The following is a 72089-nucleotide window of genomic DNA, read 5'->3' as shown; positions in this document are numbered from 1 at the left end:
GGATCCCGAGACGTTCCTTGGTCTGACGCGCCTTGGTCTGCCCCGGGGTCTCCTCCCAGTGGGACGTGCTGGGAAGTGCATTTAAAAACGTAATTTGCGCTGAAAGAATATATATATTCAAAGATTTGCACCACATTTTGAAGATTTTTCAAAAATAGCAGATCTACAAGCGTTTTTTTCTCACAGCGTCCCAGGGCCAAACCTCTTGACCGGACGGGCGAGACACACACACACACACACACACACACACACACACACACATACTCCCAGCACTATTTGCCAATCAGCAAAGAGTGCTGGGGGATGGGAGAGGTCACAGAGGTCATGGTATACCAAGCGATTCTCAACATGTGGGTCCCAGAGTATACAACAAGCAGTCCAGAGTATACAACAAGCTGTCCAGAGTATACAACAAGCAGTCCAGAGTATACAACAAGCAGTCCAGAGTATACAACAAGCAGTCCAGAGTATACAACAAGCAGTCCAGAGTATACAACAAGCAGTCCAGAGTATACAACAAGCAGTCCAGAGTATACAACAAGCAGTCCAGAGAATACAACAAGCAGTCCAGTGTATACAACAAGCAGTCCAGAGTATACAACAACCAGTCCAGAGTATACAACAAGCAGTCCCCCAAATATTTGCGATATGAAAACGTAATAGGCCTATGTGTAGACCTACTAGGTTAGCTCCATTGATCCAATTAACCACTTAAACCCCATACATTGTTAAGCGGAGTCCCTCTGGGCTCTATACTAGTAACCTTTATGTTTTCACTCAATCGACAACCTCACAAACTGTCGCAACACGACGTGTTGTGAGCATGTGTAGCGGGGTGGGAAAAAGAGGGGACCAAGTGCCATGGGGCTCCAGGATCAACAAAGTATTGTAGAGTTTAAGTGGTTAACACAGTTTGTTGATTGTTTGATCGATAAAATAAACATTGCACTGAATGTGGCCAGACATGCACGCATGCGTGCACACACACGCGCACACACACAGACACACACACACACACACACACACACACACACACACACACACACACACACACACACACACACACACACACACACACAGTTGAGAGGACTCTAGAGTCTAGACTCTAGATTATAATACACATTGAGTTGTGACTATCTTCTTTCTATAATGCCAGGTGGTCGACGTTTGGTCGACGATTGATTGACAATTTGCGTCCTCACTTTTCTTCATTTTGTATCCTCAAATACGTGCATTGCTCAGCCAATAAAATCAATCGCTATGGGATACACACATACACACATGCACACACAAAGCTAGGCATAGGAGGGGCTAGCGCACCTCGTAAATATTGAAACACATAATGGTGTGTAAAAAGAAAGAAAATCTAAAATGTGTCAGGGGCAAAACCAAGACCAAGGCCTATATCTTGTGCCACTCCTAAACTTATTTACCTTTTTTGAGTGGTGCAACCAAAGGAACAGCGTTGTCCCTATGGGACTATGTTTAGAGTACCAATGTTTAGAGTACCAATGTTTAGAGTACCAATAGGGGGTGCTGTTGCACCACTCGCTTCAGACTGGTCTGATTTTTTTGTACTATTTTGAAATAGTTCAAACAGCCGGTCTACAAGCTCACAACGTGTCGATGTAGATATTTGTATTTGTTTTAACCGGCCCACATGTGCGTTCCTCCACAGCATTACATTCACAGAAAACCACCAAATTTTTAGGTTTAATTGATTAATTTATTAACGGGTGATTAATCGATTAACTATTGACATCCCTATAATAATGTACATATTGACGGCCCCTGCTTGCTTATATCAAGCAGACTTGGCAACACTCGGGGAGGGGGGTGGTGGGGGTGGGCGAGCCCCTCGCATTCACATCAGCGGGCCGGCTGCGTGATCGCAGAGGACAGCTTACGACACACACACACACACACACACACACACACACACACACACACACACACACACACACACACAAACACAAACACACGACACACAACACACACACATACACACATGCACAAACACGCACGCTAACACACACACACACACACACACACACACACACACACACACACACACACACACACACACACACACATACACACACACACACACACACACACACACACACACGAGGCAGAGGACAGCTTACGAGGCCCCTGGGATTGTTCCGCTGGGACAATGGCTTCTTTTGTCCACGTGTTTCTCTTTATTCACGCCGGACAATGCTGGAGGACCCTCCTGGATCCTCCTGCACCCTCCTACACCCTCCTACACCCTCCTACACCCTCCTGCACCCTCCTGCACCCTCCTACACCCTCCTACACCCTCCTACACCCTCCTACACCCTCCTGCACCCTCCTACACCCTCCTGCACCCTCCTACACCCTCCTACACCCTCCTACACCCTCCTGCACCCTCCTACACCCTCCTACACCCTCCTGCACCCTCCTGCACCCTCCTACACCCTCCTACACCCTCCTGCACCCTCCTGCACCCTCCTGCACCCTCCTACACCCTCCTGGACCCTCCTACACCCTCCTGCACCCTCCTACACCCTCCTGCACCCTCCTACACCCTCCTACACCCTCCTACACCCTCCTGCACCCTCCTACACCCTCCTACACCCTCCTACACCCTCCTGCACCCTCCTGCACCCTCCTGCACCCTCCTACACCCTCCTACACCCTCCTACACCCTCCTGCACCCTCCTACACCCTCCTGCACCCTCCTGCACCCTCCTACACCCTCCTACACCCTCCTACACCCTCCTGCACCCTCCTGCACCCTCCTGCACCCTCCTGCACCCTCCTACACCCTCCTACACCCTCCTACACCCTCCTGCACCCTCCTGCACCCTCCTGCACCCTCCTACACCCTCCTACACCCTCCTGCACCCTCCTGCACCCTCCTGCACCCTCCTGCACCCTCCTACACCCTCCTACACCTCCTACACCCTCCTGCACCCTCCTACACCCTCCTACACCCTCCTGCACCCTCCTGCACCCTCCTGCACCCTCCTGCACCCTCCTACACCCTCCTACACCCTCCTACACCCTCCTACACCCTCCTGCACCCTCTACACCCTCCTGCACCCTCCTACACCCTCCTACACCCTCCTACACCCTCCTACACCCTCCTGGACCCTCCTGCACCCTCCTACACCCTCCTACACCCTCCTACACCCTCCTGGACCCTCCTGCACCCTCCTACACCCTCCTACACCCTCCTACACCCTCCTGGACCCTCCTGCACCCTCCTACACCCTCCTACACCCTCCTACACCCTCCTACACCCTCCTACACCCTCCTACACCCTCCTGCACCCTCCTACACCCTCCTACACCCTCCTACACCCTCCTGGACCCTCCTACACCCTCCTACACCCTCCTACACCATCCTGGACACTTTACACGTAACGAAATGTTTGCAAAATTACACCTCTCCATCCATGGGCCCCTCTCTCTAGGTCGTTTCCAGTCGTCCCGATTCTCCATACATCCGGCCAGTTCGTTGGTACTTTGCACTCCTGCATCGCTCTTGAGTTAGAGTACATGCACGTATGTTAGCGCGGGGCGTCCTCGTGATCGATGCCCGTGTGTTGGTTCCCAGAGCACCAGTTTGCTGGCTGGCAGTTCTTGATGCCTTTGGCAGTGTCCTGCTAGTGTCATTCTCCTGGCTGCTATTTTCTGGCTCACCCTTGGTAATCCCTCATACAGAGTCTTGTTAGTGACGTGTACAGTCATGTTGATGTTAAGTACTGCACGCAGCATTCTGGTGTAGCACCCGTCAAGGGACTTCTGCAGGGTTGGCTTCAGGGTCCAGCATTCACTGCCGTATAGGAGAACCGACTCCACTGTTGTGTAGAAGAAGCTGAGTTTGATTTGTCGGGGGAGATTTGAGTTCCATACACTGGTCATGGCATTCAGGGCCCTCCAAGTGCCTTCCTCACTTTCAGATCTTGCTCGGTTGAGTTGACCCATGAGCCCAGGTACTTGAAGTCCTTGACTTCCTTCAGCACCGTGCCTCCTGTTGTTGTTGTTGTTGTGAGAGGTGGATGTTCCGGTGAGATGTTGTAGGTGATAACTTCAGTTTTCTTGGCATCCACACACCCCTAACCCTCCACAAGAATAGCCTTTACCCTGACTATATGAGAGAGAGAGAGAGAGAGAGAGAGAGAGAGAGAGAGAGAGAGAGAGAGAGAGAGAGAGAGAGAGGAGAGAGAGAGAGAGAGAGAGAGACAGAGACAGAGAGAGAGAGAGAGACAGAGAGAGAGAGCATGTTAAAGGGCACTAAAGGTGCACTAATATTTTATAAATAGGTCAACAGCACAAATGACTTTAGTTTTGTGGATTAATTTTACTTTTACTGCGTAGCCCCCAGCCCCCCACAAAATGAACGGAACGACTATAATCAAAACCAGAGCAGAACTCCCACCACGGGACTCGGGCAATCAATTAAAACAGTTGCAACCACTGTATTAATTTCATACAGCTTAAGTTAATAAAAATCTGAACTATCCCTTTAAGGAAAGAAGAAAAAAAATACAGATTTGAGTGTTTTTCTTCATACATTTAAACATGGTCAACTATAATATATATATACACCCCTCTCTCTCGTGTGCGTGCATGCGTGCGTGTGTGTGAGTCCAGCTGTGCCTAGCGAGGCCTTCAACTGCATTTCGGAAATCGGTATGACTTCCCTGGGAAAGTTGGTCTACACACACACACACACACACACACACACACACACACACACACACACACACACACACACACACACACACACACACACACACACACACACACACACACACACACACACACACACACACACACACACACACACACACTTCTATATCATTGTCGTATTTATGGTGCTGGACATGCATACAACAATGACAATTAATTATTATCCTCATTATTAATCCTATCATATTATTATTTTGAGTAGGTTTTATAGGTTTCTTAATTGGTTGAGTGGGGGGGGTAATGTAATAATGATAAACAGAATACAAGTATAGCTGCCCATTTCGACCTGAAGACGATTCTACAAATCACGAGAGTTTTCTGGAAAAAAAACATGTTTCTATGTCAGTGGTTTCTCAAACATTTTCAAGGACCCCCAAAAATATATATTGTATTGTATTTGGCCGACCCCCATCTGAAAATATGTTGTCGTCGTCGTCGTCCCCCCCAGAAGCAAAGATTTGATTTAAAAACATTAGCCCTGAAAGAATATATATTCAAAGATTTGAGTTAAAAACATTAGCTCTGAAAGAATATATATATATTCAAAGATTTGCGGCACATTTTCACGATTTTTCAAAAATAGCAGACCTACAAGTTCGTAGCGCGCTTGTAGATCTGCTATTTTCAACAGCTAAAGCATAACATTAGGGGTTAAGCTACAGAAACGTTGGGGAAACAGTGCTGTTCGTCGGCTACCTTTTTTCACTGACAAAAACTAAATGGAAACTAAATGAAAACTATAAGCTATGATGACTAAAACTATAAGACTAAATATATTGACAATTTCGTTAACAAATGAAAACCATAGACTACAATGTTAGGAAGTGACTATTGGACAAGAGATCCAGTATAAGTCATTTTACGCTTGCAGGTTGCATGCTGAAAATAGCAGATCTATATCATCAAAATACATTTTTGTAGACTAAATTAACTGTCGATTTAGTCGACTAAAATCTTATGACATTTAGCCGACTAAGAGACTGTGAGTTTTTTTTAATGTGCTGTCAAAATCAACACTGCATCATGCACACATGATGCAACTTCTCAACAACAGCATTATATGTATCACCTCCGGAAAAAAGGAATATAGGCATATTTTTTTTTCTTCTTCCCCCCAAGCGGACCCCCTAAAACGTTGAGGGGGGGGTGCTGTAATGCACGCGGTTCGTTCGTAATTCGCACAACAACTGGAGAGGCCGACAGACTCTCCTCTCTCTTTTGTCGGGGTTTTTAGGGGCTATTGTGGTGGTGGTGGCGGGGAGGGGGTGATGGGGGCTAATGAGGGGGCTCCGGGGCGACCCCCCGATGGGGTGGGGGGGTCCCAAAGGGAAAGGGAGGACCGTTAAGGACAGCTATAGCTGAGGGAGTGCTGGATGAATGGACGGGTGGGGGTCTCTTCCCCCTCCTGAATGTCATTGTAATGCACGGGGATGGTCAACTCCCCCTGCCATTCAATTCATTCATTCATTCATTCAGTCAGTCAGTCAGTGAGCATTCAGAGATGTGGACTAGTGTGGAGGAGGCCGCTTTCTGCAATCTGCAGCACAGAGGAGAGGAGAGGAGAGGAGAGGAGAGGAGAGGAGAGGAGAGGAGAGGAGAGGAGAGGAGAGGAGAGGAGAGGAGAGGAGAGGAGAGGAGAGGAGAGGAGAGGAGAGGAGAGGAGAGGAGAGGAGAGGAGAGCTTCAAATCTATACGTAAGATTTGAGCTTGTGTTTGTTTTTTGGGGGGGTTTTGCTCATTTTTGGAGGTTCGGGTTGGTCTTATTTCTCTCTCCCACGAGAGCTGGCAGCACATGGAGAGGAGAGGAGAGGAGAGGAGAGGAGAGGAGAGGAGAGGAGAGGAGAGGAGAGGAGAGGAGAGGAGAGGAGAGGAGAGGAGAGGAGAGGAGAGGAGAGGAGAGGAGAGGAGACGGCATGGTCTGACCGCATGTGCAAACTGCATTTTGAATTATTTCCATGTCGTTCTGCATGCGAACCATCTCGTCTCGCCAGACATCGTGCAGGCCTCTATAACAGGACACACACGGAGGCTATTTTATTTTTTTAACCTACTATACTTCTTTCTTTTACACTTGTTAACCGGACGATTTTCCTGAGCTGGCTCTATGGACTATAGCTGCTGACACCATGCACACTCTTCGCCTTCCTTCCTTCCCCCCCAAAAGAAACAACCGATCTACAAGCTCACAAGGCAGCATGCATTTCTGCCTTGTGAGCTTGCAGATCGGATATTTATTTCATTTTATGAAGCTATAATGTTGTGTTCCCCAACTATGGTCGGATGCTGCAAGCATGGATGGATGCATTTCTTTTTAGGCTACTATCTTCCATTGGAGGGCCTATTGGACGGATAGCTACACATGTTGCACTGCAGTGCTTGATTCATGGATGGATCCATGTAGGCTATCCTGCAGTGCTGCTGTAACCAAATGGACGCATGCAGCCATGCAGGGATGGATCCACATAGGCCTATAGGCCTATACTACTGAGTAAGACCCAAATGAACATTATATTCATACTCTGGTGTAATATAATAACAAGTCTTAAAATATGTGTAGCCTTTGCATGGTTTCGTCCTCAAAGTAGGAGTCTTTTGTATTGACTTGTGCTTTCGATTGCAATGTACATTCCTACATACTGTGAAATTAACATATTCAATCAATCATTCATTCAATCAATCATTCAATCAATCAATCAATCAGTCAATCAATAAAAAAACAAAGGAATGGTAAATAACCGCCGTGGATATAATGTATATGCTGTGCTTTGGACTAAATACTATCAGTATTTCTTATTGCATTCTACGATCATTATTATTATTTGCATTGTAACACATGCTGGTGTTTTGGCAGTGAGGAGCCATTAGGCCTCGCTCTCTAGACTTCCAGTGTATAATGATTAATGAATGAATGAGGATCCTATTGTAATGTAAATGTCATTCTGATGTGAAACAATAATGACCACATGTTGTCTCCTTTAGAATCGCTGTAATAATAATAATAATAATCTAAATGATCACAAAAAGAATCACACCCGTGTGAAGTGAGGTGCCGCTTTACCCTTATCGTCTTACGTCATCGCGATATCTTAACATAACATCATTAAACCCGATTTGCTCAGTGACATTAAACTCATGTTCATTGTCATTGTCGTTTTTAATGTTTGTCTAGGAAAGACAAACATTAAACCTGTTTTTTTTGCTAAAGAGCCCGTTTTTCACACACACCACCCATCTATCCATCTACCCACCCACCCACCCACCCACCCACCCATCCATCCATCCATCCATCCATCCATCCATCCACCCACCCATTCACCCACCCATCCACCCATTCACCCACCCATCCATCCATCCACCCACCCACCCACCCACCCATTCACCCACCCACCCACCCACCCATTCACCCACCCATCCATCCATCCACCCACCCACCCACCCACCCACCCACCCATCCATCCATCCATCTATCCATCCACCCACCCACCTACCCATCCATCCATCCATCCATCCACCCACACACCCATTCACCCACCCACCGACCCACCCACCCATTCACCCACCCACCCACCCATCCATCCATCCATCCATCCATCCACCCACACACCCACCCATTCACCCACCCACCTATCCATCCATCCACCCACCCACCCATTCACCCACCTACCCATCCATCCATCCATCCATCCACCCACACACCCATTCACCCACCCACCCATCCACCCACCCACCCATTCACCCACCCACCCATCCATCCATCCATCCATCCACCCACCCACCCATTCACCCACCCACCTATCCATCCATCCACCCACCCACCCATTCACCCACCCACCCATCCATCCATCCATCCATCCACCCACCCACCCATTCACCCACCCATCCATCCATCCATCCACCCACCCACCCATTCACCCACCCACCCATCCATCCACCCACCCACCCACCCACCCATCCATCCACCCACCCACCCACCCATCCATCCATCCATCCATACAAACGTTTTAATAATATTATTATGAATAGAGAGGATTACAAATCAATACATTCATGGCAGAGAGGACATCAAATTAAGTTAAAATGGCTGTAACTGCGACCCGTTTTTGTTTAAAAATGACTCCAAATCAACTCCACAACTCCTAAATCCACTCGAATGATAACGACAGCATCCATATACTTTGTTGATGCACTTGTGTTTGGTCCATATATGTAGGCCTGTATACATTTAAAAGATAGCAGCCTATAATTTTGTGTTTATGTTATAGGACAAAAATGCTGATTGCTCAGATACATATCTATGACGTAAATGCTCCATTCATTGTCAATGGGAATGCAATGTTTTTGTAAGACAAAAATCTACACTATAGCTGAATATAGGAAAACAAATCATCACTCATCACTCTTACAGTATATAGACTGCTAAACCACAACCCCGTTGACTTAATATCCTACAGAATATTCTATAAAATGTACATTCAATCGAGCGATGGCACTGTAAAAAAATACAATGCATTTATTTTTAAACAGGCTTTACATCTAATGGATTCAACTTTATTTAAATTAAATACCTCCGAGGAACATAAACAGATCATTTTAGTGACCCTGCACCCTCTCTCTCTCTCTCTCTCTCTCTCTCTCTCTCTCTCAATTCAATTCAATTCAATTCAATTCAATTCAATTCAATTCAATTCAATTCAATTCAATTCAATTCAATTCAATTCAATTCAATTGGCATGATAAAACGTTTCCATTGCCAAAGCAAAAGTGGAACAAGACAATCATGAGATAAAACAATGTATATGTAGGCTACAAATATACAAGTAACAAGCCTTTTACTGCAGTGGTTCCCAAACTCTTTCATGTCAAGGACCCCCACATTGACACTCATTAGCCCGCGGGACCCCCAATTGAAAACATATGCCAAGGACCCCCCATAAGAGAAGATTTTTAAGGTGGTTTTCAACCATTTTCATTTCAAGGACCTCCAGTTTAAAAATGTAAAAAAGAACCACTGCTCATCCGCTGAAAAACTTAAGTGAGGTGCTGGAGCCACAAAGGGAACATGAAATAAATAAAGGGAAGCTCCGCACACTCAGATTTGCGTACAATCAATGTATTTATTAACTGACCTTCTTCAGGTATCCTTCAAGGACTTCCAGTTTGCAGTTTGACATGCATATGCAGTCCCCTAATTTAATGGTATTTCTATCTATGGGACCCTGCAATGTATATTGTAAAATCACTGTCAATTTAACTCTCAGAGTGTACAAATAGAACCAAATGGACCCATTATTAGGGTTTGGTTGTGGCTGGAAGGATTTACATACAACCAAATGGACCGCAGCGTATCCATTTGTATACAGACCCATAAGGGTCCATTTGGTTCCTATCATTTGGCTGCATGGGAACTCCCTCAAGGACCCCTAGCTAGCAGTGTTGTTTTCGTTGACTAAAACTATGACGAAAAATGTTCGTCGACTACCTTTTTTCACTGACGAAAACTACACAGAAACTAAATGAAAACTAAGCTACGATGACAAAAATTAAGACTAAATATTTCGTCAACAAATAAAAACTAGACTTAAAAGGGACTATTGGACAAGAGATCCAGTATAAGTCATTTTACACTTTTACAGCAAGTGCAAAATCAGCCATTAGGACGGCATCAAGGCCTGCCAAAATACATTTTAGTCGACTAAATCACCGTAGATTTAGTCGACTAAAATTGCGTGACTAGACTAAACTAGACTAAGGCTAAAACATTTCAAGTGACTAAAATGAGACTAAAACGAAATGAAAACTGTTCAAAAGACTATGACTGAAACTAAAATCAAAATGTGCTGCCAAAAACAAGGGTCCCCGCCGGACCCCACTTTGGAAACCACTGTCTTACAGCAGGCTATAGATGGAGGTTGTTGTGTCATCATCATCATTGTGTTTGCTGCCTTTATTTATACTTTTGTACAGTCAATCTGCTGCCCTGCTGCGATCAATGCAGTGTTGATTTCGTCGACAACAAACTAAGACGAAAAATGATCGTCGATGACTACCTTTTTTCACTGACGGAAACGTCATAAAAACTAAATAAAAACGAAGCCATGCTAAATATACTGTCGCTTTTGTCAACAAATAAAAACTAGACTAAAATGTTAGGAATTAAGGGACTAGTGGACGAGGTCCAGTATAAGTAAAAGTCGTTTTACACTGCTGAAAATAGCAGATCTACAAGCTTGTTGTAGATCGGCTATTTTCAGCGTGTAAAATCAGCCATTACGACGGCATCAAGGCTCGCCAAAATACATTTTAGTAACACTAACACTAAAACATGTTAGTTCAAAGACTATGACTAAACTAAAATAGAACTTTGCTGCCAAAAACAACAATGGAATAAATATGGGGCGTGTTTGGGAAAAAACGCACCAGAGCGTTCTCGCCTATTAGTTTGCATTGCACAATGTGCTCAGTGCGCTATTTCCCAACACGCCCATATATAGGGCTCCATTTTCATCACCGCTAAACCCCTTATCCCTAAACTTCTTTGCCTTTTTTTACTATTTTGAAAAACATTTTTGAATAGTTCAACTAGCCAATCTACATTGACACGTTGTGAGCTTGTAGACTGGCCATTTTAACTACTCAAAAATATTAAGCAAAATAGTAAAAAAAAAAGGCAAAGAAGTTTAGGGATAAGGGGTTTAGTGGTAACGGAAATGGAGCGCTATGTCTCACTACTCACTTCCTGTAGAGCGGCGCAGTCCCGCCCCCTTTCATGACGAGGAGTTTTTGAATTTCTCATTAATTTATTCCCATAGACGTTTCAAAAAGTATTTATTTAAAGACGTAAACCCATTCTGGGTGGGAACACCTTGGTGTTTCAAGCATTATGTTATACTTTTAGCTATTGAAAAGATCTACAAGCTTGTAGATCTGCTATTTTTGAAAGAATCGTGAAAATGTGGCGCAAGTCTTTGACAGTGAACGTTTTCAATTCAAATCTTTGCTTCATGGGGGGATCCCTGGAACAAAAAAAGTGGGTTGGGAGTTGGACTGCAACACTCTACACTCATGTCCATCAGTTGCAGAATCAGTTTGCAGAATTACGGTACATTTCAAGCACAACTCAATACAATGTTAACTCTGAGTGGACGACCCAATAAAGCACTATGCTTGTTTACAAGAGGGTCCACCTTGTTCAATTCATCAAAACATTTAGAGACGTACAAATAGACACTTCTATATAGCCAAATAACAGAACAGGAATTCATCATAAAGGAGGGAAAAAGGGAAAAGAAACATACAGTGAGGGGAAAAGGGGTGGGTGGGCGATTCAGATTTTACGGGGGCCAGTTTCGGATTGCAGCCGCCCGTAGGTGCCCTTTGAGAGCGGTTTTGAAGGAGTCAAGGGATTTGCATGTCTTAATGACTGTTGGCAGGGCGTTCCACATTTTGGTGGCATAGGAGTGAAAATAATTTAGTCCCTTGTTTGTGTCGAATCTGGGTTGCACATGGTTTGTTGAACTCCCTCTGATGTTGTGGGTGTGGACATCGTTAACATTAAGGAAGTATTTGGACAGGTATATTTTAAGTTTGACATCATGCATTAATGGAATTTTCTATCTCTGGAACCCCTGCAGTTTAGTTTGTAAAAACCTATGTTAATTTAAAGGAGAATTCCATGCTAGAAGGCTTTCTTACCTTTATTTGTAGTTGTTACGTCCCCACCAAAGAGGTCCAGGTGTTATTTTGTTCAAAAGTGCATTAGGATATTTCCCTATCATAAGCCCTCGATGGGGGTTGGGTTTTGTGCTAATTTGCTTATTTCCATCAAAATAAGTGTGCCGCTTGGGATACTATTGATTTTTGAGTGATGGAAATAAGCGAATTAGCACAACACCCGAATGCCCCATTCAATTCAATGCAATTCAATTGATTGAGGGCTTATGGTAGGGGAAATAGCCAATATGCACTTTTGCACAAAATAACACCTATAGACCTCTTTGGTGTGCAAGGTAAGAAAGCCTTAGCATGGAATTCTCCTTTAACTCTCAGAGTGTAGCCGGGTCCATTTGGTTCCATTTGTACACTCAGAGTTACAGACCCATAAGGGTCCATTTGGGAGTGAGGACCCCCTGGAACTCCGTCAAGAACCCCTGGGGGGGGGTCCACTTTGGGAACCTATGTTGCATATTAGTATGCACGCACACACGCCACACGCGCACTGCATGACTCGGCTGCACATAAGTGTTGAGTGAATGTCAGAGCTGAGCTTTTCAAGGACATTTACACTGATGAGGATTTGGTTAATATGGAGGTGGGGGGGGGGGCATGATATGACGTCACTGTGTGCGCCGATGTAATCCTCTTGCGCTCGAGCCCAATCAGCACTGTCTGGGAGGGAGAGAGAGAGAGAGAGAGAGAGAGAGAGAGAGAGAGGCCCATGCACCATAGCATATAGTGCTGTGGATTGTTGGTGTGATAATGGTGATGATGATGATGATGATGATGATGATGATGATGGCGCTTGTTGAAATGGGTCACATTAGAAAAGAGAGTCGAGCAGAGAGGAAGACGGAAGACGGAGAGACGGCTTCCATGCAGTTGTTTGATTGCATTTCTTTTTTTTCTGGTTATGAAGCTGTAATATTATTTATTTGTGACTGACTGACTCTATACGATCGAGGAGAAATATTAAGGAAGGGACAAGGGAATGGACATCTAATTTTTACGCGGAGAGAGCATGAGGGAAGATGAAGGAACAATTATTAAGCCACAAAAACGCGTGCATTGTTTCCTCTCTGTGTGTGTGTGTGTGTGTGTGTGTGTGTGTGCGTGCGTGCGCGCGTGCGCACTAGAAAATATGATGTGGTGTGTTTTTTTTTAAAAGCAACTGTCTCCAATAGTTGTGTCAACTGACGTCTGACGAGATGCATGGATCCTATAGGAACCGAACCGAGGGCGTGATGGTGGTTCTTCTATTCTGGACACAAGACGTCAGACAGAGAAACTGATTCCAAGACAATTATAAAGCCAAGTTCAAACGGACCCAACACAGCACCGTCCATCATCATGGCTTCTATGATCTATATCGGTGGATATATTGATGATATAGGCCTACCAGAAACCTGTATAATCAGTACAGTCAGTGTGCTTCGTATCTTTTGTTTGGGCTTTGATATATGTTTTTCTTCCATATAGCCAGCCTATATCTTGTTGTTTGCGTATAGGAGGAGGAGGAGGAGGAGGAGGCTGCAAGTTATGAGTGTATGTTTTGAGGAGGAAGGACAAAGCCAGGGGATTTAAGAGGGTCTGTTGTTCGTTCGTTCGTTCATTAATTCATTCATTCTGTGCGTCAAGGTAAACCTGACCCCCCGCCCCAAAATAAAAAGGTGCGGTGATCTATAGGCTACAACGTCACCGTACGACGGTGTTGCGCGACGAAAACCAGAGAGAGAGAGAGAGAGAGAGAGAGAGAGAGAGAGGGCACACAAAACAGCCCATATCTATGCAAGCATACAGCGCCATCGTGTCCGCGACTGTGTGAGCTTGGAGATCGCCGGGTCCGTCTGTCTGTATTTCTTGGACGCGCGACACCACCGTGTTATACGGCGGACTGGCGGAGAGTGTATGCGTGACGCGCGCGACACCGTGGAACGGCGGGGAGTGTGTGCGTGACGCGCGCGACACCGTGGCACGGCGGGGAGTGTGTGTGTGCGTGACGCGCGCGGGCTTAAGGAGAGACGCATAGCTGCAGAGAGAGACGGTGTGACATTTTGGTAACAGAACAGAACAGCCTGCTACAGCCAGCCAGCCATGCAGCCCGGGACGGTCGGTACTGTCTGGTATAGCCCCAATGTTCAACTTTCATCAAGACGAGACGAGGATTATTTATTCTGTCGATTTATTTATTTTATTTTTTGCCTATATGATGTGGAATGTTATATAGGATATGATGCTTTTATTATGTGCTTTGTTGTCGTCGGCTGTAGCCTACATTTATTGGTCATGTTTTGATTGTGCAGTTTAATTGACGTACGTCGTGTTAAATGTTGACAGGCAGCTATTATTATTGGCTATTATTGCTGCGTGTAATAATGGCGCAGAACAGGATAATGTAGGCTACGTGTGTGAAGCCAAGGACATCTCGGCGCGTTGGAGAAGATGGATTATTTCTTGTGACTCGCGCGTAAATGTCACTGCACTGGTTATGATAAGTCGGCTTTAAATGTGCGTGCGTGCACGCGCGTGCGCGCGAGCGTGTGTGTGTGTGTGTGTGTGTGTGTGTGTGTGTGTGTGTGTGTGTGTGTGTAGCTGTAGCCTATTTGGCGCGCTGTGGAGTGGGGATGTGCGTGTGTCTCCTTGGAGGAGCCAATCTGATGTGGATGTCATTTAGGGGTTAAAAAGGCTTATAAACATTTAGATACTAACTCCACGCGGACGGTGCACGTTGTGTGCGCGTGTGTGTGTGTGTGCGTGCGCGTGTGTCTACATGGCGACAAAAGAACAGATCTACAAGCATGACTTGTTTTATTTGGCAATGTGTATAAATGTGTGCATTTGACAGTAGAGATATTATATAGTGCTTTGGATGGATGCTGCTACACGGGGCTTGGAGGAGAGGAGAGGAGAGTGTTTTGTGTGTGTTGAAGGGTTTGTGCTCTGCGTGTTCACAGCGGACCTTGATTTAATGTCTATACAATTAAGGCACGCGGTGAATGCCAAGAGAGGAACCTATCTAACCACCACGCACGCACACGCAGCGCGCACGGACGGACGCGCCTCGTGCACGACCCGTGAAGACAGATAGAGCTATTATAATAGTGTTCAAGCTTTTGTCGAGTGTGTGTGTGTGTACTTGAATAACAGAGAGAATACAATCCATACATCTCTCCATGGCATTTGTACAGCAGAGAGTGTAGCCTACAAAATGTCTACATTTTGCTTACATTTTGTACACTCTCAGAGTTACAAGTGGATACATCAGGTTTTTTTCACTGTGTGTGTGTGTGTGTGTGTGTGTGTGTGTGTGTGTGTGTGCGCGCGCGTGGGTGCGTGCGTGCACGTACGTGCGCACTCACGTGCCGATTCCCACCGTGCATGGGTGCAATGCGTACTTTAATGTCTTTATTGCAAGAAATGGAGGTCTCCCTATAATAACCTGTCTGTCTGTCTGTCTGTCTGTCTGTCTGTCTGTCTGTCTGTCTGTCTGTCTGTCTGTCTGCCTGCCTGCCTGGCTGCCTGCCTGCCTGCCTGCCTGCCTGCCTGTCTGCCTGCCTGCCTGCCTGCCTGTCTGCCTGCCTGCCTGCCTGTCTGCCTGCCTGCTTAGCATATAAAGCAACCTATGCCGTTGTCTACAGACATGCATGCTCTCTAGGCGTTCAAATGCATAATTTAATGTTCATAGCATGGAGGAAAGACGCACTAAACAGGCTCAAAGCCGTGACTATATTCGACCTTACTACTCCTTAAGGGTCATATAATAGACTTAGACTGGCTTAGGCATATAGGCCTAGATCCCCTGGCTTTATCACGTCTTTGTATAGCTCATTGGTTCCCAACATTTTTATAACTGAATATTTTGGCTCTCCAAGTACCACCATATTAATAAGTGATGTTAAAATACAGGATCGTAGACCTACCCTTTATGTTCCATTCCTATAAAGCCAATAATATACTGCTGCTCTGACAAAACTCTGTCTAATCATTATAATGTGATTAATCCGTTCTCAAATTTTCCATTAACGGCTAGGTGTGCTGTCATGCTCATTTCAGAACATCTGGGGAGCCGATTTCAACCAAATGCTTGGTCAGAAGAAATACCTGTATAGTAATATAAATATTTAATTCCACTTTTTACTTTTTTCTAAAACTCCTCTGTGTACCACCAGACGCTGCTCAAGTACCACCAGTGGTACTCATTTTTAAAGTGCCAGTGGTTGGGAACCTCTGTAGTGGTTTTCAACCCTTTTCATATCAAGGTCCAATATTTATTGGGCATTTGAGCCACGGAACCACCATTTGATGACATTTAGACTCTCAGACACAAAACCAAATCATATCAAAGAAACGTTGTTTTGACCAAAAATGCCATCTGGGACAATTAAGGAATAGGAGATACAGGCGATTGAAAGAAACGGATAGAATGGATTATTATGGCGAAGATGATCTAAGATGGCGCAACCCATTGTCATGAGAACAACAGCTATAGCTACCCGATGCTAACATAAGTATATCATTATGGCTTGATCGATCGACAGCGCTATAAAAGCGCAATTGCCAATGATCTACGTCAATGGCGGTAAGCATAGTATTAAATAATATAGGCTTCAATATTGACCTATGCCAATGGCTGTTAATAATAGAGAAATTATATCATAAATGAATATTGAAACCAGATATAATCATTAAGGAAAGTTTATGCTTGCACATACGCCTGAGGGCGAGAAGTGACCTAAGTGGCGTGCACACATCCGCCTGGGTGACGGTGACGGCAGACTGCTGGGCGAGCGCTGGCGCTTTGGCATTGGGGGGTCAGATCAACATATGAAATGAAATCTGTACTGGCCATATATGGAGCGTGTCTTGAGTCTACAGGGTTTGATGAGGTCAGATCAACATATGGACATCAGTGGCAGTGGGGGCAGTGTCTTGCGTGTACAGGGTTTGATGAGGGCCCAGGTAGGGCCTGTTGAGAACTCTAGTTTTCGCCGGCTGTGGGGCATGGGTCTATAGAGCTAGTTTAAATGGACAGGTATCAGTCAAAAGGGAGACATCGAAGAGGAAGGATGGATGGGGAAGGATCAACATATGGAATGTCAGAACAGGTCAGCTCCATCATCACGTGATGATGTCACGTGATGTCACGAGGCATGACCATATATGGTCATGCCTCGGGTGACCATGCATGGTCATGCCTGGGGTGACTTGTATTGCGACCGAAGGTCACAATACAAGTTATAAATACTTCTTAGGGCCTATTCAAGTCGAAAGAAAGAGGCTGCCATTTTAAACACACCGAAATCTGACAAAAGCACAAGAAAATGTAAGGAAATCTTGAAATGACCACTGAAATTATGCACGGTTATTAGGTTATAACAGTGTACTCAGATCAGCGCACTCAGATCAGCCATAGCACTATAGTAGCCTACATATGTAATGTAGCCTATTATAGTACATTATATAGATATTCCACTGTTACGTTCTTAGCTTACATATGATTCATGATAACTACTTTGTATGTATGTGATGTATTGCCATGGTTTTGTTTTTGCTTAATGTAAGTCGCTCTGAATTAAGAGCGTCTGCCTAAATAAATTGTATAATTTCTCTGGACGTTTCAACGATTTTCCCCTTTCAAAAATGATTAAATAAAAACAACGTGGGCCTAATAGCTGTGAATTGTGTATATTTGATAAGAGGCCTATCTGTCAGCTGTGTCACTAAGATGATAAGACATAGGCCTATAGGCGTAAAATGTATAGGTGGCCACTATGGGGACATCTGGGCACCTTGATGTAAAATTGGCTATTTTGTCCAAAATGGTAAAAAGATCAGAACATGCTTAAACATTCAACAATTAAGGTCTAATATTTCTATAGTGATACAAATTGTTTCAAAGCCTACATATCCAGTCATTCTGATAATAGTCTTGTCCAGACAACTATTCCATGTGTAGTCCGGAACTACACCTCCTGACTGCTATATACTGTAGAGTCTGGAACCACACCTCCTGAATGCTATATAAAGTCTGGAACTACACCTCCTGAATGCATAGAGTCTGGAACCACACCTCCTGAATGCATAGAGTCTGGAACTACACCTCCTGAATGCATAGAGTCTGGAACTACACCTCCTGAATGCATAGAGTCTGGAACTACACCTCCTGAATGCTATATAAAGTCTGGAACTACACCTCCTGAATGCTATATACTGTAGAGTCTGGAACCACACATCCTGAATGCATAGAGTCTGGAACTACACCTCCTGAATGCATAGAGTCCGGAACTACACCTCCTGAATGCATAGAGTCTGGAACTACTCCTCCTGAATATAGAGTCTCATGGGACTACACCTCCTGAATGCATAGAGTCTGGAACTACACCTCCTGAATGCTATATAGAGTCTGGGACTACACCTCCTGAATGCTATATAGAGTCTGGGACTACACCTCCTGAATGCTATAGTCTGGAACAGGGGTTGGCGACTTTGAGATGGCGAGGGCCAATATATTTCCACACTCATATTATTGTCGTAGCAAAAATAGACGATTTTGAGCTCGTAGATCGGCTATTTTTGCTCTATTTGAATTAAAAACCTGAATAATGTTTTGCTATTTTTGAATTGGAATCCTGAAAAGTAACCTTTTTTCATTTAGTTATAGTTAATTAAGTGAATATGGGGGCCGAATGTGGCCCCCTGGACGGCCAGTTGACCACTCCTGGTCTGGAACTACACCTCCTGAATGGTCTAGTGTCGCAGTCCCGCCCCCTTTCATGAAGACGCCAGGCCCAGGAAATAATTCCCATTTTTCACATTGACATTTCAAAAAGTATTTATTTAAAGACCTTTTAAGCGTTGTACGAAGCCAACTCGAGTCGTGACAAATCATGATAACAAACACAATATTTTGGACCAAACAAATCATTACAAAGAAGAAAAACAACAAAAAAAGTGTTGTAACCTGCCGTTTTCTTCTTCTTTCTAATTATTTGTTCGGCCCAAAACATTGTGTTTATTTTCATGAGTTGTCGCGAAAAGAGTTGGCTTTGTCCGTGGTGTAAACGTCTTTAAATAAATGCTTTTTTTTTTTTTTTATATATTTTTTATCCCACGATTTTGTAACCCATTTTTCACCCCTGTGTCAATCATCTACTGTGATCCTGGGCTCTACACACCCTCCGCCAACCTGGGGAGAGCAACGGACTTAACTCATGCTTCCTTCATGCTTGAGTGTCCAAGTTGCTCCTTTACACCTGACAGGGGGGAGTTTCCCTGGTTGGACGTAGCGCGTGGAAGGAACACGTTATTCCAACCAGTTAAATAAATGCTTTTTGAAAAGTCTATGAGGAAAATGAACGGGGAATTATTTTCCGGGTCTCTCGAGGGGGTGGGACTGCGACGCTCTATAGCAGTGGGTTTCAACAGATTTTGACCCAGGGACCACCATCCTGACTAAAAGCAACCTGGGGACCACCATCCTGGCTAAGAGCAACCTGGGGACCACCATCCTGACTAAGAGCAACCTGGGGACCACCATCCTGACTAAGAGGAACCTGGGGACCACCATCCTGACTATGAGCAACCTGGAGACCACCACCATTGTGTGGGGTGGGTCCATCATAGACCCACCCCACACAAAGTGTTTTGGAGGTTCATGCAACATTACATTTTTATTTTTTGATCAACTTTTCCCTGTTATCTCTCTTACCAGGTAGGAGAGATAACAGGCAAAACATTGATCAAAATAGCCCTGGCTTATACATAATTAATCATAAACTCCATTAAACATTGTTTTAACATTTAGCCTATATAATTCACACAGGGACACCTGTGTCATATAAAACAGTGGTTCCCAAAGTGGGGTCCGAGTGAGTTCCAGGGGGTCCCCAGCTAAATGATAGTTTGGAAACAAATGGACCCTTATGGGTCTGTAATATGGAACCAAATGGACCCACTCTCAGACTAGTTAAACTTCACATTGATTTTACAATATAAATTGGGGTCCCAGAGATAATATTCAAATGCAATTAAATGGGGGTCCATAGACTAATGCATGCCAAACTGGGGTTCCATGAAATTAATCCGGTTGAGAATCACTGCTAGAGCTGTACAAATCTTCTCTTATGGGGGTCCCTGGCATATGTTTTCAAATGGGGGGTCTGCGGGCTAATTAGTGTAAATTTGGGGGTCCTTGACATGAAAAGGTTTGGGAGCCACTGGTATAAAAAATAATGACAATAGTGATGTAGGTGATTTAGCGCCACCTTGTGGCATCGTGCTAACATCCTGTTGAACTAAGCATGCATGTTCAACTCCACCGGTTTTGAGCTTATAGATCAGCAATTTTTGCTATATTTGAATTGAAATCCTGAATATTCTTTTGCTGTTTTTTCAATTGGAATCCTGAAAAGTAACCTTTTTATTTAATTTCAAATGCATTTAGTTATACTTATGTTAACTTTATAAACCAAATACAAATACACTGGACATAAAAAATGAAAAATACAATAACATTCTAATACTATAGTAATTAGCTGAAATCAATAATTCAGCTAACTTGTATTCCGATATTAACCTGAAGGCCGCATTAAGTGATGGTGTGGCCCGTGGGGGCCGCCAGTTGACCATGCTATAAGGTTAGGTATTAGCTATAAGTTGTTTAGCCCGGCCGTGACCCAAAACATAAATTAGATGTTGGCCCGGGGGACCCAAACTAGTGAAAACAGCAGATCTACAAGCTCACAATGGCGTTATGAGCTTGTAGATTTGATGTATCTATATAATTTATTAGATTAAATATAAACCACCAATAATACGTATCCTTGTGTGGATAAATGAGAAATTATGTGAGATTGTGAGATTGTGCATTACATTCACCCGTTCACACATGCATGCACTGATGGCGGCGGAAACCATGCAAGTCACCAACCAGCACATCAGGAGCAATTAGGGGTTCAGTGTCTTGCTCAAGGACACTTTGACATGAACTCTGGGGGAGCCCGGGATCGAACTGGCAACCTTGCGGTTACCATCCGGCCACTCTACTTCTGAACCACCGCCGCCCCTACATGCGTTCTGCTCCATGTGCCCCGCAAAAAATGGCAACTAATAAACACAGTGAAGCAGCTTTCTGCTTCTACGGGCCGACGGCGTGGAACAAACTCCCACTATACCCTTCGACAGGCGGGTCCAGTATGTAGTTCAGACTATAGTCATTGGTCCGACAAACGACAACCCACCTCAAACCCTAACCTAACCATAACCGCAAAGCACGGGAGCAGCGCAATGAGTGCTAATGCTCCGTCGGGCAACCTCTGTAGACATTTTAAAAAAGCACAGCTCAAGACTATAATTATATTTCGCTTACAGCCACATAGTGGTCCTGGTCTAGTGTGCTTATTATGTCCACAGTCCACTTGTTTAATTTGTGTTTATTGTTGTTCTGTCTGTCCAGCTTGATTTATCTGTCACACTATGCTGCTGTAGCGCTTCAATTTCCCTTCGAGGATGAATAAAGTATATCTCATCTCATTATAGTCTACTTCTATATTATTGCTTTTGGTTGAGCTTTTAAAATCCTTGTTTAGTTATTCATGTCCTCACTGTATTTTTCTCCATTGGTCTGTAAAGCACTTTGAGCTGCATTTCATGTCATGAAAGGTGCTATACAAATAAACTTTTAATATTACGGTATGTATCTAAATACAAAATCTGACAACACACATACACACACCCATACTGGACACCCTTTGTAATGTCAAAAGCAATAAATACATGTATTAAAATAAATAAGAAGTACCTGTATTTAAGTGCAGTACTTAAGTAAAAGTACTTAGTTACGTTCCATCACTGTTCAGTCAGAATTGAGTAGATCCAAGACAACTTCATTTTTTCTGAATGCGGACACTTTATTCAGGCTTGATGATTTGACCTAGAATAAAGATAAAGCAAGATAAAATCTTTTTAGAAGCATTACAGATTTGTTATGTCCACTACAGCTGTGGTCTACACAAGATAATTGGATTTTTCATTATCATAATATTTTTTAGCTTTTTAAGATTTCACGTCATTTTTGCTCCTTTAATAGTGTCGATACAATAATATTTATTTATTTATTCTGGGTTAAATTCTGACATGCCTCTCTCTATCGCAGCAAAACACCTTTCCAAGACGGTTATAGTTCATTCAGTAAAACAAAAGGAAATAAAAAGAATCCTCAATGTTTTAATAATCCTTCTGACGTCGATCGAAGCTTCTAGCCCTAAAAACGAGCCAAATCTGAAGCTGCGAACACAGGGACCGTGCGCGCGCGCGCGCGCGTGCGCGTGTGTGTGTGTGTGTGTGTGCGCACGTGCTTGTTTGAGCTCAAGCCCATCATGGCATTGAAGGGCAGCAGATCTACATGCTCTCAACATGTCATGCTGCAATGCTTTGTGGGCTTGTAGAAAACTAGATTTCTTTATTTTTAAGTAGCGCCCTACTTAGTTTGTACAGATTCAGAGTTTAAAGAACTGTTAATTATTATTTAAATTAATTAATTCTAAACAGTTTTTATCGCACAACCAGTTCATGCTTCCTGAGTCAAAGATGCAACTCTGCGCAGCTTCGCTAGCGACTCTCAAATTAAGATTTGGGGGTATTGGAATTTGGCTTTAGACTCTCGTAGATGTATTTAACGATTCTGACATTTTCAATCTAAGTTAGAGTCTAAACCTTCATTACCCATGGGCCTTCATTACCCATGGGCCTTCCAATTCTCCCTCCCAGACCTAGAATTGCTCCAAAAAAGTGTTTTGATCCACTCTGTCTGGGATATCTGAATCTGTCATTCATCTTGGTCATCTGTCCTCCATTGTAACTGCTCACAACGTGTAGATGTAGATCAGCTAGTTGAACTATTTTTCTAATGATTTTCAAAATAGTAAAACAAATGGCTAATTAGTTTAGGGATAAGGGATAAGGGTGGCACAAGATGGAGCCTAGCGTCAAAATCTTAGGCTAGAGGTAGAGAGCGTCGCGTTCCGCCCCCTTTTATGACGACGCCAGGCCCAGGAAATGATTCCCAATGCATTTTCCCCATAGACATTTCAAAAAGTATTTATTTCAAGACCTTTTAAACGTCGTACGAAGCCAACTCTTGTCGTGACAAATCACACAATATTTTGGACCAAACAAATAATTACAAAGAAGTGTTGTAACCTGCCGTCTTTTTCTTCTTTCTACTTAATTGTTCGGCCCAAAACATTGTGTATATTGTCATGATTTGTCACGACAAGAGTTGGCTTTGTCCGTGGCGTAAACGTCTTTGAATAAATACTTTTTGAAAAGTCTATGAGGAAAATGAACATTTTCCGGGTCTCTCGAGGGGGCGGGACTGCGACGCTCTATAGGAGGTGGTTATGGATCCTACGAGATTTCACTGGCCAGGTAGAAAAGCAAGGAAGTAATCCTGGTCTCTAAACCTCCCCCTGGCAAGCCGGGGCTCCTGATGGAGGGGAAAGGAACTGGTCGGAATAACATGTCCCTTCCACGCGCTATACGTCCGGCCAGGGAAACTCTCCAGTGTCAGGTGAAAAGAAGCAGCTTGGACTCCTCATGCATAGAAGGCGGCATGAGGTCAGTCCGCTGCCCCCCCAGGTTGGCAGAGGAAGTGTGTAGCGCCCAGGATTACATTAGATAATTGGCACTGGGTGAAAAAAATTGGGTTGCAAAAATCGTGGGATAAAAATTATAAGAAAAAATAAAGATAAGCAAGAAAAAAATCTAACAAACAGAAACAAAACTCATCTTGAGAGATAGATATCCTGGGGGTGGGTGGGAAAGGTAGTGAATCAGACACACATTAGGGACTTGTGACGAGCTTGTACATCTTATATTCTTTGGAAAATCGTGAAAATGTGGCACACACATTTTTAGCTCAAATCTCTGCTTCTGGGGGGGGGGGGGTCCCTGGAACAACATATTTTGAGATGGGGTTCGGCGGCCAAATACATATCATTCTGGGGCTCCATGTTTGAGAACCACTGCTATAGAAAATGAGGTTTTTCAGAAAGACATTTTGTCTAAATGAGTTAAGATGTGGCTCAGGGAAACAAGTGATGATTTCACAATGGATCCGTATATGGTTATTTAACTTTGAAAGTTACACACAAACTGAACATGAGCAAAACGTGGAGCGTCGATGATTTCACTCTCCAGATTTCGGTGTGGTTAGAGAGCCGACAGATTCTATATAGAACATGAATAAAATGTATATGATCTTAGATTAGCCTTTAAAACAAAAATAAGACCACAAATATGTCCAAACTCGACAGTACAGGTGTGTAAAACTAGTCTTACTATTCAAATATTTTAAATTAAAAGGGTCAATTTGGTGTCATCATGATGCATGTAGCTACGCTGGATATCGCGCACACACACACACAAACACACACACCCCCCTATGTAAGAGAACAGCATGACTATTGACGTAACAAACAAAACCGAGGAGAAACAGAGAGAACCCACTGATCATAACAACCACTGGAATATTCTGGGAGCGGGGTTGGGGGTAAAAATAGCCGATCTACAAGCTCACAACACGTCACAAATGTGGATGAGCTATTTTTGACGACGATATTTTGGTGTGGACGGGAAAGAAGTCTGTCCAAATACAGTTGTGCACTCGGCTCTCGTTTGTTTCATACCAGGAATATCGGTTGCAAGTGGTTGGGGGGCACGCGACAGGCAAACAGCACCAAGGCCCTGCTCGATCATGATTGGCGGAAGGCCCCTATTGCCAAAAACTGAACCTAAGGTTTTCTGACCCCCAGGCCAGGGGTCAACTGGGGACAGGGAGGAACTCCTTATAATGGGCACACTCTATATAGTAGGGAGGATTATCACAACAAAACAAACAAAAGGTGATATTTGAATTAAGTGAAATCACTGAATATACTTTGATGGATGGAGTGCCGTGATTTTTTTCCACCCTAAAACATGGATCATCAGGTATTCTGATTAGGCTATATAAAGGAAGATTTTTTTTTAAGTGTATACAGTATTAGTTAAGATGTTGTTTGTATGTGGACACACCCACCATATCATTAACACAATGAGGATTTCTTTCAAAGTAGGAGCTCGGGGTGTCGGGCAGATATGGCCAACCTCCCCCCAAAACCCTAAATACAAACGGAATACATATCATTGCACATAAGAACCGTCCACACCACGGGGTCTACTGAAGTATACTGTCACCTCATGAACACATGGAAAACTTGGCTAAAGATACAAAAAGATCACAGCACTCCCATCGTTAAACGTGCTATACAGTCAAAAAGTGTTCCGTTGTGGTTCTGAGAAACGACGTTCTCAAAGCCAGAACAATCGAGAGAGGAGACCGGAACGGCCACTGGAAATATATGTAATTGGCCCGTCGAGCCCCATCTGAAAACATTCGCTCTGAAAGAATATATATTCAAACATTTGGGCCATATTTTCATGATTTTTCAAAAATAGCAGACCTACAAGCTACAGGCACAGAGTGCCACACTACGAGCTTGTAGATCTGCTATTTTTCAACAGCTAAAGTACAACATAAATGCTTAAAACACCAAAAGGGGTTCCCGCCCAAAATGGGTAAATGACGTTTAGAAGATTTAGAACACTTTCCTGGGAGTCTTTATATGTGTGTGTAATATGTGGTTTTAGATATTTTAGATTTTAGCAGTGAGCCCAGTGTCTCTGATGTCATGGACATTGGGCTCACTTCCTTCCTGGACTACAATTCCCATAATGCTTTGGTGTACTGCTCCTCCTTGTGGATAGGGGAAGGGCTGTCTTACAACATGAGACAACATGTAGTCCAGGAAGTAAGTCAGCCCAGTGTCCATGACATCAGACATGGCACAGGCATTTAGTCCGACACATCCACGGCTGGTTAGGAGTGGACCAGTGTCTTTTTGGTCGACGAAACATGTTCGTCAACTACCTTTTTTCACTGACAAAAACTAAATGGAAACTAAGCTATGATGACTGAAAATATGACTAAATATACTGGTATTTTGTCGACAAATAAATAAAAACTAGTCTAAAATGTGGGACTTTAGTGGACAAGAGATCCAGTATAAGTCATTTTACACTTGGTTGCATGCTCAAAATAGCCGATCTACAAGCTCACAACGCGTCACAGCGCGACACGTTGAGCTTGTAATCATTACGACGGCATCAAGGCCCGCCAAAATACATTTTAGTCAACTAAATCAACTGTAGATTTAGCCAACTAAAATCATATATTTTTTATCGACAAACACACTAAAACATTCCAGGTGACTAAAATGTGACTATAAAACTAAATGAAAACTATTCAAGAGACCGACTAAAACTAAAATCAAAATTTGCTGCCAAAAACACTGGTTAGGACTCACCCATCTGTGGCTTCCCTGTGAGGTTAGGGTTTGGTCGGACTACTGCCTGTCGGACAGTTGTTTTTGGCAGCAACATTTTGATAGTTTGTCAGTCTTTTGAATAGCTTTAATTTAGTTTTAGTCACATTGTAGTCACCTGGAATGGTTTCGTGTTAGTCTAGTTTTAGTAGACTAAATACCCTAAGATTTTAGTCGATTAAATCTACAGTTGATTTAGTCGACTAAAATTCATTTTGCTGTCGTAATGGCTGGTTTTACACTTGCTGAAAAATATCAGTATGATATAATATGCAAGTATATTTAGTCTTATTTACCAGTAGTTTCCATTTGGTTTTCATCAGTCGACCACCTTTTTCGGTGGTCGACGAACATTTGTCGTCAACAAAATCAACACTGGAAGTGACTTCATGTCTTGTTTCAACGCTTTCTATTCCACGTTATATTACCTGAAATCACTTTCCTTTGTACTAGAAATTAAATCAATGGTTTCACCCTGGGGACAAAAAAACTGATTGTTCGTCTCTTTTCTTTTAAAGCAAACCAACCACCAAAAAACACACAGAAACCAAAACGTGTCATTCTTATTTTTTTTCTCTTGATAGTGAATCAGTTACATTAATTTTCGGTTATACATTTTACTTACTTTTTTTTTTTTTTTAGGCTTTCTCCATGACTATAGGCTCCTACGTTAAAGCTTAGCAATACGAAGGACGTGATGATAAACCTTTAGCAAAAAAACAGAACAAAAAACAAATTTCAGAGAAATAAAAACTAAAACAAAAAGAGGATTAACTTTAGCCTCTCTTTATGCTCCGACGTCGGTATGTCGTGTGTGGAGAACAGCCGATCTACAAGCTGACCAAACAGAGCCATAGTCTACTAGCCAGCTCATAGAGGCCCATGTTGAGTTCACCAAACAGAGCCATAGTCTACTAGCCAGCTCATAGAGGCCCATGTTGAGTTCACCAAACAGAGCCATAGTCTACTAGCCAGCCCATAGAGGCCCATGTTGAGTTCACCAAACAGAGCCATAGTCTACTAGCCAGCCCATAGAGGCCCATGTTGAGTTCACCAAACAGAGCCATAGTCTACTAGCCAGCCCACAGAGGCCCATGTTGAGTTCACCAAACAGAGCCATAGTCTACTAGCCAGCCCATAGAGGCCCATGTTGAGTTCACCAAACAGAGCCATAGTCTACTAGCCAGCGCATAGAGGCCCATGTTGAGTTCACCAAACAGAGCCATAGTCTACTAGCCAGCCCATGAGGCCCATGTTGAGTTCACCAAACAGAGCCATAGTCTACTAGCCAGCCCATAGAGGCCCATGTTGAGTTCACCAAACAGAGCCATAGTCTACTAGCCAGCGCATAGAGGCCCATGTTGAGTTCACCAAACAGAGCCATAGTGTACTAGCCAGCCCACAGAGGCCCATGTTGAGTTCACCAAACAGAGCCATAGTCTACTAGCCAGCCCATAGAGGCCCATGTTGAGTTCACCAAGGATTTATGTTAGACATGTTGAGTATGGGTCCCTAGCATGTTGAAACTGACGGATGCTAACTTGCATTATGTCGAGCAATTTTCATAATTGGCATAATGTGACCATACCATTTAACAACCTATAGAAGGCAAAATGTCATCATGCTTTATGTATGTCAAACTAGGGAGTTTTCATGATGCTGAATCCATTCCGAGCATTAGTTTTGCAAACAAAAAACGGCAAATGTGATGATGTCAGCACAAGTGGGCATGGCCGTTTTAAGCCCAATGAGTGTTGTTTTTTTGTTTTTATGCCAATTATGAAAATTTAACATTACACAATTGAACATATCTCTGCTCTCGGGAGGAAACCTCATAACTTCAAAATGTACATTTTTCAGGAAATAAAGAAAATCATATATTTTTAAAACAAAGCAATACAGCCTCATTAAAGTTGGTGTTGTGACTTTATTTATTGTCAATTACTTCCATGAGAGGGGGAGAGGTGGAGGAGTTGCTTTAGCAGACATTTTGAGGGTCAATGGAGTTAAGGTTTTGTCCAAAGCACTTTTTACTACTTTCCATTGGTTCAATATTTTCGTAAAGGGCAATAGCACTGATTTATGCAACAACAACAAAAAAATCAAAAACCTCAAATTGAGTTATGAGGTTTCCTCCCAACAGCAACGAATTATGCAAGTTATCACGTGGCAGTTTCTACATGCTGGGGACTCATACTCAACATTTCTAACATAAAACCTTGATGTCCGGGTTCACAATCTGGCAAGTGGACTAATACAGTAAGACCGAGTTTACGACAACTCCGTTCACTTCATGGGGCTTCAGTCCAATGGCAGCTCTTCTACATAAAGACATCTATTGGCGAATAGTGACAAAGAACCTGAACCCGGAAGTTTACGGAATGCATTGGAGTCTATGGGCTTTACAGTGACATGAACCAACTTGACCAGGCTGTTTTCTGCCCCCCTCGATGTCGTAACTCTAGTCTTAACTCCATGGCTGTGCTCACGGCGACACGTCGCGTCCGCATAACGAGTCGTCGCGACAAAGCTCGCAGGGCGGCGGATATCCCCCCCCCCCCCCCCCCCCCACACGCGCCAACACATGTCGAGCAACGAAAGCATAAATGGGGGTTTTTTTAAGACAGAAAGATGGTGAATGGACAAAAAAAAGTGTGATTTCCCCCCCCCCCAACTCCCCCCCTTTCTGGAAACTAAAAAGCAAAAACTATTCATTCAAAACGTAGCAGTTATTACAACATCATTTCATTACTCTGATTATTATTATTATAAAACAATTTAAAATGGGTGGATGATGCAATGACATGAATTATTTCTCTCAGACTGGATTGTGAAAAAAAAAGACACCCAACAGAATTCTTCCATGAACGATGAAACAACGTACTAACAAAAAAAAAACATTTCAGAGAAAGACGTTTTACGACAACCGATGAAACCGAAGCAGGAGAGAGAGAGTGAGCCACTTCACCCCTTTTTGCAGCCAGATCTAATTTTAATTATGTTTGGGAGACAAGAAACATTTTCCTGGGGTTTATTATGTGGGTAATAGGTGGTTTTTTAAAATATATTTGAGTGTTTCAAAGTGTCATGGACACTGGGCTTACTTCCTGGACTACATGCTGGGCGAGTTCGGAAATAGCGCACTATGCAATGCAAACTAATAGGCGAGTGCGCTCCCGGTGCGCATTTCCGAACGCACCAGCCGTCTCAGTAAGACAGCCCTGCACAAAAGCATTATGGGAATTGTAGTCCAGGAAGGACGTGAACCCAGTGTCCATGACATCATGGACACTTTGAAATACTAAACATCTCTAAAAACACACACATTACCCAAATAAAAACCCTTAGGAAAGTGTTTCCAGTCTCCCAAACATCATTAAAATAAAGATCTGGTTTGCAAAAGGGGTGAAATGGCCCTATAGAAGAGAGAGGGCTTGTTGTTTGTGAGGGATGTTCATAAAATCAAATAGTACAATTTGTTGATTACTTTGTTTGTTTGTAAATGTTTTGTTTGTTTGTTTTTAAAGTAGCTCTGGTGGTCGTTCGTTCGTTTCCATCCCCAGATGGGCCGCGCCTGATGTGCAAGAATTCCTCCGCTTTCGAAAAAAAACCCACAAACAACGTCGTCTGTCTCCCGAGTCCTTGTCGTGCGACGGCACACGCTTTTATCCCTGATTTCTCCAGCACTGTCACTGTTAGAATATAGAGCGGTTCTTTTCGTTTTTTATTTACTCGTTTGTTTGAAGGAGAAGAAGTCATCGTTAGAACTAGGAAAACCAAACAAAACAAAAACAAAAACCATTAAGGCTCCAGAAAGAACAGGTTTTCTTTTTTTTCCTGAAATGATGAAAATTGTCAGTAGTAGTAGTAGTATAAGCCAAAAAATAGAGATTTTTGTTGATCTTGAATGAAAAATAGATAAACCATTGAAGTCTTATTATTATTCCGCAGTTCTTCCAAGTTCATTGCCTTATTTCTTCTTATTTTTTCTCGTGTGTCGGGGGAGGGGGAGGGGGGGTGCGGGAGAATCCTCCAAAGACCAAACCCTGTTGGCACTGTCATAATAATAATAATCTTCTGGAAAAGCATGGCAATGTCGCCCCCCAGTGGTCAAACGGGGGCCGGACAACGTTTTTTAAAGTTCCTGATTGTACTGAAATATAAAGTGGCAGATTTTTTTTTCCTTCTTCTTTAATGTCTTTCCTCCCATTGGTGCAGTCAGTCAAACCCTGATTCGTTTGGAGAGGAGGGGCGGGACAGAGGGGCGGTCTGAGGGGTACTGAACTTAACCCATTTTAGGACAAAAAAATGAAGTCTTCTAAATCCTAAAGGTTTTCTGAAAAACCTATGTTTCTATGTCAGTGGTGCTCAAACCTTTTTCCATGTCAAGGACCCCCAGAATTATCTGCATTTTGCCGCGGACCCCCCCCCCCCATCTGAAAATATGTTGTTCCAGGGACTGAACCTCCCCCAGAAGCAAAGATTTGAGTTAAAAACATTCGCTGTGAAAGAATATATATATTCAAAGATTTGCGCCAACATTTTCAACGATTTTTCGAGAAAAAAAAGCAGATATACAAGTTCGTAGCACGGCACTCGGGGGACCCGCTACGAGCTTTGTAGATCTGCATTTTTTTCAATAGCTAAAGTATAACATAATGCTTTAAAACACCTGAATGGGTTAAAACAGTGTTGGTTGTTGGGAGTTTACGGGGAAAAAGAATACGTGAGCGTTGTTATCCCTGAAGTGAGGTGGTGGTGGTGGTGGTGGTGGGGGGGGACACGTAGAAGGGCAAGAAAAAAAGAAAGCACGAAGAAGTCTGGACGACGACGACGACGATGATGGCGGCAGAGATTTTTTCACCAGGATTAAATAGGAAATGAAAAATAACAACAAAAAAAGGGCTTGGTTGGTTGGTTATTATTCATATTTCTTTTTCCGTCTCTCTTGTTTTGTATTTTCTTTAAATCAAAAGTTCTAGTGTGACTGTGGTGTAACTGTTGTTGATCAAAGCCAAGGGGATAATAAATGTCTTCTTTATTGTTTATTCCTGTTTTGGCGCTCCTGTAAAAAAAGAAAAGTGAGAAGACAACAGGTGAATATTAATTAAGACAATGCACACAATTTACAATGTAGGCATTTAGCAGAAGGCTCTTAACCCATTTAAACCTGACGTCGAAAAAAGATCTACATTGACACGTTGTGAGCTTGTAGACTGGCCATTTTAACTATTCAAAATATGTTTAGCAAAATAGTCAAACAAAAAAAGGCAAAGAAATTTAGGGATAAGGGGTTTAGCAGTGACGAAAATGGAGCCCTTAGACCGCATTTATTGATAAATTATGATAAAATTCACGGCAGCATTTTTCCCTGTTCAGCTCTTATTTTGAAGAGCAAAAAATCTAGACGGGATGTTATGATCTTATGTTGGGGTGTGTTACGATGCTACATCGTTCCATGTTTTCCGCGGGTGCTGCTTTAACATGATGCAGTAGGATCGCATTGTCGGCTCTGGGCCGTGGCATAAACCTTGTTTTGACCAAAAATGCCATCATGGACAAGGAATAGGAGATACAGGCGGTTGAAAGAAACATAGAATGGGTGATTATGGCCACGATGATCTTAATGGTGCTATCCTGTGTTATTGACAGCACCAGCTATAGCAACCCAATGCCAACGTGAGTAGCATTATGACTAGCTCAATCGAAAGCAGTATAAAAGCCCAATATAGGGCTATGGCAATGGCGATAAGCGTAACATTGATTAATTGCCTTTAATTGACGTCGAATAATGGCAATGGCGCGAAGTTCCTACATGGAGTTGGGAAACTAGCTCTGTATTATCATATATCATCATATATCATATTATAGACAAGATTGTCTATAATATGGTATTTAAATGTAAATTTGTCATCAAGCCATATTCCATGGTACTTGTATTCAGCAACCCTTTCTATGTTAGATCCATTCAAGGAAGTAATAAGTGTGTGCAAATGTGTACATTCTCAAGGTCCAGAGTGTGCAGAACGGAACCAAATGGACCCATAAGGGTCCATTTGGTTCCGTTCCGCACTCTCAGGGAATGCACACGCATATTAAGACACACCAACAGACAGACATGCGGACGCGGTGGAACATGCGCTGCTCCCGTGCTTGTGGTTAGGGTTCGGTTAGGCAGTGTTGTTTTTGTGGACTAAAACTAAGACGAAAAATGTTCGTCGACTACCTTTTTTCACTGACAAAAACTAAAATAGAAACTAAATGAAAACTAAGCTATGATGACTAAAACGAAGACTAAATATACTGACAATTTTGTCAACAAATATAAACTAGACTAAAATGTTAGGAAGGGACTAGTGGACAGGAGATGGAGTATAAAGCCCAACACACACCGGCTCCGTCCGACGCGTTGCCGCGCGGCGCTGCCTAGAAAATAGAAGTGGTTCTATCGGTGCGCCAGGCGACGCGGCGCCACGCGGCGGACGGAGCCGGGGTGTGATAGGTTCATTGAAAATAATGGAGGCGGCTGTTTTGACGCACGGCGGTCGCAGACGGTGTGTGAGGGGCTTGAGTCATTTTAGACTTGGTTGCATGCTGAAAAGTAATGACACCGTCGTCACTTGCTGAAAATAGCCGATCAACAAGCCCACAACGCGTCACAGGCTTGTAGATGGTCTATTTTCAGCAAAATACATTTTGTTCGACTAAATCAACTGTAGATTTAGTCGACTAAAATCTTATGATATTTAGTAGACTAAAACTAGAATAACACAAAAACATTCTAAAATGTCTAAAATGTAAGAGACTAGGACTAAAACTTTAGAAATAAATTGCTGCCAAAAACAAGACTGCGGTTAGGGCAGGGCAGCGGTGCCCAAAAGGTAGATTACAGTAGATCACAAAGGCTGTGCAGGTAGACCACATGACATGCCCCTAAAATATATTTTATAGATAGATATAATTTAAATATTTAAAAATAAACATTTTTGGCATTTGCCACTTGAATTAACCCATTTAGACCCGAGGACGATTCTACAAATGTCTAACTCCTGACTGTTTTCTGAAAAACCTAGGTTTTCTATGTCAGTGGTTATCAAATATTTTCATAACAAAGAACTGGAATATGTTGTTCCAGGAACCCCTCAGAAGCAAAGATTTTAGTTAAAAACGTTCGCTCTGAAAGAATATATTCAAAGATTTGCGCCACATTTTAACAATTCTTCAAAAATAGCAGACTTACAAGCTCATAGCGCGGCACTCGCTTGTAGATCTGCTATTTTTCAATAGCTAAAGTATAACATAATGCTTAAAACACCAAAAGGGGTTCCCGCCCAAAATGGGTTAAGTTGACTTGATTGACATCAAAAAGGGTCTGTCGGCTCAAACCCACAATGCAATACTGTGTTTTTGGTGGTGGATCAGGGGTAGAGTGGCCGGATGGTAACCGCAAGGTTGCCAGTTCGAATCCTGTGGGCTCCCCCCAGAGTTAGTGTCGAAGTGTCCTTGAGAAAGACTCTGAACCCCTAATTGCTCCTGGTTGTGTGTGTGTGAATGGGTGAATGTAATGCTATGTAAAGCGCCTTGGATAAAGGCACTATATAAATGCACCATTTATATATTTTTTATTTTCACATCCGAGACGCCCCCTCACCCACCTGTTCATAATAGCATTTCCATGCTAATGTGTTTCTAAACGTGTTATATTCACTGTTATATTGGCTTTATTCTTTGTAATAGTTTTTTCTAAAAAAGTTGTCCTTTTCTTGTCCATCCGTCCGTCCCCCCACACATGTAAAGCGTCTTTGAGTGTCATGAAAAGCGCTATAAGTCCCAGATATTATTATTATTAGTAGCATTACAAAGTCATAAGAAAACCCTTCAAATTCCATTTGATTCCCCCCCTCAATTTCCCATTCGAAGTGAGTTTGTCTTACATGTAACACCATCGCTGAGAATTCTAAAGCCCCCTCAGATACATTTGAACTGTTTTCAGCAATGGGTGTTTTCTTTTGAGCTGTCAGGTAATTTTGAAAGTAGCTCTCAAGTTAAAAAAAAGGTCTGGTCACACATTAGGGTTTGAGGTATAGGTTGGTATAGGTTAGGTTAGGATTAGTTTAGGGTTTGAGGTATAAGTTGGTATAGGTTAGGATTAGTTTAGGGTTTGAGGTATAAATTGGTATAGGTTAGGATTAGTTTAGGGTTTGAGGTATAGGTTGTCGGTCTAATGACAGTCGGACCAACAGTATGTCTAAACTAAAGCCTGTACCCCAATCTCAGAGTTACAGACCTGTAAGGGTCCCTTTGGAGGGTCGCTCTGTGGACTCTCACTTTGAGAGAAACATTACAATAATATAGCCTGATTATCGGCTGGATCCAGGCTAACAATAATAGGCATCAGGCAGGTACGTGATGTATGACCATGATCAATAAACATTGTTTAACACATTGCTTTAAATATAGGAATCATTTAAGGAACCATAATTTATATGGAATGCTCAAAGACACTGAAGTTAGTGAAGAAAAAGGCTCTTTTACCTGATCCAACCGAGAGCGGGTCGGGATGGGGGCAGGCTCGAAGGTCTGTCGACGGGACGGGACAGGGTCCGGTGGGTTTGGGGGCAGAAAGACAATAATAAGACCACTCAGATTCTTCACTTCAAAAGACCCCTCCCCCAGTTTACCATTGCATTAGGGCCACAACTCTGAGAGTGTGCATTTGTACGCGCACATGTTTCTATGTCAGTCGTTCTCAATCATTTTCATGTCAAGGATCCCCAATATTATATGTAATTGTCCGCCGACTCCCATCTGAAAATATGTTGTTTTAGGGACCCTCCAGAAGCAAAGATTTGAGTTAAAAACGTTCGCTGTGAAAGTATAGCTCGTAGCTATGAGCTTGTAGGTCTGCTATTTTTCAATAGCTAAAGTATAAAATAATGCTTAAAACACCAAAAGTGGTTCCCGCCCAAAATGTGGCCGTTACAAAATAAAGTGGCGCCTGAGCCCCAAGTAGCCCTGCTCCATTGTGGCTCAGACAGTGTTGTTTTTGTCGACTAAAACTAAGTCGTCGAACTAAATGTTCGTCGACGATCTTTTTTCATTGATGAAGCTATGATGACTAAAACTAAGACTAGATATATACTGACAATTTAGTTGACGAATAAAAACTAGACTAAAATGTTACGAAGGGACTAGTGGACAAGAGATCCAGTCATTTTTTCACTAAGTTGCATGCTGAAAATAGCTGATCTACATTTGTTGTGAATCCCCCGTTGATGATGTCACTGGTAGGCGGGTTTTTAACAGAGTGAGTAGAGACAGAAATCAGCTTCAAATAATCGGATATTAAATATCGGTCATAATTTCATGACATGATTGCGTCCTCTCTCAATTTAGTGAGTCTTAAGGCTCTGATTCATAGTCTGGATTTTCACTGACAAAAACTAAATGGATATTAAATGAAAACTAAGCTACGATGACTAAGACTAAATTGGATAACTAAAAAAGGGACTAGTGGACAAGAGTATATCTGAGTCATCTTACACTTATAAACTAAATAAACTGTAGATTTAGTCGACCAAAACTAGACTAACACTAACATTCCAGGTGACTAAAACTAAATTAAAGTTTTATTCCAAAAAGACTAAAATTTGTAAACATTTGTTGCAAACCCCCCCCCAAACAACCCACCTTGCGTACTTCATCCTCCTCCTCCTGCCTCTTCTCGTAGTGGGAGAAGTCGTCGAAGATGGACGTGGTGTGCTTGTAGGCGGCGATGATCTTCAGCACCAGCTTGGCCTTCTCCAGCGGCACCTCCTGCGTGTCCCGCGAGTTGGTCACCGGCTTGTTGTCGTTGTTCTCCAGGCGGATGTGCCGCAGCTGGCTGTTGGGCACGTCCTTGACGAAGAGCCACGCCACGTCGAACTTGCCCTTCCACTTGTCCTGCGCCCAGACGCCGGCGCTGGCGCCGTAGTCCACCGGCGAGCGCATCTCCGCCACGCCGCAGAAGTGGCCCGAGCCGTTGACGGAGAAGAGCAGGTAGACGGGGCCCTTGGCGGCCAGCGAGCGGAAGGCCTGGTCGAGGCGCTTGTTGCCGTGCTCCGTGCTGCACCAGATGGAGTACTTGATGGAGCGGTGGATGTCGTCCTCGCTGTACGACTTGATGATGAACACACGGCCGTTCTTCAGGTTCCACTCAAACTCCTGGGGGGAGGCAAAGCAATTATCCATTAACCCATTTAGACCCCGGGGACGTTTCTACAAAATGCCTGGGCCAGGCTACCCGCCCCTCTAGACCAGAAAGCACGCTGGCTGGGCCAGGCTACCCGCCCCTCTAGACCAGAAAGCACGCTGGCTGGCCCAGGCTACCCGCCCCTCTAGACCAGAAAGCACGCTGGCTGGGCCAGGCTACCCGCCCCTCTAGACCAGAAAGCACGCTGGCTGGCCCAGGCTACCCGCCCCTCTAGACCAGAAAGCACGCTGGCTGGGCCAGGCTACCCGCCCCTCTAGACCAGAAAGCACGCTGGCTGGGCCAGGCTACCCGCCCCTCTAGACCAGAAAGCACGCTGGCTGGGCCAGGCTAGCCTCTCAGACCCAAAACTAAAGAATATTTGGTTGTCGTCGGATAGGATTTTGTCCACAATTCCATGCTGTATTGATGTTGGTACCATTTAGGAGAGATAACAGGCAAACGTTGATCAAAAATAACAATTCTTCTACATTCTATATTTGTGTAGACTTCTTGTAAATTAAGTAAAGCAAACTCCTTGTGGGGTACAAGGAACAAAGCAAGATAAAATCTCAAGACAAAATGTAAAGAGACAAAAAGAAAATCAACCAGGTGCTCGATGAAGATGCAACAATTATAATGTAAAGTAGGGCTGGTGCTTCAAGGATCGGTGGGACTGGAATACTAAAGAATAGGCGGCAATCCGAGCACTCAAAAAGGTTAAATATGGAGTGCCAGAATTTTTGTATTTTTCTAGTTTTCCATGTGTCTATGAGGTGACAGCACTTCATTAAGACACCCTGGAGTCGTTATGTGCAATGGTGTATTAAATTTGTATTTTGGGTTTCTTCCTGGAGGCTGAACCCTTGATAGTCAATTTGAGTCAAACGGGCCAATGAAATAAACTAATATAGTGACATCACACTTATGCATGTCCGCATAAAAACAACATTTTAACAAATAATATAATTATACCTCCTTATATAAAGACCTGAAGATCATGTTTTAGGGTGGAATAAAATCACGGCACTCCATCTTTAAAAAATAGGAAAAGGTCGATAAAAACAATGTACTTTATTTAGAAAAGTTAAAATAAGCATGTTTCGACGTCTTCATCAGGGCAACTTGTATGAATCATACTTGCCCCAAGAAGACTCGAAAACATGTTGGCTTATTTTAAATAAGCCAACACGTTTTCTAAATAAAGTACATTTGTGACCAGATTTGACTCCGAGCCTGCCATCGCGTAACCTCCAGCTTTTCACCAGAGGAGAAAACTCCAAAATGAGTCAATAGCTCATGCAGGCAGACTCTTGTCTGAAATAAGTGGCAGAGCTGTAAATCAATGTAAATATGAAATAAGTGCTTAAACATGTAGCTCGGTGTAATGTTAGAGACCACAGAAGTTAACCTTTCAAGCCTGTTTTCTCAACTTGCTGTTTTCTCTATAAGCCACAACTAGAAAACTGGTGGGTCAAACTGAACAACCAATGTCAATTTGAAGCTATGATTCCCTGCTTTCATATGACAACGCCAATTCAAAAAATATCCAATGACAGTCCCTCAGTCAAATTTGTCCACATTTATTTGTATCCCGGTGGTGAGCAGCATGCTTTCACAGACCACACTCTTGGTTATGGAATCCAAAGGACTGGAATCCGTCTGTGGCGACTGAGAACCATGGGGGGTAGGGCGGCAAACATTATCAGACATGTAAGAGATATATCGTAAATCGGTTAAAATCGATTCAAACTGGTGACAATTTAAATCGCTATTGGAATTAGTATGCAAACAGCAGAGAGCACATAAAAAAGCTGTCAAGGTAGCAAATGACCCCTCTCATCCACTCTGCAGGGAGTTTTAAGATAGCAAATGACCCCTCTCATCCACTCTGCAGGGAGTTTTAAGATAGAAAATGACCCCTCTCATCCACTCTGCAGGGAGTTTTAAGATAGCAAATGACCCCTCTCATCCACTCTGCAGGGAGTTTTTTTATAGCAAATCACCCCTCTCATCCACTCTGCAGGGAGTTTTAAGATAGCACATCACCCCTCTCATCCACTCTGCAGGGAGTTAGCAAATGACCCCTCTCATCCACTCTGCAGGGAGTTGGCAAATGACCCCTCTCATCCACTCTGCAGGGAGTTGGCAAATGACCCCTCTCATCCACTCAGCAGGGAGTTCCAACTACTTCCCTCTGGTAGATACCAAAAGCTAACCGTAAACATCATTCCTAATGCCATTAAGGCACTAAATGATACCAATGCATCGCTAGATTCGTTTTTCTAATGTAATTGCCACTGTTGTCATGAAAATAATTGTGTAAGTGTTGTTACTATTGTTCTTGTTGCAGTTTGATTTTTTACTGTTGTTGAGACTGCAGACAAATTTCCACACGTGGCCAATAAATGAAACTAACTAACTGAAAAGGAGAAGAAAATAGAGGACCTTTGTAAGAAAATGGACAAAAAAAAGATACCATTTGATACTGTTGATTGATTATAATTCATTACAGACGTCATGGTTACCGTCCCATACCTTGGGGTTGTAGCTGTGGTTGGCACGCAGCTTGTCCAGCACGGGGTGGGACTCCCCGCCGGGGCCCATGGGGGGTCCTCCTCCTCCTCCCCCACCCATGGGGGGTCCTCCTCCGTTCCCGGTGGCTCCTCCTCCTCCCCCCACCATGCCCATCATGCTCTCCATGCCCCCCGGCTGGTAGTTGTTGTTGCGGTTGCGCGGGGCCACCCAGCGCGTCTGGGGCGGCGGCTGGCTGTGGTTCTGGTACGGCTGCTGCAGTGGCTGTTGGTGAGGAGGGGGCTGGTGGTGGTGCTGCTGCTGCTGCTGGTGGTGGTGCTGCTGGTGGTGGTGGTGGTGGTGGGGGGGGCCCTGCAGGGCCATCTGGGGCTGCATCTGGGGGGGCTGGGCGTGGGCGTGGCCCTGCTGCTGCATGGGCAGCCCGTGGGGCATGCCCAGCGCCTGCTGCTGCCCCCCGGGGCTGTTGCTGCCCCCCCCCAGCGAGCCGCTCTTGTCCCAGGTGCCAATGTTCATGTTGTGTTTGATGGGAGGCGGCGGCAGGCCCGGCATGATGCCACCGCCGGGCATCATGCCCCCGGGCTTCACCTTGGCCTTGTTGTTGTTGTTGCTGATCTGCTGGGGCTTGGCGGGCTTGGAGGCGATGGCCGCCCACGACGTGGGCTTGTTGTTGGGCATGATGGGGGGCATGCCGATGGGGGTGGCGCCGTTGTTGCCGCCGCCGAGGGGGGCCACGCCCCCCAGGTGGGTGGTCACGGCGGTGGCGGTGTGGTGGTGGTGGTGGTGGTGCCCACCGCCGCCGCCTCCCACCGCCTTGCCGGAGCCGCCGCCCTGCTGTCCCCCCACCGCCACCACGTCCCCCCCTCCCCCTCCGATCTTCAGGCCCACCATGCCCTGGTCCAGGCTGTTCATGCCGGGCGCCTTGTTGACCAGTGTGTCGCTGGCGCCGTGGAAGCCCGTCTGCCCGTCGGGGGGCAGCAGCGTGCCCCCCAGGGAGCTGGGCGGGTAGCTGTAGCTGCCCCCGTACGCCGCAGAGCTCTGCTGGGTCTGCTGCTGCTGCTGGCCCTGCTGGGAGCCCTGCGGCGGCCCGCTGCTGGCGGCGGCGGCACCCCAGGCCGAGAAGGCCGGGTTCTCGGGGAAAAAGTTAAAGCGGTGCGCCGGCTGGTAGATGCTGCTGCCCAGGGGGCCTCCCGGCTGGCCGAACACAGTGGTGTCCGGCAGGAAGTGGTGGTCTCCATTGCTCAGGGCTCCGTAAGGGGTGAGGTAGGGGATGGGCGGGTCGCCCCCGGTGGACCAGGGAGCCTCGCTCAGAGGGTAGGGGAAGCCGATGGAGGGGGCGTAGTAGCTGGACAGGTAGGGGTCGGTCATGGACTGGTAGCTGTTGTTCTGGGAGAAAAGAAAACACCACGGGATGCAGTGATGTAAATAGGGTTTTCCCAGGATGCAGGGATGGTCTTTTAGATGAGTCCCAGGGACATTTTATGAGTCCCACTTCAACGATGTTAGGAATCATATTTTGCCATTTTTACAAATTGCAGCATTTAACTCCCATTTCATTTCATGGTTATAATGTGGTTATATTCATGTAGAAAACAGAAGAAGAAATTATTATTATAACTTCAACCTAAATAAACTAGAATAAAACAACAGTACAGTAGTACAGTAGTACACCACGGGATGGAGTCGAGGATGAGTCGTTTACGGGTTTGAGCTAAGAGCACGCTAATCGCTGTCTGAATCGACTTAAATCATTATAATAATAATAATACAATATATTTATATAGCACCTTTCATGTCATAAAATGCAGCGCAAAGTGATTTTACTGGGCAAGAAAGAGCATGCAGGGCAAACACACAAACGTAAAGTAGGCAGCATTGGCTTTTACAAAATATAAGTTGACGATTAATTGTCACGCAACTAATTGCAATTGACGATTGAATTGTGTTTTGTATTGAACAATTAGTATTTCTGTTTGCCATTTAGGTTTTGTAATCAGATTGCACAGATATGACAAATAACTTAAACATACAAAGAAATCACCGACACATAGTCATAATTTCTTTCCAAAACAAAATAGCATACAGCATAGCATAGTCTACAAGCTTACAACACGTCACGAAGTGACATGTTGTAAGCCTGTAGATCTATTTCTGCTATTTTGAAAAATGTATATGGACATTTTTCAACATGGAAACAATTAATTGTGCAAACATAATTGCAAATTATCTCAAATAATTGCAATTAGACGATTATGAAATAATTGTGAGAGGCCTAGTCGTCGTGTTTCAAATAAAGAATGATTTAATGGTGGATGTAAACCTGCGTTTACCTGAGTTGATTGACCGGTGAGGTACGGTTCAAAGTCGTTGTCGTGGACAGTCTCTTTCTGATGCAGCGAACCATTTTGCACTGAAAGAAAAACACAACACTAAAAATCAATATATTAAAATTATAGAGGGCCTTCGTCATGATATAAGCAATAACTGAAGCTATTATAGGAAGACTGGTTGCACTATATATGGAAAGCCTTAACAATTGATTTGGTCAGCTCAAACACTGTTTAAAATATATGAACCCGAGGAAGGCAACCGCGAATGGATGTCAACAGTTATTACATACATGATTAGATTGGTTAACTCATTTAGACCTGGGGACGATTCTACAAATGTCTTCTAAATCGAGTTTTCTGAAAAGTCGTTCCCAAACATTTTCATGTCAAGGAGCCCCAGAAATGAAATGAAAATTGCCCGCCGAGCCCCATCTGAAAATATGTTGTTCCAGGGACCCCTCCAGAAGCAAAGATTTGAGTTAAAAAAATGTTTGCTATGAAAGAATATATTCAAACATTTGGGCCACATTTTCACAACATAGCAGACCTACAAGCTCCTAAGCTTGTAGATCTGCTATGTTTCAATAGCTAAAGTACAACATAATGCTTAAAACACCAAAAGGGGTTCCCGCCCAAAATTAACTTGCATATGAATACATACACATTCTCACACCAGGTACTAGTTCAGAGCAAGAGCGAAAAGTGCAGCTTGTTTTGGGACCATTTCAACCAAGATAAGGACAATGGTGACTACTTGAAAATACAAGATTAGCACAGGCAACAATTCAGAGCCAGGGACAAAAGCATGTTATTTCTGAGAAACATGGCCAAGTAAAACAAAGTGGAGATCTCTACTTCCCCACTCATGGAAATAATGAATCAATACACTAGAAAGTGACATTAAAGCCACTATAAGCAATACTATGTCATCAACGTTGTAATGAACTTTTTTTTGGTATTCAGTCAGCCAGCAATGGGTAGAACGCTCCCAAAAAACTGACTGTGACACATCTAGGGACCGCAATCTGCATTCAAAGATGTTCCTAGAAGCTTTGTCATTGGTTGGAAAAATTGGTCGCAATGACAAAACCAATCAGGAAGTAGACCAGCTTCTAGGAACCTCTTTGAATGCAGATTGCAGCCCCTAGATGTGTCACAGAGACAAAAAGTGTTTGGGAGCGTTCTACCCATTGCTGGCTGTCTGAATACCAAAAAAGTTCATTAAAATGTTGACATATTATTGCTTATAGCAGCTTTAACAGCCTCTGTGATCTCACTGTCCATTTCCCCAGACTGGCTACCATGCATAGATATAGCCCTATATCTTGCGCTACCCCTTACCCCTAAACGTATTTGCCATTTTTTACTATTTTAAAACATTTTAAAACAGTACAAATAGCCGATCTACAAGCTAACAACGTGTCGATGTAGTGTTCATTACAGTGTTCATTAAATGTTTTAAAATAGTAAAGAAATGCCAAATAAGTTTATGGATAAGGGGTGGCGCAAGATGGAGCCCTTAATCTAATATATCTATGCCTTTATCTGTCACATGGTGAGGGTTATATATGTATATATAATATATCTATGCCTTTATATGTCACATGGTGAGGGTTATATATGTATATATAATATATCTATGCCTTTATCTGTCACATGGTGAGGGTTATATATGTATATATAATATATCTATGCCTTTATCTGTCACATGGTGAGGGTTATATATGTATATATAATATATCTATGCCTTTATCTGTCACATGGTGAGGGTTATATATGTTCATATGTATATGTTTATCTTCTGTCACATGGTGAGGGTTATATATGCCTGACTTTTACTTGTGAATCACACTCCATCAACTGACGTCCGTCACGTTGGATTCCTAAAGGCCTATTCATACTCCATTTTTAGGTGATATTCAGTTGGTCAGCTGTGGCGAGTGTGCGTCAACGGAGAGCTTTGATCCATGCACCACGACTCAACTCCAGAGGAGTCATTTTAAGCCATTTTGAACTGATATCAGATTCTAAAAATGTCTTCTACATCCTGACAGTTTTCTGAAAAAGCTATGTTTCTATGGCAGTCGTTCTTCGATTTTTCAAAAATAGCAGACCTACAAGCTCGTAGCGCGCCACTCGGCTATTTTTCAATAGCTAAAGCATAGCATAATCCTAACACCAAAAGGGGTTCCCGCCCAAAATGGGTTAAGCCATTCAGGACGGGAACCCCTGGTGGTGTTTTAACCCATTTAGACCCGACGTCGAAATAAATAAAAAAAAGTCTTCTAAATCCTGACAGTTTTCTGAAATACCTATGTTTCTAGGCCCATATCACTTCTATATTTCATGTCAAGGACTCCAATAATTATATGTAATTGGCCGCCGACCCCCATCTTAAAATATGTTGTTTCAGGGGCAACCACAGAAGCAAAGATTTGAGTTAAAATCGATCGCTCTGAAAGAATATTCCAAGGTTTGTGCCCCATTTTCACGATTAAAAAAAAATAGCAGACCTACAAGTTCATAGCGCGGCACCGAGTGCCACGCTATGAGCTTGTAGATCTGCTATTTTTCAACAGCTAAAGCATAACATGATGCTTAAAACACCAAAAGGGGTTCCCTCCCAGAATGGGTTAAATCTCTCGGACCGTGAGAGGCCATGCTGCCACGGGTCCCTTTGCATAGCCAGTTTGTCATCCTCCACAAATAAACTGATGGACAGCCACCCCGCCAGGCCCTTGAAGAATGGCCTCCTAGAACCTGGAAGTGATTCAGACTACAGTAGAGCAGTGGTAACTTCTCAAACCTATTTTTGGCTCCGGTCTCCCCTGTGAATAACTTCAATCCATGACGGAATCACATTCAGACACGTCGTGCACACACTTAGGCACCATTAAATGATCAAAATAAGAACATTATAATGGTGTGTTATGAAAAATATAATGTGCCACGGACAGGTCACCATGTCTGGACATATGGATGACCCCTGGTCACGGCACCCACTTTGGGAAACGCTGGACCAGAGCCATGCTGTCGTCCTGCCAAGGCCTGCGAGGTCGACCTGACTCGAGACCAGGCCAGTCAGTCAATCAGTCTGTCGGTCTGTCTGTCTGTCAGCCAGTGTGCCGTTGCTCTGACAGGCCGCCGTAACCGTAAGCAAAGCAAACCACAGCTCAACACGTCACGCTCCTACGATTAAGAGGCCACTGATAACGACATTATCATCCACACAGATCAGCGTCCGCTGGCAAGCTGCACGGGTCTGCGGTTTGTTCAACTGGGAGGGTGTGTGTGTTGTGTGTGCGGGCGTGTCTGTGTGTGTGTGTGTGTGTGTGTGTGTGTGTGTATGTACATCTGAGGGGGAAGAGAGAGTGACACATTTCAAAACACCCCCCCGTCCGTCTCATGTTCCAAGTCATAAATCATCAAATCGCATTTCTCTCACAGACGACAGCGGTGTGTGGGGACTCGGGATAGTCGATCAATATTATACACGGGCAGTGCTACACCATTCTTGCTCAAATGTGAATGTCGATTTTCTTTTTCCTCCACAAGAATTGAGATCACTATTCTCACACGATCATGAAAATATTTATTGTGTTTAACAATCTTCAACAACCTAAAACATGAACCTTGGTTGAAAAAAATAACACTTTAACAAAAGACCAAATGGGACACCATTTGGTTTAACGTTACACTCTCAAAGAGTTAAAGATCTAAATAAGGGTCCATTTGGTTACCAACTCTCCATCATTTAGCTGCATGGGGACCACCTGGAACCCCCTCAAGGACCACTGGTGGAGAACCACTTGTTTAAGATGATTGCACTGCTCTTGATTTTTAAGTAAAGAAAACAATAAGTCTACAAAACATATTTATTTTTCAAAAATTGAAATAAAAACAAACAGTTAACGTCGTAAACTTGTAGATCGGCTATGTTCAGCAAAGGTAAAATCAGTCATTACGACTGCATCAAAGTACATCAAAGTACCCGCCAAAATACATTTTAGTCGACTAAATCACCTGTAGATTTAGTCGACTAAAACTAGACTAACACAAAAAAATTCCAGGTGACAAAAATGTGACTGAATGAAAACTATTCAAGAGACGACGACAAAAACTAAAAACTAAATTTGCTGCCAAAAACAACACTGCTTGTGGATGCCCTCCCCTGGCTCAAAAGCAGCCGAGGTTGACCAATGACCATGCACATGAACCCATACCGTACCTATCCCATAGTCATGTCACAGACAAATAGGCCAGAACATTTAGATCTATTTGCTCATCTTGTAGAAGCATCAGGTATACGGTCGCCACTAAAACATCTCGCCCCTCGATCTTTCCGCCGACCTCATGCCGACTGCTTGGTGCCGCGGTTCTTGTATTCTTTATTTAGTTTTACTGAGAATAAGGTTAGAAGTAAGTTTAGGGTTAGGCATAGTTTTACTGGGTATAAGTGTAGGTATTGGGTTAGGTTTTGACATAGTTTTACTGAGGTTAAGGTTAGGAATAAGGTTAGGTTTAACTGTTTAAGCATACTTTACTTAGGTTACTTAAGGAATACCAGGCAGCGCTGTTCCGGGGCGAGTTAGGGGCGACTCGTTTGGTATTCCTTGTAGATAGGCTATATAATATCAGCAAAGATAAATATATGTCGTGATGTGGTGGAATACTGTACAGAACCCCAAAAGATAAATATATGTCGTGATGTGGTGGAATACTGTACAGAACCCCAAAAGATAAATATATGTCGTGATGTGGTGGAATACTGTACAGAACCCCAAAAGATAAATATATGTCGTGATGTGGTGGAATGCTGTACAGAACCCCAAAAGATAAATATATGTCGTGATGTGGTGGAATACTGTACAGAACCCCAAAAGATAAATATATGTCGTGATGTGGTGGAATACTGTACAGAACCCCAAAAGATAAATATATGTCGTGATGTGGTGGAATGCTGTACAGAACCCCAAAAGATAAATATATGTCGTGATCTGGTGGAATGCTGTACAGAACCCCAAAGGGAGTTCCCGTCCACCAGGGTGTCCTCCCGCCCCGAAATGGGTTAACCCATTTTGGGCGGGAATCCCTTTTGGTGTTTCCAGCATTGTTATACTTTAGCTATTGAAAAATAGCAGATCTACAAGAAAAATCGTGAAAATGTGCCTCAAATCTTTGAATATATATTCTTTGAGTTTCAGTTTTAACTCAAATCTTTGCTTCTGGAGGGTCCCTGGAACAACATATTTTCAGATGGGGGTCGGCGGCATATTGCATATAATTGTTGGGGTCCTTGAAATGAAATATTGAGAACCAATGATATAGAAACATGAGGTTTTTCAGAGAAATTATATCTCTATATATATATATTCATTATTAATTTCGACGTCAGGCCTAAATGGGTTAAAAAAATTCAGTCTCTTATTATATCCTCCATTATATTATATAACATAGGTTTCCTTCATTCCAAATTAAGCATTTTGGAAAAGACAGGAAGAGTAGCCTGGTTAGGTTCCCCATCAAGGTGCTAACCTGCTGTGGGCAGAATGTACCACCCAGTGACTAGTGTTTTAACCTGCTGTGGGCAGAATGTACCACCCAGTGACTAGTGTTTTAACCTGCTGTGGCCAGAATGTACCACCCAGTGACTAGTGTTAGGTTCACATCCTTTAACCTGCTGTGGGCAGAATGTACCACCCAGTGACTAGTGTTAGGTTCTTATCCTTTAACCTGCTGTGGGAAGAATGTACCACCCAGTGACTAGTGTTAGATTCACATCGTTTAACCTGCTGTGGGCAGAATGTACCACCCAGTGACTAGTGTTAGGTTCACACCCTTTAACATGCTGTGGGCAGAATGTACCACCCAGTGACTAGTGTTAGATTCACATCGTTTAACCTGCTGTGGGCAGAATGTACCACCCAGTGACTAGTGTTAGGTTCACATCCTTTAACCTGCTGTGGGCAGAATGTACCACCCAGTGACTAGTGTTAGGTTCACATCCTTTAACCTGCTGTGGGCAGAATGTACCACCCAGTGACTAGTGGTAGGTTCACATCCTTTAACCTGCTGTGGGCAGAATGTACCACCCTGTGACTAGTGTTAGGTTCACATCCTTTAACCTGCTGTGGGCAGAATGTACCACCCAGTGACTAGTGTTAGGTTCACATCCTTTAACCTGCTGTGGGCAGAATGTACCACCCTGTGACTAGTGGTAGGTTCACATCCTTTAACCTGCTGTGGGCAGAATGTACCACCCAGTGACTAGTGGTAGGTTCACATCCTTTCCCTTCTGCGGATCACTGGTGTTTTGGCAGCAAATTTAGATTTTAGTTTTAGTCATAATCTCTTGAATAGTTTTCATTTCGTTTTAGCCACCTGGAATGTCTTAGTGTTAAGTCTAGTTTCAGTCGACTAAATATAATAGGATTTTTGTCGACTAAATTTACAGTTGATTTAATCGACTAAAATGTGTTTTGGCGGTTCTTGGTGTCGTCATAATGACTGTTTTTGCTGAAAATAGCCGATCTACAAGCTCACAACGAGCTTGTAGATCGGCTATTCTCAGCATGCAACCAAGAGTAAAATGACTTATACTGGATCTCTTCCCTTCTCTGTGTAAACAGGCAAACCGGTGTATCCGCAAAACGTATGACATCATGGCTCACGTTGGCTCACAGCGCATAGCAGTATGTTTATTAAATTAATGCAGAGCCATATATGATATAATGGAGTCTATCTCGCCTACAAAGCGCTGCTCGTCAGCGATGGTGAATGCAAAACCATGATGTAAATAAAAAGCCTTGTGATAGGCGGCAGCCGCGGCAGCAGCGTTTATGTAGCCTAATGTATTATAAAACATATAACCATCCCGTGGCGCGCTCTGGGCTGCCTGTCACTGAGCGACGGCCACAACCACGTTGTGTTCTGGAATCATTCGAAACCCCAATAGGGTTGCGTGAAGGAGTTCTTCTTCTTGTACGTGGGTGACTGGTCTATTTGGCAGCCCGTTACCGCCACCTAGTGACATTATAGCATTTTCATAAAGTGTGCGTCTTGTGTAAAGGGTCAATACAAATTCAGAACGCAACAGGACTTTGCCGTTTTATCTGGAGATGGTCGCCGTGTAAAAGAGGCCTTAGTCGACGAAATCAACACTTGCTGCGGATCAACCATCAGCATGGATGGATTTAGTGCTGCACGATTCAACGAGGGGGGAAATATTCAGACACCTATATGTGATTTAATTCCTAAATTTGAGCAAGAATGGTGCAGCACTAGTTGGCTTGTCCAATTCATTTTAGTTACAAGAGAGAGACTTTAAGAGAGGTTTAAGTCGAGCACTTTGATGTTGTCCATTTAAAGCCACAGTAGTTATGGCTCCAGGTGCCACATTTTGAATGCAGTAATGTTCAGCAACTACAGACTAAAGACAGAAAATATTTTCATGGGAGAAAAAATTATCGTCTGAGAATCTTGATCTCAATTCTTGTGGAGGAAAATAGACATTCACATTTGAGCGAGAATCGGGGGAAGGCTGTGAAAGAATATATATTCAAAGAATATAATAGCTCTGCTATTTTTCAATAGCTAAAGCATAACAATGCTTAAAAGTTAAACACAAAAAGGGGTTCGAGTCCAGATTGGGTTAAATAGTCAAACGGTAAACAATGCAGCCATTTGTCCCGAAGTAACCTGGGGTCCACCTATGCTTTCCATGGCATAGGCAGCTCCCAGCAGGATGTGCCGTGAGAATCTAGGCGCAGCTGCGCGACATGAGACTAATTCATTAGAGCAACAGAGAGAGAGAGGAATGTATACGTGTGTGTGTACAGGTGTGCGTCAATTTAATAAAGGTAAAGACGATCAGAAATCAGCAGAGCGATCGACGTTTGCGCTACTATATGCCGAATTGAAGTGGACTCTGTCCCAGACTTTTTTTTCTTTCTCCCTAGAAATAAAAACGTCTGGGTTTCCGAGGCTAGTCCCCAAGTGACTACAAAAGATTGCTATTTGTTAAACATAAATTTAATATAATTTGTATATATGTGACATAGCTCTGTTTACACAATGCTTCACCCCCTCCAACTGTACATACTTTCCCCATTTTCAACTGATCGACACTTAAATTGTGAACACCACCTCAACCTACTAGTCTGTTTTTCCTCTTTTCCCCCTCCCCCTTTATGATGAATTCCTGTTCTGTTCTTTGGCTATATAGAAGTGTATGTACGTCTCTAAATGTTTTGATGAATTGAACAAGGTGGACCCTCTTGTAAACAAGCTGTAATGCTTTATTGGGTCGTCCAATCACAGTTAACAGTCTTTGTATTGAGTTGTGCTTGAAATGTATACTGTAATTCTGCAAACTGTTAATAAATATTTCAATCAATCAATGTTTTATTATGCCCTGTTGTAGTAAACTTACCTTTAGATGCTTGTCCCTTTGATCTCTGAAGCATCATCCACCACGTTAGACCAACCATGCAAGAAGAGAGAGGGGGAAAAAACACATCAGACGTCATGGTCAGTTCCAGTTTAAAAACTAGATTCCAATCTACAGGTCTGTCTGTCTGTCTGTCTGCAATCACAGCTCACCCAGCCTAAACAACAAACCACTACTTCCTGGATAGAGAGACATTACAATAACACGTACAGTCTACGGGGAGAGAGAGAGAGAGGCATAAACAGTAAACTAAAAGAATATCCATTCACATTGCATATAGGCTAGTTTTAATTTAACTTAGGCTAATAATAATCAAGCAACGTTGGCCTAAATAGCTTAATTTGATGTATTGATTGAATAGTTTATGAGACAGAAATGTAAAAAACATTAACAGTACTACTACCAGTAACAGGGCCCTATGCAATCAATTCACAGTCATGATTATAAACAGCAGTATTACTAGTCTGAGCTTATTGTCTTATATAAAATAAAAGGCTTTCCATCTACCAAAGGTAACCCAGTAGCCACCCTCCTATCCTACCACACACTAGAAGCTACAAGCATACACATAATCCACTCTTAGGTCAGCTTGCTTGTGAATCCAATGATGACTATTTCTATGCATCTGATGCATTATTACCATGAGTTGTTCTTGCATTTACTGTAAATCGCTCTGGATTAAGAGCGTCTGATAAATGCCTACATTGTAAATTGTTAACATAGCAGGGCAGAAAGACAGACAGACGCCATGGGACGTCTTTTTCTAAATGCATTACTGTGTGTGTGTGTGTGTGTGTGTGTGTGTGTGTGTGTGTGTGTGTGTCTTTCCAGGTATTAATCAAAGCCTTTCAAGCCTCTCTGGAAGAAGTGACCACTATAGTCCAGTCTTCCAGAGATAATATTATAAGTGTGATCTCAACACCAACACCCCTCAGAGGACTGCCAAACAACCCCGATAGACGGATGTTTCGTCAATGATCACCACAAACCTATATATAACGTTAAACCTCCTGAATCTGATGTCTTCTTTTAGCTTTGCTGCTAACCCTGAGAAGATTTTTTTTTTTAATCAACCCTGCTAACTAACTATCTAACGTCGGCTGTGGCTAAAGCTAAGTTAAATACCTTTAAAACAAACAACCTCCCTGGCCTTAAACATTCAAGACTCTCATTGATGTGTTTTTTTGCATTTATTTTGTATCGATTCTGACATTTTCAAATCAATCATAGATTGAAAATGTCAGAATCGATTACAAAGAAATAAATTGAAAAAACACACATCTACGAGAGTCTTACAATCTTAGGCTAAAACAACCTCCCCCCAAGAAATACACACCGCCCTGGATATTATAAACCCCAACCGTTAGCCAAGTTAGCTTAGCATTCAAAGCTAGCTTCAAAGCTAACCCTCCAGTCCAGAGAGCCGGCCGTCCTTTAGTTCCCCTACCTGAGGGTCAATGCTTGTGGCAGACATAATTCATGAAGCAAGTCCCTGGATGAAGTCTTTCTCACAGAAGCCAAGAAGATATAGATGGTGACCTGTCCCAAAAAGCTTGTAGGGAGGGGGGAGCCCAAAGTTCACCACACACAACACACACACACGCACACACACACACACAGTTCCCTGCTAGCCGCGTATCACAGTTAGCTTCGTGGCTAAAGCTAAAAGGCTAGTTAGTTAGCTCTGTGGGGGGCTAGCTTTAGTAGCTAACAGTTAGCTCAGCTGTCTGTCCGTCTGTGTGTTTATTTCCCCCAACAACTTTAGTTCCCACAGTTTGTTTTTTGTAGTCCAAATCCGGAGGTCCTTTCCCCCCACGGAATACACTTTATTTCCACGTTTTTAGATGTCGACCACCGTCCAGTCCAACCAGATGGAACCTATGGATGGAACTCTCTCTCTCTCTCTCTGGATCGTGTTGTATTGCTTAATAAGAAATGTCCTCCTCTAGTCCACACACGGTTTGTTGTTTGCCTTTCGGGGTTGTGCTCTTTTAATTATTTCCTTGTTCCCCCCCCCCAGGTCCAAATATATATTTATATAAGAGAGAAGAGATGTCTTCTTCTTCTTTCTCCTCCGTGTCGGTAGAAGCAAAGATCCAGCAGATATCTGTTGTGGTGGTTCTTCTGGCCTGGTCTAAAAAAACTGAACTCACTTCCACTCACTTCCCCAATGGCTGCCTAGCTGCTGCTAGCCTGCTACCTCTCTGCTCTGTCTGTCCGCTTCCATCCGGGATCACACACACACACACACAGGGTGGGAAAAAAGTACTTTTACTTAACTCTTAACACCCTAAAGCTACCAATACTGCAATATTGAGATACGCAGATATAAGTAAAAGTTGATTGATTGATTGATTACCAACAGTAAAAAAAAATTACTACTCATTGTGTAGTGTCTTATTTAAAAAGCCGATCTACAATCTCACAATGCGTCGCACTCTCGCGACACATTGTGAGCTTGTAGATCTGCTATTTTCAAATATCTGAAATGTATAGTGGTATAGTGTGTTTTGTAATAATAATCAAAATCTACAAAGTAGCCTAACTCAAGTGTTCTAATATTATAATTGTAATGGAGTAAAAAGTACAATATTTGCCTGAGATTGATTGATTGATTGATTGATTGATTGGTTGATTTATTGATTGATTGATTGAAGTATATTGATTTATTAACATTATGCAGAATAGGTACATTTCAAGCACAACTCAATTATTTTCCCGACGACACGACACCACATAAAGCATTAGGCTACACACTTGTTTACAATAGGGTCCACCATTTTAAATTCATCAGAACATTTTGAGACACTTCTACACTTTCTACACTAAATATACAGTTATGGGAAAACAGGGTGGACTCAGATTTTTTATTTATTTACGGGGGCCAGTTTCAAATTGCAGCCGTCCGGTTCCCTTTGAGAGCAGTAGGAGATGTAGGTAGGCCTATGGTACATGTATAGTGGAGTGGAAGTATATACAATTGGAAATACTAAAAGTACCTGGCCCGGCCGGCTGGCTTCAGGGACGTGCACACATAGACATCAAAGGGGGCTTCAGCCCCTGCCCCCTTTACCCGTCTGTAAAACAACTGCCCTTTCGAGACCACGAATGCCCTTTTACCCGTCTGTAAAACAACTGCCCTTTCCAGACCACGAATGCAGCCTTATACTTATATGGTGAAAGAAATGCAAATGCCACTCCTTTCCTTTCCATGCCATACCGGAAGGCAGCATTCAGGAGGATTGCCTTTGTTTTCCTGAAGACTTAAACACAATATTTTTGCAAATAAACGAATTTGTTTATAAATCCATGTCGTTACACACCGCATCTCCACTAGCTAAAGAGTGCTAGTTGTGCCCCGAAAATATAGCTGATATACAATTAAGCTCTCTACGTGTTGCAGCGCGACACGTTGTGAGCTTGTAACACTCATGCACGTCCCTGGCTGGGGAAGCCGTCTGGGCACCTGTGCTGGTAATCCAGCTTTACAGCATGTTGCGGGTTCGAGTCCCACTCCGACAACCTGTGTGCTGTGTGTCACCCCCCCCCCCCCCATCTCTCTCCCCATTTCCTGTTCATCTATCAATAAAAAAGGCAAAAAGCCTCAAAATGGTACTTCAGTAAATGTAGGCTACTTAGTTACTTTCCACCACTGTAGTCTGAAAACCCTGCACCTTTTCAGACTCCATCATGGACCGTAGCACTTGTCCTAGCCCCTTAGATGTAGCACTATATGTAGACTTAATAGATAGCATTTTATACAGACTTGGCATGTTACGTAAACCGCACTAGAATTGCATTTTATGTAGTCATAGCACTTTATCTATAGTATATGTGTAGTATAGTTTATAATATGTAGTTCCATAGATATATTCCACTGTTACGTCTTAGGTATATGCATGTTTCACGATAACTACTTTTTATGTATGTGATGTATTGCCATGCTTTTTTGTTCTTGCTTAATGTAAATCGCTCTGGAAGAGCGTCTGACAAATGCCTAAATTGTAAATTAGGCTAATTGTACTGGATCCGGCACACACTGCTCCGAGCACACTTGGCCACCAGGGAGCGTCAACACGTATAGTACCAAAGAAAGATAATTGAAAATAATTTGGGGACCCACTGGTCACGAGTCACGACCCACTGGTTGAGAACCCCTGGACTAGAGGAAAACATTTCTACACTCCATTTCTACACTCTCAGAGTTAAATTAACAGTGATGTTTCAATAGACGTTGGGTTCCCAGTCTCCAGAGATAGAAATGCCATTAAATGGGGGTCTGTGGCCTGTTGCATATCACACTGGGGGTCCTTGAAATGAAAATGGTTGGAAATCCTCTAACGGGATTTCAGCCCCTGCCCCTCTAACACTCTCCCTGCAACCTCTGGGTTGGGGTGACACTTGGAGATTGCCTGAAATATGCTAGTGGTCCAGATTCAGTGACAAAAAAAACGTGTCGCGCTGCGTTGAGAGTTTGTAGATCTGCTATTTTTGCTATTCTTGTCCAGAAGTGTCCTCTTATGGGATTGCAGCCCCTGCCTCTCTAACACTCTGTGTACATCCCTATAAGCAGTGCACCCATTGAGCCAGCAGGCTGCAGGCTTGTTGTTTGACACTGCTGGAAGGTACATTTACTTTACTGTAGCCACTAGCCACTACTTTAAGTACAAATTTCAATAATTTTACTTATCCACTATAAATGACAAATATTATACTTATATACTATACACTTGATTGGAAATGTGATTATTATCCACTTCAGCCCTGTAGGCCTATATATATTTTGGTTATTTGAAAATACAAGCTCACAATATGTCGTGTCGTGTGTTGTGACTGAGATTGTAGATCTGCTATTTTCAAAAGATCTTTTTATACATGTTAGGCCTATTGAAAACTGGTGAAATGAGACATTCTGCATAATGAGTATTTTTCTATTTTTGGTACATTATGATGCCAATACTTTTACTCAAGTACATTTTGAATTCCAGACTATTATACATGTCACATAACACATTTTAGTCACCTGGACGGAATGTTTTAGTGTAAGTCTAGTTTTAGTCAACTAAATATTATAAGATTTTAGTCGACTAAATCTACAGTTGATTTAGTCGACTAACACAGTCATGACGACTTGATGCCGTCGTGACTGTTTTTAAACTTGCTGAAAATAGCAGATCTACAAGCTACGAGCTATTTTCAGCATGCAACTAATTATAAAATGACTTGTGTCTTGTACATATAGCCTACTCTACTGGATCTCTTGTCCACTAGTCCCTTTCTAACATTTTTGTCTAGTTTTTATTTGTTGACCAAATTGTCAGTAGGCCTATACGTATAGTCTCATATAGTTTTAGCCATCATTAGTTTTTATTTAGTTTCCTGCATGTCGTTTTCGTCACAGGAATTATTTTAATGCGTAGCCAATACGAGCCTTAATTCGTCAGTGAAAAAAAGTTAGTCGACGAACATTTTTCGTCTTATAGTTTTAGTCGACGGAATCAACACTGCTGGCCAGCAGCACAGCAGGCAGCCTCGGTTTAGTTTGTTATCATGACTGTTCTGGAACGTCCCCCCCCCCCCCCCCCCCCCATGTTGTGCTGCCGGACCCAGCTGTTAACAGTATACAAGCATAGTTTGTCTATAATAAAGCAGCCTGCGCAGCGCAGCAGTCCCACTATAGAGCCAGTTCCTAGTCCAACTACTATGGAACGCAAACGGGATGACTGGCAGCAGCAGCGGACTAATAAACGACGAAGACAAGCCGAGGAGGAAAGCAGCCATCATGTCGGATGACACCAGCACCACAACAACATACACCCTGGAGGAGCCCCACATGCGCGGGGAAGGAGACCGGCTCCGAACGTTCCTGGACCCCCTCGGGGGACCGTCCCCCCCGTCCCCGGCCGCGGCGTGCCCCCCCGCCGGCGCCGATCAGGCCACGGGGACGGGGATGGGGAGGAGGTGGTCCCCGTGGCCCCCCTCGGCCCCCGTGGCCCCCGGGGACCTGGCCCGGGCCGGGTTCTTCTTCCTGGGCGAGGAGGACCAGGTGCAGTGCTTCTGCTGCGGCGGCGTGCTCCGCTGCTGGGCGGCCGGGGACGACGCGGCGGCCGAGCACCGGAGGCACTTCCCCGGCTGCGGCTTCGTGCTGCTCGGTGGCCTGGGTGGTGGTGGGGACCCGGGGGGTGGTGGTGGTGGAGGAGCCGTCGGGAACGTTCCTCTAGTAGGACTGGGGGGTGTTGGTGTTGTTGAGGAGGGGTCCTCCTCCTCCTCTGACAGTGACACGGACTCCGTGGACGGCCAGCTCCTCAGTCAGCTCCAGAGGCTGACCGTGGACGAGCAGGGAGCCCCGATGGGACAGGCCGTGTACCCCGAGATGGAGGCGCAGGACTCCCGCCTGAGCACCTTCCACAGCTGGCCCCCCGGAGCGACCATCCGGCCGGACGACCTGGCCAGAGCGGGATTCTTCTACACAGGTTGGTGGTGACATGACAGACCGACTGACCCGACCGATCAATATGCATAATCAAACACTAAATATTCTTATTTCACAAGGCACAAGCCTCATGCATGCCTATGCGTACACAAATCCGTATATTATTGAGTTTAAAGTTTCTCTTTGAATAGCAGTCCTTGCTCTCAATGGTTGATTGATTGATTGGAATATTTATTAACAGTTTGCAGAATTACAGTAGGCCTACATTTCAAGCACAAACTCAATACAAAGACTGTTAACTGAGTGGATGACCCAATAATAAATAATTACACTTGTTTACAAGAGGGTCCACCTTGTTCAATTGATCAAAGTGGAATATGCTATACAGTAACAGAGTAGGCTATAGCCACTGCACAATTGTCCACAAAAAACACTAAATATTCTTATTTCACAAGCTTATGCTTAAAAAAAAGAGTATATTATTGAGTTTATCTTTGAATCGCAGTCCTTGTTGTCAAATCAATGGAATATAAGCTACCGGTATACACAGAGTGGCCACTGGACTGCTGGACAGAGGACACACGGGTCCCTCATTGTGAGCTTGAGTGACCAGCATCCATTGTTGTCCACTTAAAAAACACTAAATATTCTTATTTCACAAGCCTTTAAAAAATATATATATACATATTATTTTATTTAAAATTATTTTTTTGAATAGTCCTTGTCAATGGAACATTATTTAATCTATATACACACACAGAGTAGCCACTGGACTGTCGGACACTATGCGGTCCCTCATTGTGAGAGAGTTCCCGTGTGGGGGGAGGACAATTGTCCAGCTGAGTCATGCGGTTTTGGGGGACAGAAAAGCCTGGACAGGACCAGCTGGAGGCTGCGTTTACATATAGATCTGACGGACCAGAAGCTGCCACACGTACCACCACAGCCTTATATATAGACTCCCAAAAATATTGTTATTGTTATTGTTATTGGCCGCCGACCCCATCTGAAAATATGTTGTTGCAGGGACCCCCCCCCCCACGCTATGAGCTTGTAGATCTGCTATCTTTCAATAGCTAAAGTGTAACATAATGCTTAAAACACCAAAAGGTTCCGAATGGGTTAATTAAAGACTTTGAAGACTTAGAAAAGCAGAATAATAGGTAAAACAAGTTGAGGTATAAGGAGCTCAAGCAACTAGCTGCCAACCGTTCTATGGCTCTGCTATCAAATATCAAATATATCAAATTTTCACAGAACATTCACAGAAAATAGCAGATCTATATACAGAGCGTAAGCTCATAGAAAAGCTTGTAGGAAAGCTCGTAGAAAAAAGCAGCACGGTTCAAGTCATGACATTCCTGGAAATATTGGTTCGGAATTCATCAAGGGTCCTGGAATTTATCAAAGGTTTTTGGCTATTGATTTAATTAAAAACATTAACAACAGATCTACAAGCTCACGACGTCCTGCAGCCTAATACTGTCTATGGCTACCCCCCCCCCCCCACCCCAGAAGCAAAGATTTGAGTTAAAAACGCTCGCTTTGAAAGATTTGCGCCACATTTTCAGATCTACAAGTTCATAGTGCGGCGCTATGCTTGTAGATCTGCTATTTTTCAATAGCTAAAGTATAACATATAAAACACCAAAAGGGGTTCCCGCCTGGGTTAGATATTGCATATACTGTAGGAGTAAGAGACTCATTATTGCACTGAATGATTATAATAGGCCTGCGATCCTCAGGTTTTACACTGCAGGGCGGGGTCTGCCAATAAATGTGTGGGTGATAGGAAGGTTTTCATATTTTCTCCAAAAATGTTAATCTTTGAACATATTAAAGTATATGAATTACGGATGCTCCGATCGGGGGGTTTTTGTGCGTAAGAGGCAAATTTGAATATTTGCTAAATTATTATATCTCAAAACCTGTATTGTGTGTGGGGAGGAAGGGGAGAATGTTGTCACAAAGATATTATACTATATATCTGATTGACATTTATACCACTTAAATGGTGTACTGTAAATAAAATATTGTTTTCTCCAGATAGGGTAAATTGTCGATTGTGGCGATTATCGGAGCATATCTAATATGAATCCAACATGTTAGCAAAGATACGTTGTAAACAAACAAACATTTAATTTACACACCACTGATGCTGTCAAACACATCTATGAAGCCATCAAAGCTACAGTATCACTCAAATGTCCACACATGCAGTCATTCATGAAAATCAGCTAAATATTGTGAGCTATAGCGTCGAACAACCTCGAGATCGGTAACCGGAACACTCGCCCCATTTTTTCTGTTGACCACTCACCCCCATTATTGTATCAGTTTAGACATAGTTTTACTGAGGTTATGTTTAGGAATAAGGTTAGGTTTAGATAGACATAGTTTTACTGAGGTTAAGGTTAGGAATAAGGTTAGGTTTAGACATAGTTTTACTGAGGTTAAGGTTAGGAATAAGGTTAGGTTTAGACATAGTTTTACTGAGGTTAAGGTTAGGAATACGGTCAGGTTTAGACATAGTTTTACTGAGGTTATGTTTAGGAATAAGGTTAGGTTTATATAGACATAGTTTTACTGAGGTTAAGGTTAGGAATAAGGTTAGGTTTAGACATAGTTTTAACGAGGTTAAGGTTAGGAATGAGGTTCTTCCTGACTGTACTCCCATGTCTGGGAGCCCAATCTTCCGGTTCTCGCTGTGTGTGTCCTCAGGTCACGGCGACAACGTCAAGTGTTTCTTCTGCGACGGAGGGCTGAGGAACTGGGAGCCCGGTGACGACCCGTGGCAGGAGCACGCCAAGTGGTTCCCACGGTACTACGAACGCCTCTCGTCTCTGAACCAGTGTTGTTTTTGGCAGCAATTTTTTTATTTTATTTTAGTTTTAGTCTTTAGTCTCTTGAATAGTTTTAATTTCGTTTTAGTCACATCTTAGTCACCCGGAATGTTTTAGTGTTTAGTCTAGTTTTAGTCGATTAAATATCATAAGATTTTAGTCGACTAAATCTACAGTTGATGTAGTCGAACACAATGTATTTTGGCGGCCCTTGATGCTGTCGTAATGACTTATTTTGACTGAAAATAGCTGATCTACAAGCCCACAACGCGTTGCGCTGCAGCGCGTTGTGGGCTTGTAGATCACCTATTTTCAGCATGCAACTAATCGTAAAATGACTTATACTGGATCTTTTTTTCACTAGTCCCTTCCTAACATTTTTGTCTAGTTTTTATTTGTTGACAAATCTGTCAATATATATTGTCTTAGTTTTAGTCACCATAGCTTAGTTTTAATTTAGTTTCCATTTAGTTTTCGTCAGTGGAAAAAAGGTAGTCGACATTTTTCGTCTTAGTTTCAGTCGACGAAATCAACACGGCTCTGAATGTGTGCAAAATGGAACCAAATGGAACTAGAAAAAGTGCCCCTCGGGACACACAAGTCTCCACCAGGCCAGGTCAGGTGTGTGGCCTCCTGGTGGCGCTATAATCTCCTGGTGGTGCTATAATAGGCCAATGTGAAAAGGGTGGGAGGACTAATATTTAAAAAATTGTTTTACAAAAGTCGTGAATGCAACGTTTCACAGAAGGTGGTCCTCAGACGAGCCCTCCATCGTCTCCTCCATTTAAAACAGAATCAATCTCCTAAACCAATAAGGTGGTTGTATGCCAACAGATTTTCCCTTCCGCTTAAAATCAGCCGGAACGACCCCAAGTCTGTCTGTGGTTTCATAAATATTTATACATACAATAAAAGTATGAATAGCAACGCTTCATCGCACCACATTTCAAGCTTGTAGATCTGCTCTTTTTGATGCTTTTGTTGTGTGACGTTCATTATAGAGCATTCATTTAGGAAAAAACTAAAACAAAACACAAAACAGTTCAAATTATATGGAGATAATCAAGGTTTCTGCCCAGCCCTTTGTGAACGGTGTCTCTTGATGGTAGATTTAACTAAAGTATTTTTTTTCTCATCAGATGGTGGATTTAACTAAAGTGTATTTCCTCATCAGATGGTAGATATAACTAACGTGTATTTCCTCATCAGATGTGACTTCCTGCTGCAGACCAGAGGACAGGAATATGTCAACAACATCCAGGACTCCCACTTCCACCTCGGTCAGACCGTGGTAAGAAACATTAATATATCAACAACCCACTTCCACCTGGGGCAGACCGTGGTAGGAAAAACTCAGTGATTTCACTTAATTCAAATATCTCTTTTTTGTGTGCTGACCATAGAAGGAGTCCCTGTCCCCAGTGAGCCCCTGGGGTCAAAAAACTAGTTTCGGTTTTGGTGGCGGGTGAGAAAGCCTTCATCCAATCAGGATGAGAGGGGCCTTCCTCCAATCATGATCGAGTGCAGGGGGCGGGCCTTGGTGCATGTGCACTTCCCCCCCCCACTGTAGTGCGTGCATGTGCACATCTTGTTACCGCGGCGGTAACAAGTCACTCAAATCACTGAATGCTCCTTTAATATGTCAACAATATGTTGAATCGATCTATTATTTCGTGACGCAAACTGACTTCTGTTCTGTGTTTGGTTGGTTCTCCAGGGTGGAATGCAGACTCCCATCGGTCGAGACATAGGCTCTGGAAACGGTACGTCACTGTGGCTGTGGTGTGGTGTGTGCTGGTTGGCTATTTATTCGGCAAGATGACCAGACTTTAAAGGAGAATTTCAGACTAGAAGGCTTTCTTACCTTTATTTGTAGTTGTTACGTCCCCACCATAGAGGTCCAGGTGTTATTTTGTACAAAAGCGCATTATTGGCTATTTCCCCTACCATAAGCCCTCAATGAATTGAATTGCATTAAATTGAATGGGACATTGGGTTGTTGTGCTAATTCGCTTATTTCCATCGTCTCAAAAATCGTCTCTTCATAATGTAAAATGTGTAAATAAATAGTATCCCAAGCGGCACACTTTACTACTTATTTCGATGGAAATAAGCGAATTAGCACAAAAACCCAACCCCCATTGAGGGCTTATGTTAGAGGAAAAAGCCAATAATGAACTTTTAGACATGGACGTCACAATTTACAGTGTATGCTAATTCCCGTGCTGTGAGAACACTTTCTCACAGTGCGAAGCAAAAGATCAAAATCTTTGAGTTTAAAACAAAAGAAAGACATGGATGGATGATCGCATTTTATGCAGCGATGCACATAAAGACAGCGTGCGCGAGATCGTGCACACGGGGATTTCGGCCGGTTTTAGGTAGATTACATCGGCCAAACAAGCTAAAGGTTGCTACATTTTGCCACATTAAACCCCCGATTATAGGGAATAAAATGTTTACGTCATTTACATCAACGGTTATGATGGCTTTTTTGATTAATTACATCAATTACGTATAAGGTGGTTAAGTAGCATGTGACATGTCAAACTAGGGGGTTTTCATCATTCTGAATCCATTCCAAGCATTAGTTTTCCACAAAAAAACACTCCTTGGGCTACAAACGGTAGCTATGGCCGGAAGGATCGACATATGGAATGTCAGAACAGGTCAGCTCCATATATGGAGATCTAAGGGTTTGAGGTTTGAGGTCAGATGTCGAGCTCTTGGCTGGCTACATAGATCTATAGGTGATGATCCAGTCTTCTGGTGTATGGTTATCCAGGGTTTGATGAGGTCAGTGTCACGATCTTCATATATGGAGACGGCCATACATGGTGGCCGCGTGATGGAGTCACTGGACGGAGTCCAGAGGTTTTGCAGGTTTTCATAGTAATCTGCGACCTATGGTCGCAATAAACCCAGTTTACCCTACTAGTTTGTGTGCGTCCTCCTGTCCTGTCCGGTCCCGCAGGCGTGGTGGCCTCTGGGCTGTGGGCTTTTAGTTATTCTTGTGTCGTTTATAAATATTAGACATGAACGTGCCCGTCGGCCACCGGCCTATTGGGAACGATGCAACTTTGGAACCTAATAGTATCCGTTGTCATTGCACCAGTTTTAAATATCTGTCTCTGTATGTGCGTGTGGTTGAAGAGTGCAAACTGACTGTGAAAAGTGGAGTGGTTAAGTAATCAATTGGCAGGTGTGGGGTTGCCATGGCAGCCTCTGGCTGGAAATTGATTTTGGAATTGGTCTCATTAGGCCAACTGGCAGAGCCAGAGACTGGAAATTTCACAGGTGAGGGGATTTAACGCTGATTAGGCCCTCTGGCAGAGCCTGACCATGAGCCTTGTGTGGTGGTTCTGGAGAACTGTGGGTCCGACCGACTGGATACCGGGCACTGCACTCCCTGTGGGAGTGTGGAACGCATGTGTCAAATTTGATCGGTGGGGTGAACGGTTCTCGACTTACGAGCTGCGCCGCATTTATGTAAGGGATAATATCTGGCTAGGTGGTCATTTATGTAAGGGATAATATCTGGCTAGGTGGTCATTGACAGGGAGCCGAGGTGGTTAAACTCCCTGAAGGTGAATTATATCCCGACAATGACCACCTAGCCAGATATTATCCGCTTAACAAAAAAAGTATTCCATAAGTTCGCGCTGGCTGCGTCTGGCCAGCTGCAGGGCTGGAGCACTGTCGGAAAACAAGGAAGTGATTTGATAAAATATAATCCATTTTAGGGTACTGTTTTGTCTATTTCTCGCTCAAATGTTTTCAAAAACTTTTTTGAGAGCAATGTTTAGCTGTAAATTACATTGTGTGTCACTAGTGTGTGTGTGTTTACATGGCTGTCATGTTGGAAACGGCAGTAAATCAAGCGGGGCGCAGCTGGTGCTCAGAGGGTTTGATTAGGCAGAGGTCTGTTATAAAGTCATTAGTCATTATGATGAGATAACTCACCGCTGAATTCAGCGATTCACCAATCAGAATCAAGCAGTCAACCAAGCCATGTAATAAAGTAGGATAATAATAACCTCTCCTCCTGTTCCCAGACGTGGTGGGCTCGGGGCTGGGGGCCGGCTCGGCCATGCTGTCCCCCGTGGTGCAGTCTGTGGTCAGGATGGGCTTCGAGGCGGCTGTGGTGGAGAGCCTGGTCCGGACCAAGTACCTGCTGACCGGACGACACTACACCAACGTGTCCGACCTGGTGACCGACGTCCTGCAGGCAGAGGAGGAGGACCGTCAGCAGCAGCAACGGGACAGGACCACCACCACCACCCAGACCCAGAACAGAGGTAAGCCTTAGTCCTGGTGGTGTCCCACTGGGACCACCCAGACCCAGAACAGAGGTACTGTTAAACCCATTTAGACCTGAGGATGATTCTACAAATGCCTTCTAAATCCTGACAGTTTTCTGAAAAACCCTATGTTTCTATGTCGAGTCGTGACTCTTGATCAAACATTTTCATGTCAAGGACCCCCCAACTATATGCAAATTTTGAGTTTAGTTTTAGTCATAGTCTTTTGAATAGTTTTAATTTAGTTTTAGTCACATTTTAGTCACCCGGAATGTTCTAGTGTTGGTCCAGTTTCAGTAGACAAAATTTCATAAGATTTTGGTCGACTTAAATCTACAGTTGATTTAGTCGACTAAAATGTGTTTTGACAGGCCTTGATGTCGTTGTAATGGCATATTCTACACTTTGGTTGCATGCTGAAAATAGCAGATATACAAGCTCACAACGCGCCGCGCGCTGCGACGCGTTGTGAGCTATTTTCAGCATGCAACCTAGCATAAAACTGGATCTCTTGTCCACTAGTCCCTCCCTAACATTTTAGTCTTGTTTTTATTTGTTGACGAAATTGTCAATATATTCAGACATAGTTTTAGTCATCATATATTTTTATTTTGGTTTTATTTAGTTTTAGTCAGTGAAAAAGGGTAGCCGACGATTTTTTGTCTTAGTTTTAGTCGACGAAAACAACACTCGTCTGGGGAGAGCAATGGACAGATGATCCAAGCCGCTTCTTTTCACCTGACAGGGGGGAGTTTCGCCGGCGGGACGTAGCCAGCTCCTCCGCCCAAATAGCTAAAGACTGAATCAAGCAACCTAAAAACTAAAGCCTGAGTAGACATTACCATTGACCACACGGCCATCTTGCCATTAAGTTAATGCCAGGGTGGTAACCATAGACATATAAACGTAGACGCCCTTTCCGGCTCTGGAGTGCATGTGCTCAAGGGAGGGCAAAACATTCCCAAGGTTCCTTGCGAAGCCCCGCGGAAGCATGAGCGTACATCACAGAGTGCATGTTCGGGTCTGATAAGTCAGCGTGACGTAACGTGCCTTCCACACTCTTGCACACATATGGCTCCAACGACCTGCAATGCCCAATGAGGCATCTATGGTGGTAACTAGGTGCAATTTCCCATCTAAATGGTAAATGGTGCATTTATATATAGCACCTTTATCCAAGGCGCTTTACAGAGATTGTGCATTTGATTCCATTCACCCATTCATACACCGACGGCGGCGGTTCAGTGTCTTGCTCAAGGACACTTCGACAGTAACTCTGGGGGAGCCCGGGTTCGAGCTGGCAATCTTACGGTTACCATCCAGCCACTCTACCCCTGAGCCACTGCCGCCCGTCTGATTGTATTAAACAACTTTAAACGCACCAACATTGCAGCTGTACGAAAAGCTTGAATTATCATCTTTCTATAAGTGTTTGTTTCATACAAATCCACCGTAGACATGTCATGTAATGAGCTATTTTCTGTCTTTGCAGGTGATTATTTTTAAGTGTCAGAGTTTGGAAGTGCTCGTTGGATATCACTCAACGGCCTGTGCGTACCACCTGTTTTGAATTTGCACATAATGCAGGAGGCAGCAGGACGTTGCTTTACTGAAAGCGTGCGCTTCCGAACTCTGATGGCAAGATGGGGGCTCAAAGGGGGGATGGGGGATCAAAGGGGGCTTCAGCCCGTGCCCTTTTACCCGTCTGTAAAACTCCAGACCATGAATGCAACTATTGATATTGAGAATTGATTTATTCTGAACTCTCCTGATTTTGAACGCAGCATTTTGAGTTGAAAGAATTGGTTTAGAAATCCATGTCATCGCCGCATCTCCAGTAGCCAATGAGTTACTGGAAAATAGCAGAACGGAAAATTGCCGATCTACAAGCTCTTAGGGAATTTCAGCCCCTGCCTCTGTAACACTCTTCTGCACGTCCCAGGGTGTGCATATAGTCAAAACACAATATTTGAAAGTGAAATATGTCAAATATCCCCAAGTCTTGTGTATTTATGCTGGTATGTCGATCCCCTCAGAGTCAGATGTGAGACAGGGTCCCAGCGCTGGAATTGTGAGGAGCCAGATGCCTGTCCGAGAGAAAGGTACCACAAAAAAAACACACTTTATATATCTAGACCCACTGTAGCGCCCAAATCCTAAATTTGTGGCACTACTGGTTGCCGACAGTGGGGTTGTAGTTAAGACGTGTGCTCCAGGAAGTGATGTCCAAACATGTGTGTAGAGTTGGTATAATGAGGATTTATTATCTGTTTCTGCAGGCCTAGTCACTACAGCATACATATAAATAAATGCAATAAACGTAAATGATACAAACAGCCTCCTAAACACAGTCTGAAAACTGTTTGCCTCTTGTCAGCAACACCTGCTGCTTGATTGGAGATCAGATTAAATACCCTTCCAACCTTCACATTGACCACACCCCTCAGTGGACATCATTGGCCACAGTTAGGTGACTCAAATGGCGCTTACACCCACTATTATCACAAAGTCTCGCGTTATACCAGACTGTTTGTTGCATCTCACAATTCTCAAATGCTTCCATCTTGCAGTCTGGAGCAACGGAAGAGCTGTCATGAGTCAAATATATAATAAAGCGGAAGTGGAGCCTCCTCCCCACTTCCGTTTCGTCTTTACAGTCGCGCAAATTTATCCTATAATATAAATAAAACTTATCTAAGCTTGCTGCTTAGCAGAAAAGGAAATAAAATGTAAAGATATTTACAAATATTTTTTCGCGAACGGAAATGGGAGCTTCCTTACTCGGATTTAGTTCCAGACTATATATAACTACACCTATTCAGGAGGTGTAGTCCCAGACTCTATATAGCATTCAGGAGGTGTAGTTCCAGACTCTATATAGCATTCAGGAGGTGTAGTCCCAGACTCTATATAGCATTCAGGAGGTGTAGTTCCAGACTCTATATAGCATTCAGGAGGTGTAGTCCCAGACTCTATATAGCATTCAGGAGGTGTAGTTCCAGACTCTATATATCATTTGGAGATTGTGGAATAGTCTGGATACACGAGACTACACTGTAGACCAACTATTTGATTACAAACATTGAAGAGTGCACAGTGCCATCTGCTGGTCAGAGTTAGGTTAGTTCCACATGGTATCAAGTTCGGACTCGCCACGACTGATTTGGATTCTACAGAAGTATTTTACAGAATCATGTTGTGCATCAAAAATAGCAGATCTACAAGCTTACAACACACCTGTAACGTGTTGTGAGCTCATAGATAGGCTATTCTCGGTATAGATGAAAAGGTGTTCAAACTATAGAATAGAATAGATTAGATTAAAGATATTTCATGAAAGCAAAGGCAGGCGTAAACCTGCAATCTCTTCAACTGGAATGCAGAACATATGGGTTTAGAAAAAACATCAACAAAACATTCATGAAACAGTTTAGGGAACTGTGCTAGCGTGGGTCGGTGGGTAGGCTCCTTTCACTCAGTTTCACAAATCACAGATTGGGACAAATGTAATCTTCCAGTGGGGACTCCTCACTGGCAGGTCATTTTGTATTTTAATATGTGTAGTCAGACAGTCAGTTTGTGAAATTAGCAGAAGATTTTTGAAAAGGTTTCATAAACCTGGCACAGCTAAATTACTTATGTATGACATATTTACAAAGACTAAAAACTAAGGACATTCTCAGTGATTTCAGTTAAAGGGGGTGTCAGTGATTTCAGTCAAAAACCCTTAGGTTTCGTTTTTGCCTTGGGACACAAGCTTTCATCCAATCAGGATAGAGAACAAAAACGAAACCTAAGGTTTTTTGACCCCCAGGGGTTAACTGGGGACAGGGAGGAACTCCTTATATGGTCAGCACACTCTATAGTAGAGAGGATTATCACAACAAAACAAAAAAATAAGTGATATTTGAATTAAGTGAAATCACTGACTCTACCTTTAATTTTACTTAGTGTTAGTTTTGCGGAGCCTCTTTTTTCAGTGAACTCAAATGTTTTGTCAATTCTAGTTTTCTAGATTTCATTTATTGGTTGCAGTTAAAGGGGCACTTTTCCACCTTATTGTCATTTACTACACGGCTCCGTTGAATGCTTAATTCTCATTGGTCAATCACTGATTGACCAAAAAGGCAACTAAAAGGCTGTAATTTATGTTTTTCCTTTATTTTTTATATAGAAAAAACCCATAAAAAGTTAAAATACAGATATGGGAATTCAATTAAATTAAATTAAATTAAATTAAATTCAATTAAATTCAATTCAATTCAATTCAATTCAATTCAATTCAATTCAATTCAATTCAATTCAATTCAATTCAATTCAATTCAATTCAATTCAATTCAATTCAATTCAATTCAATTCAATCCCCTCCCCTCCCCTCCCCTCCCCTCCCCTCCCCTCCCCTCCCTGCCCTCCAGTGGTGGGCGACCCCAGCCCAGAGGAGCTCCTTCGCCAGCTGCAGGAGGAGAGGACGTGCAAGGTGTGCATGGACAAGCTGGTGAGCATGGTGTTCATCCCCTGTGGTCATCTGGTGGTGTGTGGAGACTGCGCCGCCAGCCTGCGCCACTGTCCCATCTGCAGGGCGGTCATCAGGGGAAGCGTCCGTGCCTTCATGTCCTAACCCATTTAGGCCTGCCGTCGACATTTAAAAAAATGTCTTCTAAATCATGACAAATTTCTGGAAAACCTCATGTTTCTATATCAGTGGTTCTCAATATTCCATAGGACCGCCAAAAATGATGTTATAGGCTGCCGACCCCCATCTGAAAATATGTTGTTCCAGGGACCCCCCCATCCAGAAGAAAAGATTTGAGTTAAAAACGTTCGCCCTGAAAGAATATATATTCAAAGATTTGCAGCACATTTTCACGATTTTTCGAAAAATCACAGATCGACAAGCTTGTAGATCTGCTATTTTTCAATAGCTAAAGTATAACATAATGCTTAAAACACCCAAAAGGGGTTCCCGCCCAGAATGGGATAAACACACTGTTCCCATATCTGCAGGGCGGTCATCAGGGGCGGTCTGTTTGGGTAATACGTTCGCAATGAGCACATTGGTGTGCCCTCTTGTTGTTTGTTTATTCTGTTTATTCGCTGCGCCCCCGGGGTGTGTTGTCCTGAACCCTACTCGGAAGGTGGGGTTGTCGAGTGTGAGCGCGTTACTGCCGTGTCTCAAGGGTAACAGGTACCGTCACCCATAATCCCCCTCGTTGGGTTTTTTTTCCCCCCCATCAACCTCACGCCGACCGATCGGTGCGGCGGTTCTTGTATTCTTTATTTTGTTTTACTGGGAATAAGGTTAGAAATAAGTTTAGGGTTAGGGATATAGTTCTACTGGGGTTAAGTTTAGGTATAGGGTTAGGTTTAGGCATATCGTTTTATTGAGGTTAAGGTTAGGAGTTCCGCCGGCTGTACGCCTGGCGCGAGTTGGTAAAAGGGTGACTTCATTGGTATTCATCTTGAGCGCTTCCCTGCGGCGAACGATGTTGGAGGACATGGTTGCCTAATTGGTCCTTTGAGTTTTACTAATACACACACGCAACAACGTGTTGTTTTGACTGGTCGTTCGTGAATAAGCCACACTCTTGCACGCTTTATGATGTCACCGCCCAGCACGCTCGAAAAACTGAGCGCATTCCCGCTGCGCATTCCCTGAACGCACCCCAAATGAAAAACACTTCCACACCGCCACAGATTAGGATCATTTTGGGCGATTTGAACTATTCCGTGTTTCTTAACCCTAGAACACTAAACACGGGTGATTTTCACCCGGGCAATTTTCACCCGGGCAATTATATTGTTGTAATTGTCATAATGTTGCTGGTGTCTGAGGTGGGCGGGTCTTTAAGTACCTTCATGATGCTGAGTGACATCATAATGTTGCTGATGTCTGAGGTGGGCGGGTCTTTAAGTACCTTCATGATGCTCAGTGACATCATAATGTTGCTGATGTCTGAGGTGGGCGGGTCTTTAAGTACCTTCATGATGCTCAGTGACATCATAATGTTGCTGATGTCTGAGGTGGGTGGGTCTTTCAGTACCTTCATGATGCTCAGTGACATCATAATGTTGCTGATGTCTGAGGTGGGCGGGTCTTTCAGTACCGTCATGATGCTCAGTGACATCATAGAAGGTATAGGCCCACATCCCTGTATTTGAGGGGTCGCTAGCCCCTCCTATATACAGGTTTAATGTTTATTTTTAGTTCAATGTTTGTTTTAAAAAACGCCATTGACAATGAAGGGAAAATTGATGTCATATTGTCCCCCATTATGTTATATTGTCTCTTTATCGTTAATGGCGTTTAATGTTTGTGTTGTCACCGTTTGTTTTATATCACCATTACATCACCCAAACAACATGAGTTAGACTTTAATATATTAGCGCCCCTCACTTCCCACAGGTGTGTTTCTTCTCTTCTCCTACAGGCAGGTGTTCGGGCGAATGTCACTCGTGTTTACTGTTTAGTGAAAAATCCCATACACCCACAATGGGATTTTTTTATTCTATTTTATTTTGTCTCTTCACTGAACTATTCTCACATGGAATGAGTGGACCAAAGGAGAAGTTCCCAGCTCCATCATTTTGTGTTTGTTTGTAGTAATATCTTTAAAATAATACCCACATTTTTCACAGATTTCGCCCATCTCCATTATATCTATTTTTCCAAGTTGCCATGCATTGCTGTACTTCAATATATTTTTGATAAATGAGTGACAGTGTGTACATTTTGCTTTGAACACTGAGCAGCTTTTTTTTTTACAGTGTGCTTTACGTTTTAATCGTTTGATTTGCCCTATAGTAGCGATTATTTATTTAAAAGAAAGAAGATGAATTGAACACGTTGGCTTTGTTTTGTGATTGCTGAGATTGTCAAGGAGTTTATACTGTATATACGATCTTTCTATATAATAAACACATTATTAGTGCGAACCGTGTTTGCCTGGCTATCATTTCCAAGTCGACGAAGTTCCGAGAACTGCATTTTTTTTCTTGCATTTTTACTTTAACTGTAGGCTAGTGTATATGTGATGATTTCCTTTTTTTTCATAGAAGTGTATATCTGTACATCTTTAAATGTTTCGATGAATTGAAAATGGAGGACCCTGATGTAAACAAGACAGTTGTCATGTTGCACACATGCCTAAAATTGCTGATATTTGCGTCGCCCTTGTTGAAAACAATGCATTTCAAACTCCAGTTTGTCCCTCTCCAGGCTGCATGAACAGAGCTCGAGCGCTCAGTTTTCTGACCCCTCAATGTCGTAACTCTGTCTTATACTCTATGGCTCTGACAACAACAGACCACACAAACGTCACATAGCACCATTAAAAGTACTTTTTCAGTTTTATTTTTATTATTATTATTAACAAACAGCTATGTACACACAAAGCACATGTTCTGGACCAATAGGGTCACACCATCAGGGAGGGTCACATGATGATAGGGGGGGGGGGGGGGGGGGAGGGGGCTAACAGGACTAAAAGAGAAATACAAAAAGATCGTTTGGACTTTTTTCAGTACAAAGAAACAGAATTATCTACAAAGGGCCGGGGGATCTTTTTTCTTCTTCTTCCAATACAATCTACACAGTACAAGCTTCTGGTATACGTGTGTGTGTGTGTGTGTGTGTGTGTGTGTGTGTGTGTGTGTGTGTGTGTGTGTGTGTGTGTGTGTGTGTACGCATGTGCGAGTGTGCTTATCAACGGTATGCAAGTTAACAAAAAATTAAATGTAACGTGTATGAACTGAATGGGATTACATGTAGGCAATTTTTTTTATTCAAACCAATAAATACAATAATAATAATAATAATTGATTGACCAGTCGAATCTCAGGCATTCATAGGCATTCAAAATCTGTGAATCCTGCCAATATTAAATCATGTAATTCTGCTCTTTAAAAAAAAAGAAAAGAAAAAGGTTGATAAAGTTGTATATCACAGTGTTTAAAGGACCACTTCACCACTTTTCAACCTATCTTCATATAATAGGTCCTCATTTATAATCATGATAAAATGTCACGATTTTTTCCTACTCAGTCTGTGTCTCATAGGAGGGCTGTGGGCAGTTTAGAAACCGTCTTCCAGTGA

The 72089-nt window shown here is 43.2% G+C and overlaps 2 protein-coding genes across 2 annotated transcripts; one reads left to right on the top strand and one right to left on the bottom strand.

Annotated features, from left to right (window-relative positions):
• Positions 1 to 30882: 30882 nt before the first annotated feature.
• On the bottom strand, positions 30883 to 52619 carry LOC308316047 (YTH domain-containing family protein 1-like). Its single transcript, XM_080764393.1, has 7 exons — positions 51868 to 52619; positions 50403 to 50427; positions 41972 to 42051; positions 39648 to 41027; positions 36572 to 37084; positions 35417 to 35461; positions 30883 to 31946 (listed from the first exon to the last, which is right to left on the bottom strand). The coding sequence occupies exons 1-7, from the start codon at positions 51892 to 51894 to the stop codon at positions 31920 to 31922; spliced, it is 2097 nt and encodes a 698-aa protein (XP_080620519.1). The 5' UTR covers positions 51895 to 52619; the 3' UTR covers positions 30883 to 31919.
• A 3520-nt stretch (positions 52620 to 56139) lies between these two features.
• On the top strand, positions 56140 to 68941 carry birc7 (baculoviral IAP repeat containing 7; the record flags this gene model as incomplete). The annotated part of the gene is made up of 7 exons (XM_080762866.1): positions 56140 to 56893; positions 59575 to 59674; positions 60906 to 60987; positions 61414 to 61459; positions 63752 to 63994; positions 66034 to 66099; positions 68413 to 68941. The coding sequence occupies 7 exons, from the start codon at positions 56140 to 56142 to the stop codon at positions 68613 to 68615; spliced, it is 1494 nt and encodes a 497-aa protein (XP_080618992.1). The 3' UTR covers positions 68616 to 68941.
• Positions 68942 to 72089: the final 3148 nt, after the last annotated feature.

Source organism: Protomyctophum bolini (assembly GCF_963924005.1).
Source record: "Protomyctophum bolini genome assembly, chromosome: 5".
NCBI lineage: Eukaryota > Metazoa > Chordata > Actinopteri > Myctophiformes > Myctophidae > Protomyctophum > Protomyctophum bolini.
The sequence above is the reverse complement of the archived record's forward strand: the minus strand, read 5'-3'. Positions and strand labels throughout refer to the sequence as shown.

Coding starts and splice junctions, on each gene's coding strand:
- LOC308316047 (XM_080764393.1), bottom strand. CDS start 51,894: ATGTCTGCCACAAGCATTGACCCTCAG. Junction 42,052..50,402: donor AAAGGGACAAGCATCTAAAG/GTAAGTTTACTA, acceptor TTTTTCTTTCAG/TGCAAAATGGTTCGCTGCAT. Junction 41,028..41,971: donor TCACCGGTCAATCAACTCAG/GTAAACGCAGGT, acceptor CTTTTCTCCCAG/AACAACAGCTACCAGTCCAT.